Raw genomic sequence first — 60,948 nt, 5'->3', positions numbered from 1 at the left:
GAGAAAAGCATACACATTTCTTTAATACAAGTTTTACTGGCATAGGTGAGGCAGAAATTTAAAAATAATAATAAGTACTGCATTCATTCACTCCAAGAAAAGTAAAAGCCAAAGCCCAGAATGTGGCAAGGCAATGGTTAAAAAGAAAAGAAGAGCAAGTTTTCCTCTGCCTAGCAAGCTCACTTCAAGGACAGTTATAAGATAATGCTGTTTGAGAAGTCAAAATCAAAGGAATAGGCTACAGATGCCCCACCTCCGGAGCAAAGGTGAAAGAAAAAAAAAAAAAGGACAAATATCTGGCTAAAAGAAATTTAGCCAGTTCTTGTTTTTTCTTTCAATGCAGCTACAAGGCCACCAGCTATGCAAGGCCACAAGTTATGCCATGTCATCAGTTATGCTATAGATTATGTGACCTGTCATTATATGATTAACTGCCTTTGCTTTGCTTCTGTAAATTTGCTTATAAAAATCCTGCTTGGTCTTTTTTCAAGGCTCAGTTTTTTGGATGTGAACCCACTGAGCTGGTGTGCACCTTAAAATAAATATCCTCCTGTATTCACCTATACTGGTCTCTCCTTTTTTTTTTTTTTTTTTTTGAGACAGAGTCTCGCTGTCGCCCAGGCTGGAGTGCAGTGGCGCGATCTCGGCTCACTGCAGGCTCCGCCCCCCGGGGTTCATGCCATTCTCCTGCCTCAGCCTCCCAAGTAGCTGGGACTACAGGCACCCGCCACCTCGCCCGGCTAATTTTTTGTATTTTTAGTAGAGACGGGGTTTCACTGTGTTAGCCAGGATGGTCTCGATCTCCTGACCTCGTGATCCACCTGCCTCGGCCTCCCAAAGTGCTGGGATTACGGGCGTGAGCCACCGCACCTGGCCTATACTGGTCTCTCTACTCCTCTGCGTCCTGCAACACAGGAGCCCTCATAAGGAAATGAAGACCCAAAGAAGTAGTTGATGTCAGTTACTTCTACACCGAATTGGACAAAGAATAGTAAGTTGTAATGAAGCAACTAAGAGCGGGGCCCGGTAGCTCACGCCTGTAATCTCAGCACTTTGGGAGGCCAAGGAGGGAGGATCACTTGAGTCCAGGAGTTTGAGACCTTGTCTCTATTTAAATAAAAATAAAAATTAAAAAGATGCAACTAAATTATGTGGGGAGGCTTACCAGATAAGAGTTATTTTCCTGGAGAACATTATGTTCAGTGAAATAAGCCAGGCACAGAAAGACACATACTTTGTCATCTCACTTATACATGGAATCTAAAAAAATGGAACCCACGAGTAGGGAGTAGAATGGCAGTTACGGCGGTTGGGGGGAACAGGGGGGTGTCGGGGAGATGTTGGTCAAAGGGTACAAAATTTCTGTTAGGAGGAATAGAGGAATAAGTTCACCAGATCTATTGCACAACATGGTGATTATAGTAAATAACAATGTACTATGTTCTTGAAAATTACGGAGAGGTTTTGTGTTCTCACCACAAAAGAAGTATGTGAGGTAATGCATATGTTAATTAGCTCGATTTAGTTATTCCACAACGTATACATATTTCAAAACAACATGTTGTACATGACAAATACGTGGCAATTTTTGTCAATTAAAAAGTAAAAAATGGGCCGAGTGGTGGCTCATGCCTGTAATCCCAGCCCTTTTGGAGGCTGAGGCAGGTGGGTCATTTGGGGCCAGGAGTTCGTGACCAGCATGGTCAACATGCTGAAACCCTGTCTCTACTAAAAATACAAAAATTAGCTGGGCTCGGTGGTGCACGCCTGTAATCCCAACTACTCCGGAGGCTGAGGCAGGAGAATCGCTTGCCGGGAAGGCAGAGGTTGCAGTGAGCTGAGATAGAGCCACTGCACTCCAGCCTGGGTGACAGAGTGAGACTGTCTCAAAAAAAAAAAAAAAAAAAAAAAAAAAACAAAAACCCAAAAAGTAAAAAATGAAAAAAGTTATTTCAACAAGGTCTATACAGAATTCTTTCCGTCTCAACATCTCCTCTTTGAGGATAAGGATGTTGCTTTTTCTTCTAGTATAAGGAAGATGTCCTTCAACATGGAAATTTCATCTGCTTTTAAGAAACAGAAAAGGGGTCTTCTTGCACCTGCTGAGTTTTAAATGCCTTTAATTGAAAACAGCCAATATGCCATGGTGGTGTGTGTGTGTGTGTGTATATATATATATATATACACACACACACATATACACACATATATACACATATATACACACACATATATACGCATATATATACACATATATATACACACATATATACACACATATATATACACACACATATATATATATATATATTTTTTTTGAGACTGAGTTTCGCTTTGTTGCACAGGCTAGAGTGCAGTGGCGCGATCTTGGCTCACTGCAACCCCCGCCTCCCGGGCTCAAGTGATTCTCCTGCCTCAGCCTCCCGAGTAGCTGAAACTACAGGCGCATGCCTCCACGCCCGGCTAATTTTTTGCATTTTTAGTAGAGACGGGGTTTCATCGTGTTAGCCAACATGGTCTCGATCTCTTGACCTCGTGATCTGCCCGCTTCGGCCTCCCAAAGTGCTGAGATTACAGGCGTGAGCCACCGCGCCCGGTCCTTGGTGGTATATTTTTAACTCCTTCAGTTTTTAAACTATAAGCCCATTCTTGAGTGAAGGCGAAAGTAAACCCATCATGGCCCTGCAGTGTGATGTGTGTGCAGAGGTCGAGTGTGTGCGACTCCTGGATGCTGGGCGCGCAGGGCATGGGTGAGGCGGGAAGAGGCGGTGCCGGGGGCGCGGGCGTCCAGCAGTCGCCGGGGTCGGGACCAGGGCCGGGCGCTCTGCGAGGCTCTCATTAGCCGGCGGCGCGGGGAGGGGCCGGGTGACCTCACGCCGGCCCGGCCACCGCGGCCATTAGACCCGGTCCAATTGCTGGGGCTGCAGCGCTGCCTCCGAGACCGCGAGGTGGGTGGAGCGGGTCTTCCTGGAAGGGTGCGATAAGGCCGGGCGAGGTGCCTGGGATGCTTCTCCCCTTCCGCGAGGAAGAGATCTAATTGGGTGGGGCGGGTGTAGACTAGCCTGCCGAGCCGCCCGCTGGCACCTGCAGCCTCCTGGGCGCCCGCCGGGCCCCAGCGAGAAAGTTGTTAAAGGGAGCGAGGTGGTTGTTCCTGGGGTCCGAGGCGCGCCTCGCACGCCCTGCCCAACAGAAGCCGCAGTCCCGTGGGGTCTGGAGACGCAGTTTCCTGTTAATGACAATAAATCCCTGCTCCCCCTGCCTCAGACATCTACGCAGCGAAATCGAGCCTGGCCTTGAGGGTCCACACCGCGAGGGAAGATGCGTGCGCCCATTGTAAGTGCGAGGCGGGGCTGGGCGGGGCTGGGAGCCCCCTGTTAGTGGGGACTCGTTGTCTCGGAGCCTGAATTACTGCTTCCGAGAGAGGAGCCTCGAGGATGTGGGGCCCACACCTCTGTCAGCTGCGAGGCATCGGTGTCAGCTGCGGGTCGGCGCGCACCTGTTGGGAGTTGTCTCGGCGCGTCCTTCCGGGGGCCGGTGTGGGGGCGCCCTGCCTGAAACGCGCCCAGCGGAAGGCGGGACCCTCAGGAGGGAGGTGGCCAGGGGGCAGGTCTGTCCGCAGAAATCTGGCGCTGCCCTCGGGAGCCACACCCGGACAGCGGGACAGGCCTTGGGGGCTATGTCAGCTGACTCATCCCATGACCAGCCCTGCCAGCGGACTCCCAGCGTAACTGTGCTTGGCGACTGCCCCCCTTCCGCCTGGCCGGACCGCAGCAGAGGGATTCAGAGGATGGGATTTGGAGGGGGACCCTCCTAGTGTTGAGCATCTGGCTGTGAGACTCTCATCAAGTTCAAATCCACTGTTTCCCAGAGTGAAGGTTTTGTTTTATTTATTTATTTATTTATTTTTATTTTTATTTTATTTTTTTGAGACGGAGTCTCGCTCTGTCACCCAGGCTGGAGTGCAGTGGCATGATCTCGGCTCACTGCGACCTCCGCCTCTCGGGTTCAAGCGATTCTCCTGCCTCAGCCTACCGAGTAGCTGGGAGTACAGGCGCCCTCCACTACGCCTGGCTAATTTTTTGTGTTTTTAGTGGAGACGGGGTTTCACCGTGTTAGCCAGGATGGTCTCGACTTCCTGACCTCGTGCTCCGCCCGTCTCGGTGTCGCAAAGTGCTGGGATTACAGGCGTGAGCCACCGAGCCCTGCCGCAGAGTGAAGATTATATCACTTAATACTCAGAAAGTGCCCAGAACAATGCCTAGCACACATTTTGAGTGCTCAACCATAATTCACTGTTGTTATTATCTCAGTCCATATAAAGAGTTTTGCCTGGTGTCAGGGTGTATCTGGCATGTTTGTTTGACACCTGGAGTGGTCACTTTTTAATATCATTCTCTATCTGATAACATTATTTTTAGCAATAATCATGCAATGAATAGTAATAATGTCCAGAAAGAAACACAGTGAGCATTTTCTTTTATTGAACCTCGTATATGTAATCATGACAGTAAAAACCTTATATATGTAATCATGAGAGTAAAAAAATTAAAAATGAAAAATAAAGTAAATGTGAGTGCAAAAGCAGGAAAAAAATGGATTAGTAGGTTTTAATCACATTAATGTATTTTTGAAAAAAGGAGAAACTTAGATGTAGGATGGTATCAGAGATGAATAATAGTAACACTACAACTTCTGTTTTTGAAACTTCTGAAAAGTTGTCCATGACATTGTCAAAATCAATCTTTGCATATTCATGGTCAGTATTCAGGGGAGCTATATCTACTAGTCCATCTTTGCTCCCAGTTGATTGAAGAACACTTTTTATTAATTTTAATTTCAAAAGCTGCTTTCATATAAAACTAGAGAGACAAAGGAAAAGCCTTAACCATCAGGATTAGTTTGGCAGAGATTTATAAAAATCCCATTTCATAATAAATTCCAGACATTGCAATACTGCCTAAGTCTTTTTTTCTTTAATCAGTTCTAGCAGCTTAAATATCTCCTTTTTAGAGACATTTTCACTAAGACAGGCTGGGTGCAGTGATTCATTACTGTAATTCCAGCACTTGGGGAGGCCAAGGTGGGAGGATCACTTGAGCCTAGGAGTTTGAAACTACCCTGGGTAATATAGCAAGACCCCATCTCTAAAAACAAAACAACAACAAAATCTTCACCAGACAGTTCATCATACTTTTTTTTTTGAGATGGAGTTTCACTCTTGTTGTCCAGGCTGGAGTGCAATGGCGTGATCTCGGCTCGCTGCAAACTCCGCCTCCTGGGTTCAAGCGATTCTCCTGCTTCAGCCTCCCAAGTAGCTGGGATTACAGGCATGCGCCACCGCGCCTGGCTAATTTTGTATTTTTAGTAGAGACAGGGTTTCTCCATGTTGGTCAGGTTGGTCTCGAACCCCTGACCTCAGGTGATCTGCCCGCCTCGGCCTCCCAAAGTGCTGGGATTACAGGCGTGAGCCACCGCGCCCGGCCAATCATACATTTCAATTATATTTGGCAAAATTCCCCAAGTTTTTCTTCTGCAAAAATCAGAGAAAATGGCTGAGAGATAGTGAACCTTGACATTTATTTAATCCATTGCTTTAGAAATGATGAAAATCACCCAGGCTTTCAAACATCATTCTTTTAGTTTCTTTTGGCACTGGGAGACAGGCTGTTTTATGTTTAAACACAGGAAAATGCAGGACCACAGAGATTGGCTACATAAACTGTATAAATGGAGTTCAAATTATTCTGAGCCTTTAGGAACTGATTGTTGAAACAGAACTTATGGCTGAGTCTGTGTGTTTCAGGAACTGATAACTGCGTGTTCTCTGATTTAACTTGTAGAAGACAAAAGTTTTAGAAGGATAAGAAATAAAAATGTGCTAATTGGAGGCTCACATGTATATGATTAAATCTCAGTGGTAACTGCAGCAATTAGAATTTAGGTGAATAAGACATTTTTTGGGGGAGTGGTATTTTATCACTGACATTGTTTAAAATGGCCAGCACATGGTAGTAATAAAAGGCAGACCGACTTTTGATAGGTTTTATTATTGTTTTAAAATTCCCTTTGGGCCAGACGTGTGGTTCATGTCTGTAATTGCAGCACTTCGAGAGGCCAAGGTGGTAGATCACTTGAGCCCGAGAGGTCGAGGCTGCAGTGAGCCGAGATTGCGCCACTGCACTCCAGCCTGGGTGACAGAGCGAGAGCCTGCAGAAAAAAACAAAACAAAATAAAACAAAAAACTCCAAACAAAACTATCCTCTACAGCAATCTTGCTCCTATTTGTCTACAGTGGGGAAGGACATCCTGCCTCCCCACTGTGGGCTTTTATGGCTTTTATGTTAGTTGTTGTTGTAGCCGCCCCCAGGAGCCTCCTGGGGGATCGAAGAGGGTGTGTCCACAGTTTCCTGAGCCCTTTAGTTCAGCCTGTGATGCCTCCTGCTGTGATTATTTCTTTCCTCTCTGTGTTCCAAATTTGCTAGAATGAGTGGGCGGGGAGCCTTTCCCTTCCCTCCTCCACCTGCGCCATCCTTGAATCTGTGGCTTGTTGAGCAGCTGCTGCCAAGGAAATGAAACCCCAAAGTGAAACTGAGGCTCCATAATATGAGGAAATTGATAGGCCTTCCCTGTTCTCTGAGTCTAGACTCCGTCATTGACTGCTCTGTGATCTGAGTTTCCTTGATTTTCTGATGGATCTGTGTGGAAGTAGTTAAGGTGCAAAGGGGAGGGGAGAGAAGAAGAGAAGAGGACCCTTCTTAAATAGCAGTTGGGGCTTCAGGCCTTCCAGGGTTTCATCCCTATTCAGCCACAGGCTGAGAGGGGCTGGAGGAGGAAGCCGTGCATCCCTCCACCATACACCTCTGCTGAGAACATTGTCAGTGCCAGGCTGGATAATGGTGAATTAGACGGAATTCTGGTCCTTGGAATGCTGGCAGGCTGGGCAAGGAAATTGATCGCTTCTTCCTACAGGCTAGGCTTAACAATGAGTCATCCAATAATAGGGCTATGGCTTGGCTGTGGAGGCAGCAGCAACTCGCTTTGCTGAGGCATCAGGGGATGCATTGAGGAGTGGACATGTTGAGCCCATCTCGAGGGATGAGTAGGAATCTTCCAGGTGAACGGCAAAAGGGCATTTCAGGCCGAGAGTGCGGTGAGGCAGAGGCCAGTTTTGCCATGGGAGCACAGTTGTTGAACGTCAGTACCTTGGAGTGAATTACTTGGTGTGGTGGGAAGAACCTCACCTTTAAGCTCAGGCAGATCTGCTGCGGAATCCTGGTGCTGCTTTTCGGGGAGCCCCGAGACCTTAGGGAAGTTAATTCCCATCTCTGAGCTCAGTTTCCCGATTGGTAACATGGGGCTCTTATAAGGATTCCAGGTAACAGGTGAAAACCCCCAGTAGTGCTTGGTGGTAGTGGTGGGGGTGAGTATAGGGGCAGTTCTGACTCACCAGAAGGTGAGGTTTGCCCTGTAGGAGAATAGGCCTGGGCCTGGTGGTCAAAGTCTGGGAGGGTGGATGAGTTTTGCTTCCTTTTCCAGGATGTTTATGACCTTTGGGCTGCTGAGCCTGGGCCTGGTGCCTGCCAGAGCTGCCAGTATCTTTCCCCCACTTGCTAAGAGGCCTGGGCACAGGGTGGCAATAAGGGAAAGTGTAATGTGTCAGGCCAGCTGCTGTTCATCCCTCCTCCTCCTCCTCTCTGTGCCCGAGGCTGGGATTCTGGGCAGCCAGGCCTCCTCCTTCTCCTCCCTGTCCTCACCCAGCCTGCGTGCGGCATGGGGTCTCAACCCTCTCGTTAGGCATAAGTGCTTTTACAGCTTTCACTTCCATTATTTCAATGATTCTTTACACAAACCCTGCCAGATGGGTCTTAGCCCTGTTTACCAGAGAAGTTCAGAGAGGTGAAGTGATCCTTGGAGATCACACAGCAATAGAGTACAGAGGGGCTCAGTTGAGGCCCCCGGAGGTGGGCTGGGCCCTGTTTCTGGGAATGCAGCCTCAGAAAATAGAGACCTAGCTTCTCATGGGTTTTTTCTTTTCCTAAAACCTTGGCACCAAAATTCCCAACTGGGAAGTCTTTTCTCAGTACCCACCTTGGACTTCAGCCTTTCCATTTATCACAGGGTTTTCCCCCAGGGCGTCAGAAGTGAAGGGGGTGAGTTTAGGGGTTTCCACACTCACCACAGAATGTGGTTTTGGGACATGGAGAATTCGTTTCATTCTGGGTTTCACAGCCTCCACAGTGTCTCCACCTGGTCCGAGAGCGGTCTGTGACCTTTCCAAATCAAAAATAATGACAACATCCTGGGGAACGGTGGCAGTAAAAGCTGCCAGTTAGTGAATGGCTCCTACGTTATCAAGCCCTATTTACTGAGTGCTTTTTAGGTATTAACTCTGTTGATCCTCAGGATAATCCCACAAATCAGGTGCTGTACCTATCCCCATTTTACAGCTGAGGAAACTGAGGTTAGGAGTAATTAGGTAACTTGGCCAAGACTATATAGTTAGTAAGTAGTAGAGCTCAGATTTGAACACAGGGCCCCCAAGTGTGTAATCGCTATGCTGTTTCTGAAAATTAAATCCATCTTGATTTAAAAACAGAGCACTCATGCTCTTTATCCCACTTTCTGTATTTTTTGTAGTCCTGAAATATGTCATAAACAACCCCAAACCCTCAAACTCTGATGAGACAAATGGCACGTAGGTGGATTGGAATGCTTCCTGCATAGCCTTGAGTGAAAGAAAAACATTCTTTTTGTTTTGTTTCAACCCTTGGGTTAAAAAGTATTCTGAAAGCATCCTCACTGTCCTCCCTGGTCCCGCACAGTGCCAGAGCCGGGGGTCTTGGACTGAGTCAGAGTTGCATGGGTGCATCTGGAGGGACCTTGATTGGAGAGAGGTAAAGTCCGCTGTAGGGTGGGGCTGTCTTCTTTCTCTTTGCAGGGGCGAGGAAGAGGCTGGTTGCCACTTTCAGGCTGCCCTGGGCAGGTGATGTTACCTCCCTTAGCTCCAGTTTCCCCACCTGTGAAATGAGGCATGACTGCCATCTTAACCCAACTCTTCAGTCTCCCCCCACTCCCTTTTAGACAACCCTTCTCCTGTGGCCTTGCTCCAGGCTACACAGTAGAATCACCTGGGAACTTTGTTTTATTTAATTAATTAATTAATTTGAGATGGAGTCTTGCTCTGTCGCCCAGGCTGGAGTGCAGTGGCACGATCTCGGCTCACTGCGACCTCTGCCTCCTGGGTTCAAGCAATTCTCCTGCCTCAGCCTCCCGAGTAGCTGGGACTACAGGCACGTGCCACTACGCCTAATTTTTTATATTTTTAGTAGAGACGGGGTTTCACTGTGTTAGCCAGGATGGTCTCGATCTCCTGACCTCGTGATCTGCCTGCTTCGGCCTCCCAAAGTGCTGGGATTACAGGCGTGAGCCACTGTGCCCGGCCCACCTGGGAACTTTAAAAAAAATTCCAGGCTTGGGCTCCACCCCAAGAACCCTGCTTCTGACAAAACCCCAAAAGCACCTTGAGATTCCCACTCACCACAGTGGAAGCCCCTGCCCTGCCTGCCCTCTCCTTCCGCCTCCTTCTTATCTCCTGCTTGCCTCTCTCCGTACATCTCCGTAAAGGCTACTTCCTCCCCACCAGCTTCTATGATTACAGCACGGTGTGTAGGATTTGGATGTCCTTAGATCTGGGTTTAAATTATGTCTCTACCACATACAAGTTTCCCTCATCTTTCAAGACCGAAACAAAAATCTCAGGTGCTCAGGTGCTCTCTTTGACATCACCTCCAGTTCATCTTCTCCCATTCTCTCTCTTTTCTTTATTATTATTATTATTTTTTAAATTTTAGAGATGGGGTCTCACATGTTTCCCAGGCTGGCCTTGAACTCCTGGCTCAAGTGATCCTCCAGCCTCAGCCTCCTGAGTAGCTGGGACTACAGGCACATGCCACTGTGTCCCCATTCTCTCAAACACATTTCAGCCAGGCTTTTGCCTCCAACTCTCAGTAGGAGCTGATCTCATAAGGATCACAGATGATCCTCATTCTAAACCGTGATCCCGAGCTCCATACTGATGTGTGCGCTGTGTCCTCGCCTCTCGTTGGGATACCCGCTGCCCAGCGTGAGTGCCTGGTTCTCCCCCAGCCTACCCTGTCTCTAAACAGCCCCATCCCGCCTCCCAGTTGCTCTGTCCAGACACCTTGGAGTCATCTGACTCCTCTTTCCTTCAGACCCCACCTCGTTCCATCAGCACAGTCGGTGGGCTGCAGCTTCAAAGGAGATCCAGCATCCATTACTACTCATGCCCAGATCCCCCCTCTCTGCAGTTGCCTCCTAGCAGGCTCCCGCCTCCTCCTTGCACCCTACATCTCATCTCTTCTCAACACAGCAGCCAGAGGGACCCTTTTAAAACCCAAGTTGGATCCTGAGTCTCCTGGGTTCTAAACTTGGCAGTGGCCCCTGCCAGTGACAGAGGCAAAGGCGTAGCGCTGTCAGGTGCTGCGTTGCCTTCCGGACCGGCTGCTCTTCTTGGACCCTCCGTTCTACCCCCGCTTCCCACCCTCTGCCCTCCCCGCACGCCTACTCCGGCCTCGTTGGCCTCCTTGCTGTTGCTCAGACACGCGCCCCGCTGGGGCCTTTGCTCGGCTGCTCCCCCTGCCGGAGGTGTTAGCCATCTGCAAGGCTCATCTCCGGCCTCCGGGCGAGGCCACCCTCCAGCTCGCTGCTCCGGGAGTCTCCCTGACTCTCTAATTCCTATTGCACCCCCTGCCCCCACCCCACCAGCGCTCAGCTCCCGACCCTGCTCCGCTCTGCTTTTTCTTTCTTTCCGTTGGTTTCGGATCTCTTCTCATATTCTAGATTATTTACTTATTTACTAAGGGGTGTGTGTGTGTGTGTGTGTGTGTGTGTGTGTGTGTTTTATAGTAGAGACGGGGTTTTGCCATGTTGGCGAGGCTGGTCTTGAACTCCTGACAGGTGATCCACCCACCTCGGCCTCCCAGCGTGCTGGGATTACAGGCGTGAGCCACCACCCCGGCCTACTAAGGTATTTTTTAAAAAACCTTTTGTCTCCTGTTACTGAACAAAAAGCTCCACGCCCTGATCACAGAGCCCAGGTGCCTAGATTGGTGCCGGGCACACAGCTCAGCCAGTGTATGGGTTTCTAGGCCCTCCAAAGCAGAGGTGGGCATCCTCCCAAGGTGAAGGGGTTCTCCAGGGGTGTCGTTGGCCGCTTACACCGCGCCCTTGATGGCGGAGGAGGGGAATTGCCAAAAAGCTATAGTGATCCTGCATGTCAGCAACCCCCTCTTCTGTAATTGGTGCAGGCTCAGGTCTGAGAACCACAGCTGCGGATCAAGGCTGCAGACTTGGAGTCAGGAACCCCGTGAACTTGAGCACAGAGCGTGGGTCGGCTGTGTTGTCATTGCCCTGACATCGCTTGGGACTCCCTCAGTGCGTTAGTTCTTAAACAAACAAACAAACAAAGGGCCGGGCGCGGTGGCTCATGTCTGTAATCTTAGCACCTTGGGAGTCTGAGGCGGGTGGATCACGAGGTCAGGAGATCGAGACCATCCTGGCTAACATGGTGAAACGCTGTCTCTACTAAAAATACAAAAAATTAGCCCGGCGCGGTGGCGGGCGCCTGTAGTCCCAGCTACTCGGGAGGCTGAGGCAGGAGAATGGCGTGAACCCGGGATGCGGAGCTTGCAGGGAGCCGAGATCGTGCCACTGCACTCCAGCCTGGGCGACAGTGCGAGACTCCGTCTCAAAAACAAAAACAAAAACAAAAAACAAAAAAGACACTGGACAGAGGGAATGAATAGATGGACATGTTTGTGATGAAGCAAATACAGCCACATAATTGCACAATCTGTGTGGCAGGTATACAGACGTTCATTAAAAAACTTCCTTTAACTTTGTTTTGTTTTGTTTTTTGAGACAGTCTCGCTCTTGTCGCCCAGGCTGGAGTGCAATGGCGTGATCTTGGCTCACTGCAACCTCTGCCTCCCGAGTTTAAGCGATTCTCCTGCCTCAGCCTCCCGAGTATCTGAGATTACAGGCGTGCTCCACCATGCCCAGCTCATTTTTTTGGTATTTTTAATAGAGATGGGGTTTCACCATGTTGGCCAGGCTGGTCTCGCACTCTTGACCTCAGGTGATCCACCCACCTTGGCTTCCCAAAGTGCTAGGATTACAAGGCGTAAGCCACTGCGCCCGGCCTCAATTTTGAACGTTTGAAAATTTTTCATGATAAAATGTTGAGAAGCATGCTGTAAACTTAAAAGATGCTCATTGCAGAAGACCTGGAATATATAGAAAAATAGAAGGAAGCAAAAATTATCACAAAAACCATGCTTAGCCCCAGCACCCAGAACCCAGAGGGAATGTCCATTAGGATATTGTTATAGAGCTTTCTAGTCTTTTTGCTTGTGTCTGTTTTGCTATTTTTACATGATAGTGTTTGTATGGATTACCACTGATTCTGTCAAGTCTTAGCTCGATTTCTGGTTCTAAAATGAACACATGCTTATTTAAACATTTTGGAAAACTAGAAAATACTTTTTTTTTTTTTTTTTGAGACAGTCTTGCTCTGTCGCCTAGATTGGAGTGCAATGGCATCATCTGGGCTCACTGCAAGCTCCACTTCTCAGGTTCAAGTGATTCTCCAGCCTCAGCCTCCTGAGTAGCTGGGACTACAGGCATGTACCACCATGCCTGGCTAATTTTTGTATTTTTTGTAGAGACAGGGTTTCACCATGTTGGCCAGGCTGGTCTCAAACTCCTGACTTCAAGTGATCCACCTTCCTTGGCCTCCCAAAGTGCTGGGATTACAGGTGTGAGCCACCGCGCCCAGCCTAGAATATAATTAAAAAGAAAATTAATACCTTCAGTTGAGAGGCAGTTTCATGAGGTTTGGCAACAGACAATATCTACTTTTCCCAACTTAAAAACTGCAAGTCCATCAACATGAGTATTTTTTCCCTTTAAATACTTTTTAACATTTTTATTGTCAAAATAATTCATATTAATGAAAATTCAAACAATAAAATAATATAACATGAAATATAAAAGTTCTGAATCCCAACCACCCACTGTTGTGTATGTAATATATAACAGCTTGGTTATTTTCCTTAGCTCATATGTAGTGTATAATACGTTTTCTGTATAAATGTATAAAAAAGTCTATGATATATATATATTATTGAAAAAGCCTGGAGTGCAGTGGCGTGATCTCAGCTCACTGCAACCTCCACCTCCCAGGTTCAAGTGATTCTCTTGCCTCAGCTTCTCGAGTGGCTGGGACTCCAGGCATGTGCCACTATGCCCAGCTAATTTTTGTATTTTCAGTACAGACAGGGTTTTGCCATGTTGGCCAGGCTGGTCTCAAACTCCTAACCCCAAGTGATCCACCCATCTTGGCCTCCCAAAGTGCTGGGATTACAGGCATGAGCCACTGTGCCTGGCCTAAAAATGTATTTTAAGCAACAATGGAATAATAATGTCTTTCAACTTGCTTTTCTCAATTAATATTTCCATGCCTGCTCATGTAAATTCACCTTACTCTCTCTAATATCTGTGTGTGTGTGTGTGTGTGTGTGTGTGTGTGTGTGTGTGTGTAGGATAATTTACTTAACTAGCCCTTTTTGATGGTTGTTAGGGTTTTTTTTCTTTTCTTTTTTTCCCTTCAACTTTTATTTTAAGTTCCAGGGTACATGTGCAGGATGTGCAGGTTTGTCACAAAGGTAAAAGTGTGCCATGGTGGTTTGCTGCACAGATCAACCCCATTACCTGGGTATTAAGCCCGGCATCCAAGCTGCTTTTTTTCAATGTGAATTTCAGAGAACAGAAATTGCTCCTCAGTTTGCTTGCTAAGGAAAATGGTTGCTATGCAGCTCTTGGTAACACTGCTTTTGTGGAAAGATAAAGGCTTTTTGTTCTGAAATCCCGTGGGTGCAGAGTCTCAACTCTGCCATTGTTGTTGCGTGAGCTGTGTGGGAGAGCCTTGGTCACTGTGTGGGCTGGGGTTCTCCTGAACTTTGCCGTGGAGGAGGCAGTTCTCTTCTCAGGCACTCTGCTGGCCCTGACCTTGATCCTGGAACAGAGAACTACCTGACAAGGCAGTGCAGTAGCATTCCTGGAATCAATGTAGGTTCTTTTACAATAGGGGTTGGCAAACTTTTCCTGTAAATGGGCAGATAGTAAACATTTTATTATTTTATTTATTTTTTGAGATAGAGTCTTGCTCTGTCGCCCAGGCTGGAGCGCAATGGCGTGATCTCAGCTCACTGCAACCTCCGCCTCTGGGTTCAAGCGATTCTCCCTGCCTCAGCCTCCTGAGTAGCTGGGACTACGGGAGCCCGCCACCACGTGTGGCTAATTTTTGTATTTTTAGTAGAGACAGTGTTTCACCAAGTTGGCCAGGCTGATCTCGAACTCCTGACCTCAAGTGATCTGCCTGCCTTGGCCTCCCAAAGTTCTGGGATTACAGGCATGAGCCACTGCGCCTGGCCATCATAGTAAGCATTTTAGATCTTGCAGGCTATATGGTCTCTGTCACAACTATTCAACCCTGCTGTTGTAGAGAGGAGCCAGGGTAGACACAATGTAAATGTATGAGCCTGGCGATGTTCCACTCAAGCATTATGGACACTGAAATTTGAATTTCATATAATTTTCATGTGTCACAAAATACTATTCCTCCTTTGACTTTTCCCCCAAGCATTAAAAAAAAAAAAAGTACAAACCATTCTTAGCTTGCAGGCAGACCATATGAAAACAGGCAGAAGTCCAAATTTGGCCCATGAACTGCAGTTTTCATACTTCTAAATTTAGAACATGAGTTTTTGGATTCTTAGTTTTGATTCAGCTGAGAATGGGTGACGTGTATAATGATAAGTACTTGTTTTTCTAGGTGGATCTTAGTGGTAGAGGTGAATTATTCATATCTTCATTTCATAGCGCCCTGTCCTTGCTGGTCCCTACAAGACTCCCCTGTCTTCTGTGTTTATTTGTTCCCTTTAATCATCATTTTTTTTTTTTTTTTTTTGAGACAGTTTCACTGTCACCCAGGCTGGAGGGCAGTGGTGCGATCTTGGCTCACTGCAACCTCCGCCTCCTGGGTTCAAGTGATTCTCCTGCCTCAGCCTCCCAAGTAGCTGGTATTACAGATGTGCACCACCACGCCTGGCTAATTTTTGTATTTTTAGTAGAGATGGGGGGTTTCACCATATTGGCCAGGCTCGTCTCAAACTTCTGACTTCACGTGATCTGCCTGCCTCGGCCTCCCAAAGTGCTGAGATTACAGGCATGAGCCACTGTGCCTGGCCTCCTTTTTTTTTTTTTTTTTTTTTTTGAGACAGAGTTTCGCTCTTGTCACCCAGGCTGGAATGCAATGGTGCAGTCTCTGCTCACTGCAACCCCCACCACCTCCTGGGTTCAAGCAATTCTCCAGCCTCAGCTTCTTGAGTAGCTGGGATTACTGGCGTACGCCACCACGTCTGGCTACTTTTTTTTATTTTTGGTAGAGGCAGGGCTTCACCATGTTGGCCAGCCTGGTCTTGAACTCCTGACCTCGGGTGATCCACCCACCTTGGCCTCCCAAAGTGTTGGGATTACAGGCGTGAGCCACTGCATCTGGCCGCGTATCTTTAATTTATATAAGTGGCATTTTGTTACAGAGCTCATCCCCATTTTTCCACTTAGCAGTGTCTTTTAAAGATATCCAACTTGCCAAGTGAACATCAAGCCCTTGCTCCTAACTAGTGTGTAGGGCTCCATAGGTGAGCCCACTGTCTTTTACTTCATTTTCAAAAAGAAGTTGTCTTGAGTGAGATTATGTGTTTAGCTTGAGCATAATTATGTGTTGAGCTTGGGAATATGTATCTCTTGCCCTTACAAAGAATAGGCAGCTTGGCTGAATGTCAAAAAAAAAAAAAAAAAATTACAGCTTTTTTCCCTTCTAAACTGTAAATAAATATTTAAAATTTATTTATTATTATTATTTTTTGAGACGGAGTCTCACTCTGTCACCCAGGCTGGCAGATCACAAGGTCAGGAGATTGCGACCATCCTGGCTAACATGGTGAAACCCCATCTCTACTAAAAATACAAAAAAATAGCCGGATGTGGTGGCAGGCGCCTGTAGTCCCAGCTACTTGGGAGGCTGAGGTGGGAGAATGGCATGAACCCGGGAAGCGGAGCTTGCAGTGAGCCGAGATCATGCCACTGTACTCTAGCCTGGGTGACAGAGTGAGACTCTGTCTCAAAAAAAAAAAAAAAAATTTTTTTTGTGTTTAATTTTTATTTTTAAAATTTAGTTTCTTAAAAAAAATTAAGTTATAACTTACCCTTTCAGTGTTTACTTCTGTGAGTCTTAATAAACACATGTAATTGCAGAATGGTTGCCACAGTCAGGATGTAGAAGAGTAGGCCGGGCGTGGTGGCTCATGCCTGTAATCCCAGAACTTTGGGAGGCTGAGACGGGTGGATCACCTGAGGTTGGGAGTTCAAGACCAGCCTGGCCAACATGGCGAAACCCCATCTCTACTAAAAATACAAAAAATTAGCCAGGCGTGGTGGCATACGCCTGTAGTCCCAGCTGCTTGGGAGGCTGAGGCAGGAGAATCGCTTGAACCTGGGAGGCGGAGGTTGCAGTGAGCCGAGATCGCACCACTGCACTCCAGCCTGGGAGACAGAGCGAGACTCTGTCTCAAACAAAACAAAACAAGACAAAAAAAAACAAACAAAAAAACCATGAAGATGTAGAAGAGTATAGAAATTTTACCCCTGAAATTCCCTCACGCCTCTTGCTAGTCAGTCCCTCTCCTCAACCCCTGTGACAATCACAGATCACTTTTCCGTGCTGTAGTTATGCCTGCTCTGGAATGACATATAGATGGAATCATACAGTATGTGGCTTTTTGGGTATGACTTTTTCACTCTTCCTTTTTAGATAACGGAATACTTTTTCTGTCTGAACCATTATAATATTTTAAATTATTTTTTGTCATCGTAATAACTTCTGTTTTAAAAAATGCAGCATGGGGCTGGGCGCAATGGCACATGCCTGTAATCCCAGCACTTTGGGAGGCCGAAGTGGGAGGTTCCCTTGAGCCCAGGAGTTTGACACCAGCTGGGCAACAAGGCAAAACCCTGTGTTTACTAAAAATATGTAAAAATTAGCCAGGCATGGTGGTGTGCACCTGTGCTCCCAACTATTTGGGAGGCTGAGGTGGGAAGATGACCTGAGCCTGGGGAGGTTGAGGCTGCAGTGAGCCACGATCATGCCACTACACTCCAGCCTGGGCAACAGAGTGAGATCCTGTCTTAAAAAGAAAAAATAAAGGCAGCATGTTCTACGTGAGGGCTCCTCTCATTGGTGTTTATGTGGAGCAGGTGAGCTCTTTGGCTCTGCACACCGCCAGCTGCTTATTACTCAACATGGTCTTACTGATGTCCACACCATCTCTTTCCAACCTGCAGCCTCCCTCAGAGATGGGTACCCACCCAGTCTTTATGTCCTTGTCTGTTTGAGGAGATCCCTGTTTAAATTCCTTTTTGGGGATTCTTGAATCCCCAAACTCTGACCAAACAATTAATACTCTTTTTTTTTTCCTGGAAAACAATGGGATTCATAAATTGTGACCGTTGTCCATTGTTCTGAAATAGGTTCTCAGTAAGAACTGAGTGCCCTCTATTTTGGAAAAGAAATTATATTTACTGCAACAAAAGAACATGATTTATCTGTAAAATTCCCTGCCACACATGCTACCTGTTTGTAGTTTTAATGTTTCTGTGAAATAATAAGCAAACTGGCCTTTGACCCGCCTTCATAGGCGTTGTAGAGTTGTGATTGGCTGTTAACCACTGCCCATCATTTGCGCCCAGGGGAGGTCAGCCGAGGATGAGTCCTCCCCATGCCTCATCCTTGATGGAATGTCTCTGGTAGGGCCACCAAGCTTGCTGGCGAGATGTGGGCAAACCCCTGTGGATCTGACTCTAGGTGCAAGCAAGCCGGAGTCCTCACCCCATATCTTCACTGTGCTGAGGGCAGTTTAGCCCTGACTGTGGCTGAAGACTCCAGCAAAGGATGAAGGGGCCAGAACAAGCCTCTGATGGGCTCTGTCTCTAGGTGTTCTAAAAGGTTGATTTCTTTGCTCATTAAAGGGGTTTAAAGGTTGGCCTGGAGAAGTTCTTTACCCCTGATTCTAGTGAGAGTCGGAACTTCCCCTCCCCCAGCACTTAGTGCAGGGTCTGATTCTGGGATGTGGATAATGCTGAATGGACGTGGATAATGTTGAATGGATGGGATCTTGAACCTCTCTGAAGTTTTCTCAAACTCTGCCCCATGCTCCCCTAACAGGGTGAGAGCATTTACTGCACCCTCCCTACCTTCCCCTTCTCACATACACACACTCACTCTCACACGTAGTCTCACACTCATGCATCCATACTCACACACATACTCACTCAATGTGAACACGCACACCTTAGCATCAGGCTGAGCAGCCGGGGGACATTACTGCTGGAGACTGATGCCAGTTCTCCATTAGGCCCAGGCCAGGTGTTGGGGAGTGTCTGTGGAATGCCCTCCAGATCTGGCAGCCTCTGGCATGGACCCCAGGTGGGCAGCTCTAGTCACATAACTGGTGGTGTTTCCTGATGGTCAGACTGGGCTGGGAATCAGCCAGCTGGGCGTTCAGTCCTGGCCAAGTCACTCATGAGTTATATGTCTTTGCACAAATTCTTTTGCATTTCTAGGCCTTGATTTCCTCATCCATAAAATGGGGTTCATCATTGGATGGTTGTGTGGATTTATTGAGCCATCTTGTAAAACACGGAGAGTGAAGTGCTTGGCTCAGAGTAAGAGTTCAATAAATAATATTCCTAGAAATAATAAGGCAGAGACTCCAGCTCATGAAGAAACCTTTTAGGTTTGTACTTGGCAATTTGTATTGACAGAAGGGCAGGCCCATGGTGCCTGCAGGTCTGGGTCACAAGCTTGTGAAGTTGGACTGGCATTGGACCTGGCAGAGCAGGGCTCAGGACATATGTTCTGCTGAGCTGATAGCTGGGGACCACTCAGCTGCACCTTCCTCACTGAGCCCTGTCCTGGTTCCGCGATCTCATGCTCCCTCTAACAGCCCTGTTCTTGGTTTTGCAGCCAGAGCCTAAGCCTGGAGACCTGATTGAGATTTTTCGCCCTTTCTACAGACACTGGGCCATCTATGTTGGCGATGGATATGTAGTTCATCTGGCCCCTCCAAGTAAGAACACATGGGACCTCCACTGTGATGGGCCCCAGGGGCTGGGAAGAGAGGGGATGGGGAACTGTGGGTAACAGGTGACCCCAACATTCTTCTTGCTTCCCAACTGGCAGTTGTCTCTGAATGTTACAAGAAGTTTGATGTGGGGCAGTTTGGTGTGGGGCACTGGTTTTCAAGGTCTGCTCCTGGGAACCTCAGGGGGTTCTTTAGAGCAGGGGTCCCCAACCTCCAGGCCATGGACTGGTACTGGGTAGGAACTGGGCTCCAGAGCAGGAGGTGAGTGGTGGGCAAGTGAGCGAAACTTCATCTGTATTTACCGCTGCTCCCCATCGCTTGTATTACCGCCTGAGCTCCACCTCCTGTCAGATCAGCAGCGGCATTAGATTCTTATAGGAGCATGAACCCTACTGTGAACTGCACACGCAAGGGATCTAGGTTGCACACTCCTTGTATTAGTCTGTTTTCACACTGCTATAAAGAACTACCCGAGACTGGGTAATTTATAAAGAAAAGAGTTTTGTTTTTTGTTTTTTTTGAGACAGAGTCTTGCTCTGTCACTCAGGCTGGAGTGCAGTGGCGCAATCTCGGCTCACTGTAAGCTCCGCCACCCGGGTTTACGCCATTCTCCTGCCTCAGCCTCCTGAGTAGCTGGGACTACTCAGGTGCCTGCCACCACGCCTGGCTAATTTTTTGTATTTTTAGTAGAGACGGGGTTTCACCGTGTTAGCCAGGATGGTCTCGATCTCCTGACCTCGTGATCCACCCGCCTCAGCCTCCCAAAATGCTGGGATTGCAGGCGTGAGCCACCGCGTCCGGCCCTTCAGAAAGAGGTTTAATTGACTCACAGTTCTGCATGGCTGGGGAGGCCTCAGGAAACTTACCATCATGGCAGAAGGTGAAGGGGAAGCAAGGCAGGTCTTATATGGTGGCAGGAGGTGGGGGAGTGCCACACTTTTTTTTTTTTTTTAAGATGGAGTTTCGCTTTTCTTGCCCAGGGTAGAGTGCCATGGCACAATCTCGGCTCACTGGAAACTCCACCTCCCAGGTTCAAGTGATTCTCCTATTTCAGCCTCCCGAGTAGCTGGGATTACAGGCACCTGCCACCACGCCCGACTAATTTTTCTATTTTTAGTAGAGATGGATTTTCATCATATTGGTCAGGCTGGTCTTGAACTCTGGACCTCAGGAGATCCACCTGCCTCAGCCTCCCAAAGTGCTGGGATTACAGACATGAGCCACCATGTCCGGAGTGCCACACTTTTAAACCATCAGATCTTGTGAGAACTCACTCATTATCATGAGAAAAGCATGAGGGAAATCTCGCTCATGATTCAGTCACCTCCCATATAGTCCCTCCCCTGACACGTGGGGATTACAGTTTGACATGAGATTTGGGTGGGGATACACTGTGAGCCAAACCATATCACTCCTTATGAGAATCTAATGCCTGATGATCTGTCACTGTCACCCGTCACCCCAGAAGGGACCATCTAGTTGCAGGAAAACAAACTCAGGGCTCCTACTGATTCTGCATTATGGTCAGTTGTATGATTATTTCATTATATATTACAATGTAATAATAATAGAAATAAAGTACACAATAAATGTCATGTGCTTGAATCATCCTGAAACCATCCCTCCCCACTGCCGAGTCCATGGAAAAATTGTCTTCCACAAAACCAGTCCCTGGTGCTAAAAAGGTTGGGGACCGCTGCTGTAGAGGGACCGAGGTGGCATCTGAGGAGGAAGCTCTGTTTTGATGTGTTTTTTATGCTGTGACTTTGTATGCAACACACTCAACTCTTTTTTTTTTTTTTTTTTGACAGAGTCTCGCTCTGTCGCCCAGGCTGGAGTGTAGTGGCGCGATCTTGGCTCACTGCAAGCTCTGCCTCCCAGGTTCACACCGTTCTCCTGCCTCAGGCTCCTGAGTAGCTGGGACTACAGGCACCTGGCACCACGCCTGGCTAATTTTTTGTATTTTTAGTAGAGACGGGGTTTCACTGTGTTAGCCAGGATGGTCTCGATCTCCTAACCTCGTGATCCGCCTTCCTCGGCCTCCCAAAGTGCTGGGATTACAGGCGTGAGCCACTGTGCCCGGCCGCAACACACTCAACTCTTAAGCGTAAAGCTCCTGGGAAGAGTGCAGGTGTTTGGGCAGAGAGATTTGGTTATGAATCCAGTTTCCATTCTTCAGCCTTGATTTCCTTTTTTGCAAACTGAGGATATGAATACTTAACTTGGAGAACTCTTGTGAGAATTCCTCACCCTTCTCTTAAGCCTTTAACTTAAACTGGGGTATAACATAAATATTGTAAAATGTACAAGCATAGTAAAGTATACAGTCAGTGAATTAAAAAAAACCATCCATGTAACAGTGCCCCAGATCCACATCTAGAACATTCCCACTGTGCCACTTACCCTGAAAGGCTCTCTCGTGCTTCTACAATACCCCTCCCCACGCCTCGCCCAGGCAACCATCATTCTAGCTTTTCCTGCCATAGATGAGTTTTGCCTGTTCTAGAACTTCATGGAAGAGGTATCACACGGCCCGTGCTCTTTTGTGTCTGGCTTCTTTTGGCCAACATCATGCCCATGTGAGTCATCCATGCTGCTGTGAGTAGCAGGAATTCTTTTTCACTGCTGTGTATTTTCTGTTATATGAATATGCCACAATTTAGCATCCATTTTTCTGACATCAGACTCATTGCAGGTTTTGACTGCTATGAATAGAGCTGTTATAGACACTCTTTTTTTTTATTTTTATTTTTTCGAGATGGAGTCCTGCTCTGTGGCCCAGGCTGGAGTGCAGGGGCATGATCTTGGCTCACTGCAACCTCCACCTCCTGCTTTTAAGCGAGTCTCCTGCCTCAGCCTCTGGAGTAGCTGGGATTACAGGCACACACCACCATGCCCAGCTAATTTTTGTATTTTTACTAGAGATGGGATTTCACCATGTTGGCCAGGCTGGTCTCAAACCCCTGACCTCAAGTGATCTGCCTGCCTCGGCCTCCCAAAGTGCTGAGATTACAGGCGTGAGCCACCGTGCACGGCCCTTGAACATGTCTTTTGCATATCGTTTTAATTCTAACTAGTGGCCTCACCCCATCAGAAGTAACCAGAGTAGATGTCATCTTCCCCACCCTGAGCCCCTTACCCATGTACCCCCACCCCCTCCTCTTCCTTTCATAAGCACTTTGCTCCTCAAATTCCCCACCTCCTTCTGTATTGTCATCTTCTCCCTTTCAACTGGTTCATTCGTATTGACATAGAGACAGCTGTAATATCTCCCATTGATCAAATGCCTGGCCTCACATCCTTCTCTGCTTAACGCCCCACAGAGCAGATCTCATTACAGCTTTGTCTGCCTGGCCACCTCTGGTTCCTCGCTTCCCATTCTGCCTTCCATCCCCTATACCCACACTTTCTTTTTTCTTTTTCTTTTTTTTTGAGATGGAGTTTTGCTCTCAGATTCTCTTTTTTTGCCCCCCTGACAGAGCAGTTCTCAAGGGTAGGGAAAAGCTTCCACATCTTGCCAAAGCTCAAAGCCAAGTCCCATCACAGCTGACTTGGCTTCTCTGCAGCATTTGATGTGAGTGACCTTCCTGCTCTCCACCTGGCACCTGACTTTCTTCCTCTCCCTCTGGGCCCTTCTTTTTTGGTCTCTTGTGTGGGCTCCTCCTCCTCTCTCATTTCCCTAAATCGAGCTCAGATGACCTCATTGGATTCCTTAGCTTCCAATACCTTCTATTTGTCAATATCTCCTAAGCTCAAACCCTCAATTTACATCCCCCTTCAGCTTCAGACTTGCATAACCTCTTGACTACTTGGTAACTCCACTTGGGTGTCTACCTGGCATCTTGAACTTGATCTGCCCCAAATGGGAGGCTCCAGTGGAAGACACCATTCAGCTGCTCAGGCCTAAAGCCTAGGAGTCATTCTCCATTCCTTCCAACCCATGTCTAATCTATCAGGGAATCCTGTTGGCTTTATCTCTGAAACAGACCCCAGCTCTGACCACTTCTTACCATCCCCACTGCAGCGCCCTGGTATGAGCAACCACCCTCCCTCTCCTGGTGGCACTGCGACTTCTGGCTGGTCTCTCTGCCTCTTGCCACTCACGGCCAGTTCCTCATTCATGGGCAGGTGGTGTGATTGTTTGAAACTGTAAATCAAGGGCCAGGTGCGGTGGCTCATGCCTGTAATCCCAGTATTTTGGGAGGCTGAGGTGGGTGAATCACCTGAGATCAGGAGTTTGAGACCAGCCTGGCCAACATGGCGAAACCCCATCTCTATTAAAAATACAAAAATTAGTCGGGCATGGTGACGCGCCACTGTAGTCCTATCTACTTGGAGGCTGAGGCACGAGCAGGAGGCGGAGGCTGAGGCACGAGCAGGAGGCGGAGGCTGCAGTGAACCAAGATTGCACCACTGCACTCCAGCCTGGGTGACAGAGTGAAACCCCGTCTCAAAAAAACAAACCAAAACCAAACCAAAACAAAGCATCAAAGTCTACACTGTGGCCTGTAGGGCCCGGCCTGGTCTGGCCTGGTCTGTGACTTTGGGCCTCGTCTTTCTCCTCTCCCCTCCTGGGTCTCTAGACTCCAGCAACGTTGGCCTCCTTGCTGCCTCTTGGCATGCCAAGCTGTCTCCTCCCTGCAGACTTCATTCCTGCTGTTCCTTCTGCTCTAGATGCTTCATCATTCAAGCTTCAGCAAAGATGCCTTTTCCTTGGGGTGGCCTCCCCAGCCTGAGCAACGGCAGCCTCTCCTGGTCATCCTTGCCATGTCACTCCACTCTGTCTTTCCATAGTGTCTGTTGGTACCTGCAAGTATCTTATTTTGTGTATTTGTTCATTGTCAGCGTCTTCTCAGTAGCATGGGAATTGCTTGAGGGCAGGCCTGCTGTCCAGATCACGTCACTGACTTCAGCACCTTGGACAAGGCCCGGCACCTAGTAGGGCCTCAGTATTGATTGGCTGCACTGAGCAGGTGTGTGTGGTAGATAGAGGGTGGGGGAAGGCATGACAAGCACCCGGTTGGACAGGTGGACAGGTGTGTCACAGACCATCAGGTCAGTGATACTCCTTCAAAGGAAAAGATGCTTCTACCTGCATCTCACTCGAGTTTCACAGGAGTCATGTGGGATAGATGAGGCAAGGAGGACTGACCTTCTGCTGCTGAGAGAACTGTAGAAATTAGAGCTGGAAGGAAGCTTATAAACTTGCTGAAGTGCCTGTCCTGTGCCAGACACTGGTGAAAGCATGTTTTCTGGCCAACCCCTTTAATCCTCACAGCTGCCTGTGCAGTAGGGACTATTTTTGTTTCTATCCTACAAGGAATGGGGGACTCAGAGAAGTTAAGAAACTTACCCAAGGTTGCATAATGGTAAGGGGTGCAGGCAGGACCCAAACCCAGGCAGTCTGACTTGATTCTGTGCCCTTAACCACAATGCTGCACTGCCCAGTCCAAGCTATCCCAAAATTCAGTCGCTGATGGATTGCCACATCCACATGCTCTTTCTGTGATTGTTCACTTCATATTTTCTTCAGTAGACTCACTTTTTAAAAGAAGGAACTTTAGGCCAGGTGTGGTGGCTCACACCTGTAATCCCAGAACTTTGGGAGGCCGAGGTGGGTGGATTGCTTGAGCTCGGACCAGGCTTGAGTTCGAGACCAGCCTGGCCAACATGGTGAAACCCCATCTCTACTGAAAATATAAAAATTAGCTGGGCATGGTGGTGCACACCTGTAGTCCCAGCTACTCAGGAGGTTGAGGCATGAGAATCGCTTGAACTGAGGAGGAGGAGGTTGCAGCGAGCCAAGATCACACCACTGCATTTCAGCCTGGGCAATGGAGTGAGACTCTGTCTCAAAATAAGAAAAAAAAGAAGGAACTTTAAATTACTGTGTTGATATGTATTTGTGCATCAATTTTAGTGTGTATTTGGGGATTTCTGGAGCAAAGTGAAGTGACAGGTCCAGACCACTCAGCTGGTTGGTGATGTGCTGGGGTCGAACCCAGAGCTTCTCACCGCCAGCTTGAGCACAGGGTACCCCTGTCCTGGGTGGCATCTAGATATAAGTTTAAGGAAGTCCTCACTCTTGGTTGTTGACTCTGCACTTGCATGGCCCTGAGATTTGGTGCCTCCTTAAACTTTGGGCTCTAGGCAACTTGCTTGCCTCTTCCGAGTCCCTGCGCCGTCACCCACTTTGCCTGGGAGCTGAGGCTGGGTGGGCCCCCGGAGCTCATCCTCCCGACAAACGCAGGGCTCCAATAAGGCACCCTCTCTTTTATTTACTTCAATGAATCTTCCAAGCTTCACGTGCCCTTTTCCTATCAAGTCTGAATTCCCTAAATTTCTAATATCTTGGCATTGCATGTAGGCATTGCATGCAGGCTGAAAAGGTTTATTGGTCTTTGGAAAGCGGAGAAGAGCAGGACCTGAAATCTAATCGGCCTCTCCTGCTGTTGCTGTCACACGGATGTCATTGTTGAAGACTGGTCCTACCCAGTTTAACAGGGTGCTGCTGTGGCACCCTGGGGGCCTTGACCCTGACAGGGTCACAGTGGCTGTTTGAGGAGAGTGAGAGTGAACCTCCTTTGACATGCTCCCTGGGTGCGTAGGCCCATCCCTTGAGTGCATACCTACTTTTTCTTTTTCTTTTTTTCCTAAGGCAAGATCTCACTCTGTTGTCCAGGTCGGAGTGCAGCGGCGCAATCTCAGCTGACTGCAACCTAAACCTCCAGGGCTCAAGTGATCCTCCTGCCTCAGCCTCCTGAGTAGCTGGGATCACAGGTGCACACCACCATACATGGCTAGTTTTTGTATTTTTTGTAGAGACGGAGTTTTGCCATGTTGCCCAGGCTTGTCTGAAACTCCTGGGCTTAAGTGATCTGCCTGCCTTGGCCTCCCAAAGTGCTGGGATTACAGGTATGAGCCACTGTGCCCAGCCCATCCCCACTTTTTCAATCATCATACTCAGTGCCTGCCTCTCCCTGCGCCACACAGGTTGTTTGAGTTGGGAGGAATGCCCAGTCTGTGTTGGCATCAGCTTTCCCTGTCCACCATCCTGGTCTTCATGTTGAACCTGGACTCCTTGTCTTCAAGATCGTTTCATTTCTGGAGCTTTGTGGCCCTTCCTTGCCCTGGGCCTTGGCCTGGGCTGTGCCCATGTACCCACTAAGCCTCCTTAGCATCCATCACAGCTAGGGGGACAGCTGTGCGTTTTGGTCACTCTGTTTCCAGAAGGGCTGGGACTCTGGAAAACCCAGCCATGTTTTCTGCAGTAAGCAGCTTTGTGTGGTCAAGTAGGTGTAGCCCTGATGCCATCATAAAAGTCTCCCACCTTATCTTCCCAGGTGGATGAGTATGCTCTTGGCTCATATTTGCATAACCAAGGGGGCCACTTAAGTGTCATGAGGTATAGAAGACCACCTTCTCTAGAGTAAGAAAAAAATCACAGTAAATCATGGAACTTCACTCCCTTTCATTTTAGATAAGGAAACCAGGGCCCAGAGACCACACACACCTTCCCCAAGGCCCACAGCCATGCGTCTGACCCTTCCACTTGTTGCTTATCCTTTGTGGATGGAGCCAAGGGCAGATACCCGGCTGGGGGCCAGCTCTGAGCCTCCGTGGCCCTTCCCAGGACCAATCCCTCTGTTTCCTCTTTGTGGATCTGCAGGTGAGGTTGCAGGAGCTGGTGCAGCCAGTGTCATGTCCGCCCTGACTGACAAGGCCATCGTGAAGAAGGAATTGCTGTATGATGTGGCCGGGAGTGACAAGTACCAGGTCAACAACAAACACGATGACAAGTACTCGCCGCTGCCCTGCAGCAAAATCATCCAGCGGGCGGAGGAGCTGGTGGGGCAGGAGGTGCTCTACAAGCTGACCAGTGAGAACTGCGAGCACTTTGTGAATGAGCTGCGCTATGGAGTTGCCCGCAGTGACCAGGTGCGTCCTCTGCCCGTGTCGCCTTCCCCAGGAACCAGACCATTCCCTCTGCTGACGGAGGCTGGGCATGGCTATGGAGGCATGAACAAGACAAAATAGCAGAGACAGAATTACTGCCCTTGAGGATGTCACAGTTGGAGTGGGGACAAGGGTGGGGAGAGAGGCAAGTTGGCAATGCAGATCAGTGTAGTCGGGGGCGGGGGTGGGTGGCCAAGGAAAGGAGTCACAGACATGATAGTCATTCCCATTGCCAAGCCCTCCCTGGCCACCTGTCCCTGAGATGGCCCTCCCCAGCCCTAAAGGCAGGTTTTAGGACCCACTACCTTACAGATTGGGAAACTGAGCTTAAGTAACTTGTCTACAGCCATTCATTTCATCAAAAAAATCTTTGTTGAGTCTCCAGACCTGGTACCTGTCTTTTCCTGTGCAGATAATTAGCAGAGTTGGGATTTGAAGCCCAGGTCTGTGTGGCATAGCCTGATCGTGCTTATAAACAGCACTGTCTTCAGCCTGGCTGAACCCTAAGGGTGAATCTGGGAGACCCTAGGGGATGCAGTTTTGTTCATTTACTTGATTTTATTTTTGTCTTTTCTCTCCTTTCAATCTCTTTTTCTCTTCTCATTTTCTTGCACTTCTTCCCCCTCCCTTTCAGCCACTTCCATTTTTTTTTTTTTTTTTTTTTTGCATAGGTGAAAAGAACATTGGGAAGGTTCTTACATGGCTGTTGATGCAAAAGAATACATATTTTTTTCAATGAATGATTAGGTTAAGATCCATCAGGCTGTTCACTTTTATTATTATTATTTTTTTGAGATCCAATTTCTTCTTCCCTGGTCAGTGTGGTGGTTAAGAGCCTGGGCTCCTAGAGTCAGGCCAATGTGGGCTGGACCTGGTCTCTGCCTTTTGCCGGCTGTCTGACCTCAGGAGAGTTAGTCCAGCTCCCCACCCTTTGGTAAAGTATGAATGATAATACTCATCTTGGAGGATTATTTTGTGAATTAAATAAGAGCATGTTTATTCTTAGCACACTGAATACATTGTAGTAGTAAAAATAGTCATGATTATCCTCATTTTTTTTTTTTAATTATCCTCTTTTTTTTTTTTTTTTTTTTTTTTTTGCTTGGCTCATCCATTGCCTGGTCCGCTGGCCTCTGTGGGCCACAGCCACTTGAATGGGAAGACACTGACTAACACCACCTATAGGAATCACTCTTACTCTCTTCATACTGCTGATAACCAGCTGTGCTTACTACACCAACCCTCACGTTTGTTAGGCGGTTCCTATACCTGTCTACAGTGGGATATTAGTTACCTTTGAATGGGTATCCTCTTATTTTTTTCTTCAATCAGTTGGGTTATTCATGTTCAACAACTATTTATATATGAATGTTAAAGGTGATCAACTTAGAAATTGAGTAGGTGGTACATAGCTAACTAGGTAAAGAAAGGGCAATATTGCCAATGTTTGTGAAGATTGCAGTCTGTTGGTCATGGTCTGGCTTCAACTTCCCTGAGAGTTGATAAGAGCTTTCTTCTGGGGAATCAGTGGGCAGGGCCATGAGAAGAACTTCATTAGTGCCTGAATATTGTCAGGTTAAAAAGGTGATGCAGTGAAAGCAGGAGACCAGGGGATGGTGACACTTACTACATCTATCTCTTGGGGATAACAGCCTTCAAAACATTTGTGTCTTGTTTTTCTTTTCTTAAAACAATTTTATTTTAGGCTGGGCACAGTGGCTCGCACCTGTAATGCCAGCACTTTGGGAGACTAAGGTGGGCAGACCACTTGCGGTCAGGAGTTTGAGACCAGCCTGGCCAACATGGTGAAACCCCATCTCTACTAAAAATACAAAAATTAGCCGGGCATGGTGTTGGGCATCTGTAATCTCAGCTACTCAGGAGGCTGAGGCAAGAGAATCACTAGAATCTGGGAGGCAGAGGTTGCAGTGAGCCGAGATCACACCACTGCACTCCAGCCTAGGTGACAGAGCAAGACCCAGTCTCAAAAAAAATTTTTTTTATTTTATTGTTTTTTATTTTAATAGAGATGAGGTCTCACTCTGTTGCCAAGGCTGGTCTTGAACTCCTGAGCTCAAATGATCCTAATGCCTCAGCCTCCCAAAGTGCTAGGATTACAGGCATAAGCCACTGTGCCCGGCCACATTTGTCTCTTGTCACACTTGATGAGGCATTGCTGTCTGTCATCTTGGTATCTCTCTTTACTAGCATCCTAGAAATTTCTTTCAGTTCCCTGCTGTATTAATGCTTTTATGTTCTGTAGTTCACATCCTTCTCTTTTTTGGTTTATGCCCTTGTTTTGGTAGACTACGTCCCCTAATAGTTTACTGAGAAATGGTACATTTTAAAAAGATCCCTAGGCAGGCATGGTGACATGCGCCTGTAATCCCAGCTACTGGTGAGGCTGAGGCACGAGAATTGCTTGGACCCAGGAGGCAGAGGTTGCAGTGAGCCGAGATCACGCCACTGTACTCCAGCCTGGGTGACAGAGTGAGACTTGGTCAGAAAAAAAAAAAAGACCCAAGAAACAAAAAACAAACAAAAAAAGATCTTGCATACCTGAAAATATCTTCATTTTATTCTCACATTTGATTAATCATTTGGCTGGGTATAGAATTCTAGGTTAGAAATAGTATTTTTTTTTTCAGAATTTTGAAGGCATTGGTTTATTGTCATCTAGCTTTTGTTATTGCGGTAGAGAAGTCTGAAGCTGTTCTGATTTTTTATTGTTTGTATGTGATCTATTTTTTCTTTTCAGAACTGTATAGAATCTTCTCTTCATCCTCAGTGTTCTGAAATTTTATTACCTTGCATGGGTCTATTTTCATGTATTGTGCCAGGTACTTGGAAACTCACTTTCTTTAGTTCTTGGAAATTTTCCAGTTTGTATTCTCTGGCACTCCTATTATTAGGCTGTTGGATCCCTAGACTGCTTTGCTGATTTTCTTATCTTCTCTCTCTTGTTTTTTATTTATGTATCTTTTTATTTATTAAGACAGAGTCTTTTTTCGTCACCCAGGCTAGAGCACAGTGGTGCGATGTTGGCTCGCTGTAACCTCTGCCTCCTGGGTTCAAGTGATTCTTCTGCCTCAGCCTCCAGAGTGGCTGGGACTAAAGGCATGTGCCACCACACCTGGGTAATTTTTGTATTTTTATTAGAGATGTGGTTTCCCCATATCGGCCAGGCTGGTCTGGAACTCCTGACCGCAAGTGATCTGCCTGTTTCTGCCTCCCAAAGTGTTAAGATTACAGGTGTGAGCCACTGTGCCTGGCCCATTTATGTATCTTTTTAAATTTGAAAATGAACATTTATTGACAGATTTAGGTATAATAGAAGTTTTTTTTTTTTTGAATTAGCAGTGACAATATTAGCATAAGAAAGACAAACATGATAACAAATTGAGTTTCATCATTGGTGATCTTGCATCACTATCAAGGTGTTTACTTACTCTTGGTAAAACTCATGCTCCTATGCAGCAATAAACTCCAAATACAGAGTACAAGACAACCTTGGGAAGCAATAAGATACTTTTTGAAATTCAGAGTTCTACGTTAAGAATATTTGGTAGGTTTACAAAATATATCCTAATCATCTCATTTAGTTATTCTTTCAGCAGTTATTAACAGAATAAAGAACGGGGCTGGCCGGGCGTGGTGGCTCATGCCTGTAATCCCAGCACTTTGGGAGGCTGAGGTGGGTGGATCACCTAAGGTCAGGAGTTTGAGACCACCCTGGCCAACATGGTGAAACCCCGTCTCTACTAAAAATACAAAAATTAGCTGGGTGTGATGGCGGGCACCTGCAGTCCCAACTACTCAGGAGGCTGAGGCAGGAAAATCGCTTGAACCCTGGAGGTGGAGGTTGCAGTGAGCCAAGATTGCGCCAGTGTACTCCAGCCTGGGCAACAGAGCGAGACTCCTTCTCAAACACACATACACGCACACACACACACACACACACACACACACCCAAGTAGCTGGGACTATGGGTGCACATCACCATGCCTGGCTGATTTTTGTATTTTTTGTAGAGACAGGGTCTCACTTTGTTGTCTGGGCTGGTCTTAAACTCTTGGTCTCTAGCAACCCTCCTGCCTCAGTCTCCCAAAGTGCTGGAATTATAGATGTGAGCCACTGCTCCTGGCCATAAATGCTATTTGGAGTAATTAAATAAAATTCCAAATCTTGAGATAGTAAAATAACTAAGAAATGTCTTATACCATTATTCTTTTTGTAAACAATAATTTAACACTTGCAAAATGAAACAATGCAAATTGAACACATCACACTTTTCTTCCTGTGACTTTGGCCCTACCCATCTACCCATTCACTTGAAAGAGGCAAAACAATGATAACACAACAATGAAACAGCATGAACAATTCTACTTGATCCCATCACAGAAAATGAAGCCAGAATATTCTACAACAAAAACAGAGGTGCCATCTCTACTGCTTCTAAAGATTTCCTCTTTCATTTCTTGTTCTAGGATAGGGGTTTCTCAGCCTCAGCACTATTGACATTATGGGCCAGATAATTCTTCATTGTCAAGTCCTGTCCTGTGCACTGTAGGATGTTTAGCAGCATCCCTGGCCTCTACACACTAGATACCAGTAGCATCCCGCCGCCAGATGTAAGAACCAAAAACGTCTGTAGACAATTCCCCCCACAGGGAAAAACTGTCTCCAGTTGAGAACTAGTGACTTAGGTGAGTAATGATCACTGACACATGCTGTGAGTCAAATTAACATAGAACTTCTGGCCAGGCGCAGTGGCTCATGCCTGTAATCCCAGCACTTTGAGTGGCTGAGGCGGGCAGATCATGAGGTCAAGAGATCAAGACCATACTGGCCAACATGGTGAAACCCCGTTTCTACTAAAAATACAAAAATTAGCTGGGCGTGGTGGTGTGCACCGGTAGTCCCAGCTACTCGGGAGGCTGAGGCAGAATTGCTTGAACCCGGGAGGTGGAGGTTGCAGTGAGCCAAGATTGCGCCATTGCACTCCAGGCTGGGCAACAAGAGCAAAACTCCATCTCAAAAAAAAAAAAAAAAAAGAACTTCGATGCATGCCCCATCTTGCTAGAGATGATAGATTTAGTACATATCAGAAAATGTCCACCAGTATTTTTCTTTGTAAGCACTGTCAGTGCAGTGACTCTCCTTTTCATTTAACTCATGAGGATATTTTTGTGTGTTTTAAAGAATCTGACCAGTCATTATATTTGTGCTGAGCTCTTTGAAGCAGACTAGATTTTCCTTCAAAAGAATATTTATGGCCAGGTGCGGTGGCTCACGCCTGTAATCCCAGCACTTTGGGAGGCCGAGGCAGGTGGATCACGAGGTCAGGAGATCGAGACCATCCTGGCTAACCTGGTGAAACCCCGTCTCTACTATAAATACAAAACAAAATTAGCTGGGCGTGGTGGCCTGTAGTCCCAGCTACTTGGGAGGCTGAGGCAGGAGAATGGCGTGAACCCAGGAGGCAGAGCTTGCAGTGAGCCGAGATTGCGCCACTGTACTCCAGCCTGGGCGACTGAGCAAGACTCTCTCTCAAAAAAAAAAACAAAAAAAACAAAAAAAAAAGTTTATGATTAATCAAATTTCCTGAGAAGGGAAACATTGAATTTAAACTAAAACGTAATTTGTGCTTTACATGCCTAAGAATATTCTAAAAAAAAGATTCTCCTACTTTCCACCTACCTAAAAATATTTAGGTTTCAAAAAACATATATTTTAGTAGGGTTTTGTAAAGAAACTTTCATACTGAACAGTACTTAAAAAAAAAAAAAAAAGCAACCAGAAGCTATACTCACAATGAAGTCTAGTCTGAGTGAGAGAAAATATTAAGGTAAATAGAAATTGAAGATGTGTCTGGTGGCAATACATATATTACATAAATCTGGATAAATTGTGGGGTATTATTTTGAAATTACTGTAAATGAAACCAAATTTCTATACAAATATTTTATTTCTTTTTAAATGATTTATTTATTATTTTTTGTATACTTGATCACTGTTGGAAAATATACAACTATTTCATAACCATTCTTATATTGTAACCTCTAACGGTCTCAATTTGATTGCTTTCAGAATAACACTACTATCTCCACTTCTTCTTTAATCCACCTATAACATTGTTGAAAGTGAAGGCAGCACATTAGCACTTTCTTTTTTCCAGAAATGATTTAGATTTCCCTAAATCAAGGCTTAACTCAGAAGAGCTTTGTAGTATAAATGTCTAAATGTCTGTAGTCTGGCAGAATTTGTTTGCCCACTTAAAAAAAAAAAACAGTCTTCTTAATATTTCTAATGAGAGACAGCTTTTCTCTTTCACAATATCCTGATATCCTGATTTAAGACCTGTGACACACACCAGGTAGCCCATTTTCATGATCAGAAATCCTGTAATAACAACACAGCAGCTGGATTGGACCTTTCAGTCTTGCAACATGAAAATGATCAATGGCATCTGAAGGTAGCACTGACTCTTGGAGAGTTTTCCTGTCAAGTTTGCACTATTAGGACTAACTAGCTTCCAACAGTCTTGTGTTTAATCATACTCTTTGACTATGTACAAAGCATGGCCACAAACAATGAGGTTATTGTTGTTTTCCTTGACAAAGTATCTTTTGTATGAACCAGTTGCATCAGCTTTTGTTTCCACACCATGAGGTTCTATAAAGAACTAGGGACATATTGTTCCTCCTCCATTATCTGCAGACTATTTCTCCTACCCTGACACAGAGCTTAGCAAGGAAAATGCTGGATACAAGTGATTTTATGCAGGTTCCCTAGCAAGTTAACCCAACAGAACCATGGCTGCCACAAAACCATGCCTAATTATCTTTTAGAGGAGCATTTAAAGACTTAGCAGCAGTCAAACCTCAGGTTGGTAGCTCCATCCAAACTTTGGTCATCATGAATTCTGTCTGTTAAAACTACTTTTTTTTTTTTTTTGAGATGGTGTCTCACTCTGTCACCCAGGCTGGAATGCAGTGGTGCGATCTCGGCTCACTGCAACCTCCGCCTCCCGGTTCAAGTGATTCTCCTGCCTCAGCCTTCTGAGTAGCTGGGATTACAGGTGCGTGCCACCATGCCTGGCTAATTTTTGTATGTTTAGTAGAGATGAGGTTTCACCATGTTGGTCAGGCTGGTCTCGAACTCCTGACCTCATCATCCGCCTGCCTCGGCCTCCCAAAGTGCTGGGATTATAAGCATGAGCTACTGTGCCTGGCTATCTGTTAAAACTTCTATGTGACCAATGTTGAGAAGAGTTTGGGGATCTTCAGTGGTTAAAAATATATACGTATCTTGATGCTACTGAGGCTTATCTGGGCCATAAATGTGTTTAATGTCAGGAAACACATAGCTGTGTTTAACCACAGGAAACACAGCAGTGTAATTAACACAAGGTGCCCAGAACTGATTTCTCAGCAGCCAGAACTCATGATGAGAAAACTCACAGCTGAGTGTTGTGGTGAATTGTGATAGTTTCCTTTCTGTTTTGGGAGGGAAGTGGAGGGAGTTCTTTTTTCTTTATGATAATTATTACTTCCTTTCATTGCCGAGTTTTCTTTGTACCTGTTGTCAATTCTTCCCACATGATCCAATTAGCTCTCAGTACAGTTCTCCACAAGGGAAACCATGTCAAGTAACCTACAAGTTCTTGTTTATTTTGCTTGGACACATCTATCCTAGAGATGGCCCTTCTTCCCTCTGTGCTGGTTGCTCCTTGGCCAATTGCATGGCTGTCATCCTGGACTCCCCTTGGCTGTCATCCTTTGGATTTCCTTTCCTTCTCTTGGATTGCATTCTCTGATTCTATGATCTCTTAGTTTTCTGTTTCTTTGCTCTTTCTCTTATTTAGGTAGATCACATACTCCAGAAGTTGCTTTAGGTTAGAAACACAGTACAATGGGAGAGGATAATGGTTATGGCAGTCCTCAACATGCTAGGCTCTGGAGTCACAATGCTCCAATCTGGATTGATAAGTGCATTATTTTCCTATTGCTGCTGTAACAAATTAGTACAAAGTTAGTGGCTTAAGACTCCACAATTTATTATCAACAGTTCTGTGGGCCAGAAGTCTAAAATGAGTTTCACTGGGCTAAAATCAAAGCATTGACATTCTTTTCTAGTGTCTGTAGGAGAAAATCAATTTTCTTGCCTTTTCCAACTTCTAGAGGTTACTGGTATTGGGGGAACCAGCCCCTAATATTTCAACATAGGTTCTTTTCTATTTTCCGTAAGTGTTGGCCAGGCTGAGAAATAAAGAGAAAGAGTACAAAGAGAGAAATTTTACAGCTGGGCCTCCAGGGGTGCCATCACATATTGGTAGGACCGTGATGACAACCCCCAGCCACAAAATCAGCAAGTTTTTATTACGGATTTTAAAAGGGGAGAGGGCATACAAACAGGGAGTAGGTCACAAGGATCACATGCTTCAAAGGGCTATAAAGATCACAAGGTGAAGGCAAAATTAGAATTACTGATGAGAGTCTGTGTCCTGCTGTGCATGCATTGTCTTGATAAACATCTTAACAGGAAACAGGGTTTGAGAGCAGACAACCAGTCTGACTAGAATTTACCAGGCTGGAATTTCCCAATCCTAGTAAGCCTGAGGGTACTGCAGGAGACAGGGCATATTTCAGTCCTTATCTCAACTGCATCAGACAGACACTCCCAGAGCGGCCGTCTATAGACCTACCCCCAGGAATGCATTCTTTCCCCAGGGTTGTTCCTTGCTGGGAAAAGAATTCAGCGATATTTCTCCTACTCGCACATCTGTCTATAGGCTTTCTGCAAGAAGAAAAATATGGCTCTATTCTGCCCGACCCTGCAGGCAGTCAGACCTTATGGTTATCTTTCCTTGTTCCCTGAAAATCGCTGTTATTCTGTTCTTTTTCAGGGTGCACTGATTTCATATTGTTCAAACACACATATTTTACAATCAGTTTGTACAATAGTGGTCCTGAGGTGACGTACATTCTCAGCTTACGAAGATAACGTGATTAAGAGATTAAAGACAGGCATAAGAAATTATAAGAGTATTAATTGGGGAAGTGATAAATGTCCATGAAATCTTCACAATTTGTGTTCAGAGATTGCAGTAAAGACAGGTGTAAGAAGTTATGAAAGTATTAATTTTGGGAACTGATAAATGTCCATGAAATCTTAACAATTTATGTTCTTCTGCTGTGGCTTCAGCTGGTCCTTCATTCGGGGTCCCTGACTTTCCACAACATACTGGCATTCCTTGGCTTATAGTCCCCATCTATTTTCAAAGCTAGAGCAATGGCTGGTTGAGTCTTATATTGCATCATTGTGACACTAACTCTTCTGTCTGTCTTCTACCTTTTAAGGAACTTTGTAATTACATTGGGCCCATCTGAATAATCTAGGATAATTTCCTCTTTTTTTTGTTTTCGTTTTTTTGAGACAGTCTTGCTCTGTTGCCCAGGCTGGAGTGCAGTGGCGTGATCTCAGCTCACTGCAAACTTTGCCTCCTGGGTTCAAGTGATTCTCCTGCCTCAGCCTCCCAAGTAGCTGGGATTAGAGGCATGTGCCACCACGCCTGGCTAATTTTTGTATTTTTAGTAGAGATGGGGTTTCACCATGTTGGCCAGGCTGGTCTCGAACTCCTGACCTCGTGATCCACCCTCCTCGGCCTCCCAAAGTGCTGGGATTACAGGCATGAGCCACCGCACCTGGCCGATAATTTCTGTATTTTAAGGTAAATTGATTAGCAGCCTTAATTCCATTTGTAAGCTTAATTCTCACTTGCCATGTAGCATGATATATTTATAGATTCCTGAAATTAGGACATGGACACCTTTTGGGGCTTATCATTCTGCCTACCAGTTATTCTTTACACCTGGTACTAAGTTGTTATCCTGGAATCTCCCTTTACTGTCATTCTGGGGAGATTCCCTTCCAGTCTCTCTAGTAGTAGAAGGCCCATTTTCTTTATCTCATGTCTTCTACTTTCTCCATTTACTCCCCTGTTTTTGGGGAACCATTTTCAGCAGCTTTCTGTAAGAGGATGCATGGGAGGTAAATTCTTTGAGACCCTGTGTGTCTGAATTATTTGTCATTTTACCCTCTCACTCGATTTGATACTTTGTCTGGGTATAGAATTCTAGGTTGGAAATGGTTTCACTTCAGAGTTTTGGAGGCATTGCTCCATTGTCTTCTTCTTCTTTTTTTTTTTTTATTATACTTTAAGTTTTAGGGTACATGTGCACAACATGCAGGTTTGTTACATATGTATACATGTGCCATGTTGGTGTGCTGCACCCATTAACTCATCATTTAACATTAGGTATATCGCCTAATGCTATCCCTCGCCCCTCCCCCCACCCCACAACAGGCCCCGGTGTGTGATGTTCCCCTTCCTGTGTCCATGTGTTCTCATTGTTCAATTCCCATCTATGAGTGAGAACATGCGATGTTTGGTTTTTGTCCTTGTGATACTTTGCTGAAAATAATGGTTTCCAGCTTCATCCATGTCCCTACAAAGGACATGAACTCATCATTTTTTATGGCTGCATAGTATTCCATGGTGTATATGTGCCACATTTTCTTAATCCAGTCTATCATTATTGGACATTTGGGTTGGTTCCAAGTCTTTGCTATTGTGAATAGTGCCGCAATAAACATACATGTGCATGTGTCTTTATAGCAGCATGTTTTATAATCCTTTGGGTATATACCCAGTAATGGGATGGCTGGGTCAAATGTTATTTCTAGTTCTAGATCCCTGAGGAATCGCCACACTGACTTCCACAATGGTTGAACTAGTTTACAGTCCCACCAACAGTGTAAAAGTGTTCCTATTTCTCCACATCCTCTCCAGCACTTGTTGTTTCCTGACTTTTTAATGATCTCCATTCTAACTGGTGTGAGATGGTATCTCATTGTGGTTTTGATTTGCATTTCTCTGATGGCCAGTGATGATGAGCATTTTTTCATGTGTCTTTTGGCTGCATAAATGTCTCCTTTGAGAAGTGTCTGTTCATATCCTTTGCCCACTTTTTGATGGGGTTGTTTGTTTTTTTTCTTGTAAATGTGTTTGAGTTCATTGTAGATTCTGGATATTAGCCCTTTGTCAGATGAGCAGATTGCAAAAATTTTCTCCCATTCTGTAGGTTGCCTGTTCACTCTGATGGTAGTTTGTTTTGCTGTGCAGAAGCTCTTTAGTTTAATTAGATCCCATTTGTCAATTTTGGCTTTTGTTGCCATTGCTTTTGGTGTTTTAGACATGAAGTCCTTGCCCATGCCTATGTCCTGAATGGTATTGCCTAGGTTTTCTTCTAGGGTTTTTATGGTTTTAGGTCTAACATGTAAGTCTTTAATCCATCTTGAATTAATTTTTGTATAAGGTGTAAGGAAGGGATCCAGTTTCAGCTTTCTACATATGGCTAGCCAGTTTTCCCAGCACCATTTATTAAATAGGGAATCCTTTCCCCATTTCTTATTTTTGTCAGGTTTGTCAAAGATCAGATAGTTGTAGATATGTGGCATTATTTCTGAGGGCTCTGTTCTGTTCCATTGGTCTATATCTTTGTTTTGGTACCAGTACTGCTCCATTGTCTTCTTGCTTCCAGAATTGCTTTTGAGAAATCTGAAGCCATCCTGATTCCTGATCTTTTCTCCATTTCCTGTTTTTCTCCCTGCTCTAAATGTTGTAATATCTTTACCCAATGCTATAAAATTTCATAGTAATGTGCCTTTGTGTAGGTCTACTTTTATCCATTAAGATGGGACTCAGAGCACTATTCTCAGCTCACTGCAACCTCTGCCTTCCAGGTTCAAGGAATTCTTCAGCCTCAGTCTCCCAAGTAGCTGGGATTACAGGCGTGCACCACCATGCCTGGCTAATTTTTTGTATTTTTAGTAGAAATGGGGTTTTACCATGTTGCCAGGCTGGTCTCGAACTCCTGAGCTCAAGCGATCTGCCTGCCTTGGCCTCCCAAAGTGCTGGGATTACAGACTTGAGCCACTGCACCCAGCCAGATTGTTCTGTTTTTTATTTTATTTTTTTCCCTTTGGTTTCTATTTCTTTATTTTTTTGCTATTCTTTTTGAGAGATTTCCTTAACTTAGCTTTATCTTTCAACTTTTCTATTGAGTTTTTTTTTCACATTTTTATTTTCTATGAACCGTTTTTATTTTCTCAATACTGCATTATTTTTTATAGTACCACGTTCTTATTTATTGGATACAATATGCTGTCTTACTCTCCAGTGATAATTTTTACACTCCATCTTAGCCAAGAGGCCGAGAAGCGATCTAATGATAGTTTTTAAAAGGACGTTTTCTTTTGGATGCAATATGCTGTCTTATTCTCCAGTGATAATTTTTATACTTGATCTTAGCCAAAAGACTGAGAAGCTATAGTTGTTAAAAGGATGTTTTCTTTTCTAGATATAGTTTCTGTTTCTCCAGATTGCTATTTTTTTTTGTCTCTGTCTTCAATTTTAGAGGACTTCTTCAGATGTTTGGTGTGTTAGTTGTATGCTCGTGATTAAAAGTGCACTTGCCTGGCTGGGTGCGGCGGCTCACGCCTGTAATCCTAGCACTTTGGGAGGCTGAGGCTGGTGGATCAAGTGGTCAGGAGTTCGAGAGCAGCCTGGCCAATATGGTGAAACCCCGTCTGTACTAAAAATACAAAAATTAGCTGGGCGTGGTGGCGGGTGCCTGTAATCCCAGCTACTTGGGAGGCTGAGGCAAGAGAACCACTTGAAACCGGAAGGTGGAGATTGCAGTGAGCTAAGATCGCGCCATTGCATTCTAGCCTGGGCAACAAGAGCAAACTCCATCTCAAAGATTAAAAAAAAAAAAAAAGTGCACTTGCCAACCATCATGTTCAGTTGAATTCAAAGAAAACCAACTCACATTACTTAGTGTAAACTAAAATAGTTAACAAATTATATCCTAAAAACAATGTCTGTTTGTTAAATGTTGTTGCCCTAGGTTTTTAAATTACAACATCTAAATACAATTTCTCCTCTTAAATTTGTTAAGCTAAATATGTATTTGTTCTTTTTATTTTAGAATCCTTAAAGCATTTTAAACATTTCTTTTTTTCCGAGAGAAATTACAAATAACACTTCTGTCAAGTGGTACTTGTGTAAAGGCACCTTTCTTATTTTATAATTTTGGTTTTTCAGTTTTATACACTTAATATACTCACTGTCTTACTATCAGGAAATTATTTTGACCAAGATTTATTATTCAACTTCATAGGTTAGGAAAGAGATGCTAATTCTTTCTACCTATGTTTTCCTTGTTACTATTCTCTTACCCTCTATATATACTGGCCTCTAATGTATACTGTAAAATCACTGTATTGTTGAGATCACTTAATTATGATTTATATAAACAGTACCTCACCTCATTCTTGCTGTGTTGCCAAGGATGGAGCCCAATGGCGCAGTCTTTGCTCACTGCAAATTCCACTTCCCGGGTTCAAGTGATTTTTTCCTGCCTCAGCCTCCTGAGTACCTGGGACTATAGGCACGTGTTATTAGGCCTGGCTAATTTTTGTGATTTTTAGAGATGGGGTTTCGCATGTTGGCTGGGTTTGTCTGGAACTCCTGGCCTCAAGTGATCCACCTGCCTCGGCCTCCCAAAGTGCTGGGATTACAGGCGTGAGCCACCACACCCAGCTGAGCATCTCACCTCTTTCATACTGTGCTGAACAGTTTTCAGTCTGTCAAAAAAAAAGTGGGGGTTTGCTACTGGATGGAGCTCTGAGTGAGTGGGGGTGGGTGTAGGGGCAGTGGTTTGCTGACTCTGATTTGCACTGCAGGATGATCTGGGTGGGCTGTTTGGGAATTCCCAGTATTGGTATCTTTTGTTGTTTGCATTTGGGCCAGATTCCCCAGAAAAGTCTTCTGGACTCTTGTGTGGAGCGTAAAGTTCTGGGAACAGAGGAGTAGGAGGTCTGGGAGTCTCACATTTAGCATGTTTACAATCTCTCAATCCCTTGTTTGTGGTATGATACCCACATTCTCACATGTGCTTCTAGGTTTCTAGGCCCCTAAGCCTTCTGTTGTACCCTCTGCAAAGAATAAACGTTCAGACTTCTTTTGGGGGTCAGGGAGGAGGTTCAGGGACCAGCTAAAGCTCTCTCTCATTCTTTCCCACTTCCAGAGGTACCTGGGTTTAATATGTGATCCTTTTGGTGTATTCTTTTATATAATTAGGATTTATCCTCAGCTTTTTCCTTTGCCGCCTTAGGATTTAGTGTTTTCTGTATTCTTGTGGAATTATGCCTTAAACAAATGCCTTAGTTTACTTTTAGTTGAGTTTCAGGAGGCAGTAAAATTGGACATATATTCAATTTTTACCTGGACATTTACTTTTACTTTTGAAACACTTTTTTTCCTACTACAAACAAGTCAGATATCCTAATAATTCTAAGCATAACATCACTACTATTTATAGTTGAGTCATTTATTTAAGAACATGTGAAGAGTACCTCCATCCTCCATGCCTGGCAGGACCAGGCACTGGGGATACAGTGATGAACAAGACAGCCGAGTTCCTTGCTCTTATGGAGGTCATAGGTTACTGACTACTCAATAACAATTCCTCCCTGACTCCACCTTTGCTTCTAGAGCTCCCCATTGGCCAGCCAAGATCTTGACCATCCTGGCATCAGCTCCCTGTCCTTTCCACAGCCACGCTCTGAGGATTTATATGCTTTGAATACCCATGCGGTGAATCCAGTTTTCCATCTTTGGTTCCATGTAAATTTCAGGCCAGCTGGCTCCAGCCACGAATTCTTTTCCCATCCAGCCCTCTCCTTCCCTCTTCCCTACCAATGTTTGTTGACTCCTTAGTTTGGCCAGGGAGGCCAAGGGGCATGTGAGGTATCCCGAGCTGAATGTTTCTGCTGAATGTGCAGCCTGTACTCTGGATCCTGACACAGAGTGTGACCCACCCTCTTCTTTGTTGCAGGTCAGAGATGTCATCATTGCTGCAAGCGTTGCAGGAATGGGCTTGGCAGCCATGAGCCTTATTGGAGTCATGTTCTCAAGAAACAAGCGACAAAAGCAATAACTGAAAAAGACTGTCCTGTCAGCGATGACTTTATACATCAAGGGGGTCTTGTTTTGCTAGAGAGTTTGGGGTTTGGTTTGTGGATTTCATTGTGATTTATAATAAGGCTTATTTTCACAGAATAAAATAAAGCAAAACGAGGGAGGATTTTATTGGGGGAAATGCAGCAAGAACTGCCTGGTGTGAAGTCTGTTCAGGGAACAGCCGGGCTCTCTTCCTGGTCAGGGATTGTATTTCACTTTCTTTTTGCGTGCTGTGTTCTTTGCACTGCAGGAAGCAGAGTCCAACTCCAGTTATCTTAAGTAGAGGGCGTTTCTGGTCGTCAGGATACATGCGGGGCGGAAGGGAGACAGAAAGACGTAATACACAAGAACAGAAACCAGCAGACAGCCGGGACCCTTGGCCCGGAACTAGATCTAGGATGGCCTCTGAGACTCAGCAGCTGGAGTCTGTAGATGTTCAGCTGAGTTGAAAAAAAAAAGTCCTCGGCTATAAGGAAATTTAGTATAGATGCTTGCCAATCTTACTAAAATTTCCCTTATTTTCCTTTGCTCTACACGTCTTTCCTTTGCCTTGTTGCTTCCATCTCCTTGGCACTCCTGCTTCCTCACGGCTTCTGCTTGCCATGATCCCCAAGTCTCTGACCCACCTTCCTGCCTGCTCCTCTCCTCCCACATTGGCTCAGATTCTTTCCCCGCTGTCTGTGGGTCCACACTCCCAGTGGCACCTCCAGGAGAGAATCTGATTGGCTCAGTTCGCCAGATAACTCAACTTTCCCATTGGCTACCTTTGGGTCAGGTGATCTCCACTAGACCTATCGCCTATGCCTGATGGTGGGTCACATGGTGCAAATGTTGCCTGAGAGCTTAGTGGATTAGGGATGTGGCTGGGCTCATGGTTGACGTCCCTGCTGCTGAGCCCTTACGGGTCAGGCTGGGAGAAGGTGCCATGTTGTGTGACTGGTCATTTGAGGTCTTGCAGCTGTTGCTTGCTGGGCTTGGCAGGTGTTCAAAGTGACCATTTTTCTGAAGGGTTTTTTTCTGAGTATTTCTCAGATGTACTTCCCTGGGGCCGACGGTCTTTCCTTCCACAGGGCGATGCTTCCCTACTTGCTTGTGAATGTTTCCTTCATCTCCAGGTGGTCTGGGGACAATTCTGTCTTTTGGAGGCCTGGGCAGGATTTACAAAGGGCTCCATGCCAGCTCCTTCCTGCCGGGTCCACTTCTGGTGTAGGGTAAACACCTGCCCATTCATGTCCTAGTGTTGATAGAAGAATCATTTTCTTTCAGTACAGTTTCCTTTTTTTTTTTTTTTTGCCCCAGCTTTTTAGATGTAGCACTTAATGCCAGTTCTCGAGCTCCCCAAACTTAAGGGACACAGGTCAACAAGCAGTAGGTCTTTGGAAGCTCGCTCTCTCACATGGTATAAGGTGAGGGGGACACATGGAATGTAAACCTCCAAACTAATTATGGGGGGAAAAGGAATGAGAAAAACAAACACAAGAAGGCAAAACAAAAACACCTGGTTCAATTAAAAACAACAACAAAGCAAAACAAAAAAACCCAAAACCTAACCACACAATAAATGAGAAAAAAATTACATAAAACAGATGACATGTATAGAAATAAAAAAATAGAATGGAGGAACTAATTCCAAATATATAAGTAATCCTAAGTGGACTAAATTTGCAAAGTAAAAGGCAAACATTACACTGGATTAAAAAACAAATCCAGGGAATACAGTTTACAGCTGATACATTCAAAATATGAAAACAGATAAAATATAAATAAAATCGGTATGGTGGTGTCTTCCTGTAATCCCAGCTAGTTGGGAGGCTGAGGCAGGAAGACCCCTTGAGTCTAGGAGTTAGAGAACAGCTTGGGCAACAAAGCGAGACTGTCTCTAAAAAAAAAATACACACACACACACACACACACACACACACACACACACACACCCCCACTAAGACTGAAATGGAAATGAGCCGAGATCGCGCCACTGCACTCCAGCCTGGGCAACAGAGTGAGACTGTCTCAAAAAAAAAAAAAAAAAAAGAAAAAGAAAATATAGGCTTTAAAGCAAGTTATTACTAGACAGAGGACAAAAAAATTCTGATAAAAGTTTTAATTCACTAGAAATATATAACTTGTTTGCATTTAATAAGTCTCAAAATAATGAAATTTTTGATTGCAAAGAGGAATTCATCATCTGCTGTTTATAACAGAATACCTGAAAGTGGGTAATTAATAAGAAATGATTTGACTTCTTATAGTTCTGGAGGCTGAGAAGTCCAAGGTTAAGGGGGTGCATCCAGTGAGGGCCTTCTTGCTGGTGGGGACTCTCTACAGAGTCTGGAGGCAGCACAGGGCATCCCATAGTGAGGAGGCTGAGTGTGCTAGCTCAGTTCTCTCTTCCTCTTTTTATAAAACCACCAGTCCCATTCCTGTGATAAACCACTAATTCATTAACTCATTAATCCATGAATGGGTTAATCCATTCATGACGGCAGAGCCTTTATGATCCAATCACCAATTAAAGGCTCTTTATTTTTTCTTTCTTCTTTCTTTTTCTTTCTTCTTTTTCTTTCCCTCCTTCCTTTCTTTCCTTCCTTCCTTTTCTTTTCTTTCTTTTTCTTTCTTTCCTTCCTGTCTTTCTTTTCTTCTTTTTCTTCTTTCTTTCTCTTTTCCTTCCTTCCTTCCTCCCTCCCTCTCTTTCTTTCTTCCCCTTTCTCTTTTCTTTCTCTCTTTTCCTTCCTTCCCTTCCTTCCTCTCTTTCTTTCTTCCTTTCTTTCTCTCTTTCTTTCGTTTCTTCCTTTCTTTCTTTCTCTCTTTCTCTCTTCCTTCCTTCCTTCCCCTCCCTCCGTCTCTCCCTCCCTCCCTCCTTCCTTCCTCTCTTTCTTTCTTCTATCTTTCTTTCTCTCTTTCTCTCTTTCTTTCTTTCTTTCTTCCTTCCTTCCTTCCCCTCTCTCCCTCCCTTCCACCTCCTTTCTTTCTTTTTCTTTCTTTCTTTTCCTTTCTTTGTTTCTTCCTTCCTTTCTTTCTTTCTCTCTCTCTTTCTTTCTTTTCTTTTCCCCTCCCTCCCCTCCCCTCTCCTCCCCTTCCCTCCCCTCCCCTCCCCTCCCCTCTCCTCTCCTCTTCTCGCCTCTCCTCTCCTTCCTTTCCTTTCTTCCTTTTTTTTTTGAGATAGAGTCTCACTCTGTCACCCAGGCTGGAGTGTAGTGGTGGGATCTCAGCTTACTGCAACCTCTGCCTCCTGGGTTCAAGCAATTCTCCTGCCTCAGCCTCCTGAGTAGCTGGGATTATGGGTGTGTGCCACCATGCTTGGCTAATTTTTCTATTTTTAGTAGAGATGGGGTTTCACAAAGTTGGCCAGGCTAATCTTGAACTCTTGACCTCAGGTGATCTGCCTGCCTCGGCCTCCCAAAGTGTTGGGATTACAGGCATGAGCCGCCACACCCTGCCAAAAGCCCCATCTTTCAATACTGCCACATTTGGGATTAAGTTTCAACATGAATTTTGGAGAGGACAAACATCATCATAGTGGGAGATCTAAATACACCTTTCTAAGGAACTGATGAATGAAGGAAACATAAAAGTCTATAAAGACATAGAAAATTTACCAACAAGCTTACTTAATGACCATATATAATATAATTGTGAAATACAGATTCTTTTCAACTGCACACATGGAATATTTATGAGAGTCTTAAAGCAAGCCAACAAATTTTAGATTAGTAACATAGAAATAATCTTCTTTAACCGTAATGCAATTAATTCAGGAATCAATAGCGAGAGATAACCAGAAAAACCCTATACTTTCAGGAATTTTAGAATATACTGCTAGATACATTATGAGTCAAAAAAAGAAAACTAATGGGAGTTAGATAATATTTAGAGCTGAATGATAACAAAAATACTAGATACCAATATTTGGACCATGCAGCTAAAGGGGAGCTTAGAAAAAATTTTGTAGCATAAATCCTTACATTAAGAAAGGAAAAGGTGACTGGGCATGGTGGCTTATGCCTGTAATCCCAGCACTTTGCGAGGCTGAGGTGGGAGGATCGCTTGAGGCTAGGAGTTCAATACTAGCCTGGAGAAAAGAAAAGAAAAAGAGAAAGAAAGCAAAAGAAGAAGAGAAAAAGAAAGAAAGGAAGGAGAGGTGCAAGTTAAGGAGTTAATTATCCAATTTAAGAAGACAGAAAAGGGGGAAGACAATACAAAGATATGAGCAAAAATAAATGAAGAAAAACAAGCATATAAAAGAGAGAAGGCACAGCAAATGATTTAGGAGTAAAAAAGAGACCACAACTATAGATGCTGCAGAGATTAAACCAGCAAAAACAAATATTGATAAATAATTACAAAAAATTGGAAAATTTTGATGGAATTGATATATTCCAAGAAAAATGTCATCAAAATTGAACCAAGAAAATATTTAAAAATCTAAGCAGTCCTTTGCTCATTAAAGGATAAATCAGTAGTTAACACTTTTTCTACAAAGAAATGGTGTGCCTGGATGGTCGTGTAGGTGAGTTTTACCAAGGATTATGGTAACAAATGAGTGAGACCTCTATGGAGAAAATATTGAAGGACATTAAAGAAGACCTCATAAATGGAGAGAGATATATCATTAATGGATAGGAAGCCTCAATGGCATAAGTATGTCAGTTTCTTTCAAAACTCACCTATGGATTCAATGTGATTCCAAACCAAATCCCAACAAGGTCTTTCCTGGAATTGGAAGCCAGATTCTGAAATGTATTTGGAAAAGTAAAGAGGCAGGGTTAGCTATTTCATTAACAAAGAAGGAACATCAGGCAGGGAGACTTGTGTTATTATTAAGGCTTATTATAAATTATTATTGTGATCAAGATAGTGTATTTTTGGTGTAGAGATAGTTAAATTGGCCAATGGATTGAGCCAAATTTCCAAAACAGACCCACAAATAAATGAAACTCTAATTTACAACAGAGACAGTACTGCAGATCATGGGGGGAAAGGATGAACTATTGAGGGATTGGCAAACTTTTTTGGTAAGGGCTAGACAGCCTTATGTGGTGTTCACAGTGTCTGTTGTAGTTAGTCACCTCTGCTGTGGTATTGTAAGAGCAGCTATAGACAATACTGTACGTGAACAAATGATCATGGATATGTTCTAATAAAACTTTATGTGCATTGAGATTTAAATTTCATATAATTTTCATGGGTCATGAGTTATTAGCTTTCTTTTTGTTTTTCTCAGCCATTTGAAATGCAGAAACCATTATTAGCTACTGGGCTGTACAAAAACGGGTGAAGGAGACCAGGCATGGTGGTTCACACCTATAATCCCAGCACTTTGGGAGGCTGAGGCAGGAGGATTATTTGAACTGGGCAACATAGTGACACCCAGTGTCTATTATAAACAAAACAAAAACAGATGAAGGGCTGCATTTGCCTGTAGGCTATAGTTTGTTGATCCCTAACTAGTAAGTGGTATTCACATATAACCACATAGACTTTGCACTGCACAGAAAAAGTCAGTTTGGGGAGAATTTTAGACTTACATGTGAAGGACAAATGTCAATTTTTATTTTTATTTTATTTTTGAGACAGAGTCTCGCTCTGTTGCCCAGGCTGAAGTGCAGTGGCATGATCTTGGCTCACTGAAACCTCTGCCCCCTGGGTTCAAGCAATTCTTGTGTCTCAGCCTCCTGAGTAGCTGGGATTACAGGCGTGCACCACCACGCCTGGCTAATTTTTGTATTTTTAGTAGAGATGGGTTTCACCATGTTGGCCAGGCTGGTCTTGAACTCCTGACCTCAGGTGATCCACCCACCTCGGCCTCCCAAAGTGCTGGGATTACAGGTGTGAGCCACCGTGCCTGGCCAAATGTCAATTTTTAGAAGCAAATACAGGAGAACATCTTTATGACCTTACTGTAGTTCATAAGCACAAAAAATAAAGACAAAAAGTAAGGTACAAAGAGATAAATTTCATTACATTAGATAAGAACATCTGTTTATCAAAACATACCATGGAGAGTATTAACAGTAAGTAACCTGTTCAGTAATGGTGACACACTGGGAACAACCCTAATATGGTTTGGCGGTGTCCCCACCCAAAATCTCATCTTGAATTGTAATTCCCACGTGTCAAAGGCGGGACCAGGTGGAGGTAATGGGATCATGGGGGTGGTTCACCCATGCTGTTCTAATGATGGTACATGAATCTTGTGAGATCTTATTTTTATTTATTTATTTATTTGTTTTTGAGATGGAGTCTTGCCCTGTCACCAGGCTAGAGTGCAGTGGTGCGATCTTGGCTCACTGCAACCTCTGCCTCCCGGGTTCAAGCGATTCTGATGACTCAGCCTCCTGAGTAGCTGGGACTACAGGCTTGCACCACCAAACCCAGCTAATTTTTGTATTTTTAGTAGAGATGGGGTTTCACTATGTGGGTCAGGATGGTCTTGATCTCTTGACCTCGTGATCCGCCTGCCTCGGCCTCCCAAAGTGCTGGGATTACAGGCGTGAGCCACCGCACCCGGCCAATCTGGTGGTTTTATAAGAATCTGGCATTTCCCCTGCTTGCACTCACTCCATCCTGCTGCCCTGTGAAGAAGGTGCCTGCTTCTCCTTTGCCTTCTGTCATGACTGTAAGTTTCCTGAGGCCCCCCAGCAATGTGGAACTGTGGGTCAATTAAACCTCTTTCCTTTATAAATTACCCAGTCTTGGGTATTTCTTCATAGCAGTGTGAGAATGGACTATATACAACCTCCAGTGATTGTTGACAGGAGTCAGGATAAGTAAACTGTGGCACATTCCCATTTGCCACATGGGAGTACCATGCAAATAAACGAATAGCTATGGCCAATCAACATGGGTATGAAACCTAATATTGAACCAAAAATATTGTTATGGAATGCTTGATGTTTGATTCTACTTTTACAAACTTTAAAAATTATAAACTAAATGTATATTGTTAAGGATTACATTTATATATTATTAAGGGATGTGTTTGTAAAAAAATTTAAAAATCAATAGGACAATAGAGACAAAATTCAGGAGAGTGGCTACAACTGCATTAGGAGGAAGAGGAACACAGGGTTAATTTTTTTGGTAATAGCTTCACTGAGGTATAATTTACATACTGTTGACGGTGATTGTGAGACCTCTGTTCTTGTCTTCTTGGTTAAAATAATTTTAACAAGAGACACAACCATAGAGGAACAACAGAAAGCAATGTATTGCAAAAGAGAAAGAACACTCTGAAAGCTGAGTGTAAAAAGAAACAGCTGAAAGTAATTTAGTGCAAAGCTAAAACTCTGAAAGATACACTCTGAAAGGTACACTCTGAAAGATAAGTCAGAGTGGGCTGATCAAGAGTGAGTCAGCAAAGACTGGCTCTAAGGGAACTCCCTTTATGAGAGTCTTACATGATTATTCATAGTGGGTGGGAAGAGGTGTGTTCCTAGTAAGCATGTTCTGGGTGGTCCTCTGGGTGCACATGAGCAGTTGCTGTACATGCTTGTTCATACATTGCATGTCTCATTGCCGTCTTAAATCTCTACCCAGGGGTGTGTTTTTTACTATTATAATGAGCAAAGGGTCATTCTGAGGACAAGCAAAGTGAAAATGCACATGCTCTCTACAGGGGAAAGTCCCCAGTGAAGGTAGTTCTGCTTGGATGAGCTTGATTACAATGTGAGTGCTGAGGTTTGTTGTGTTGTCGGTGCGGTTGCTATGTCCCAATGAACATGGTTACAGGGCTCATCGTGCTGTTGACAGTGTGGTTGCCATGTCCCAAGGACGTGGTCATCTCCTTGACTATCTATCCTGCCTCAGTACCATATAGTTCACTTACTGAAGTATATAATTCGATGCCCTTTAGCATGTTCACAGTTATGAAACTATTACCACAATCAACTTTAAAACCTTCTCATCACCTAAAAAGAAACACAACCTGAATCCCCTAGCCCTTCCATCCCTAAATAATCATTACAATCATGAATTTACTTTATGTCTCTGTGTGTTTTCCCATTCTTGACAGTTCAAATAAATGGAATCATATACTATATGGCTTTTGTGACCAGCTTCTTTCACTTATCATGTTTTCAAGCTTCCTCTATATTTTAGCATGTATCAGTACTTCCTTTTTATGGCTGAATAATATTACATCATACGAATATACCACATTTCGTTATTTATTCGTCAGTTGATGAACATTTGGGTGTCACCTTTTGGCAATTATGAATAATGCTGAGTATTAGTCAGGGTTCTTCAGAGAAACAGGACCAATGGGAGGTTATCTATCCATCAAGATTTCTTTTTTTTTTTTTTTTGAGATGGAGTCTCGCTCTGTCGCCCCTGCTGGAGTGCAGTGGCGCCAACTTGGCTCACTTCAAGCCCCGCCTCCCGGGTTCATGCCGTTCTCCTGCCTCAGCCTCCGGAGTAGGTGGGACTACAGGTGCCCACCACCACGCCCAGCTAATTTTTTTTTTTTTTTGTATTTTTTAGTAGAGACGGGGTTTCACCGAGTTAGCCAGGATGGTCTCAATCTCCTGACCTCGTGATCCGCCCGCCTCGGCCTCCCAAAGTGCTGGGATTACAGGCGTGAGCCACCATGCCCGGCCCCATCAAGATTTCTTACAAAAAATTAGCTGCTGCAGCAATCACAGAGGCTGAGAAGTCCCACCATCTGCTGTTTGCAGGCTAGAGACCCTGGAGACTCAGGAAAGGCAGTGGTATCATTCCGTCTGCGTCAAAAGACCTGGGAATCCAGGGAGCCGATAGAGTAAATCCCAGTATGAGGGCAGAAGATGAGGTGAGCTGTCTCAACACAAGCAGTGAGGCAGACAAAAAGGGGACGAATTTCTCATTCCTCTAGCTTTGTTCTAATCAAGCCCTCAACAGATTGATGCTCCCCACTCACATAAGGGAGGGTCATCTGCTTTACCCATTCCACCAATTCAAATGCTGATCTCATCTGGAAGCACCTCAACAGACATGCCCAGACATCACACAGCATCTGGGCACCCCATGGCCCTGTCGGATTGACACATCAAATTAACCACCACGGCTGCTATGAACATCTGTGGACAGGTTTTTGTGGGACACAGGGCTTATTTAAGAAACTGGTTATTTTCTATTTCTTCAACTAGGTTTATTGGTACCTGTTTTGTTATTATTTCTAGTGTTTTATACTTATGTTGCAATTATTCTTCTATATGGATATAAGATTTAATAATATCCTTTATTTATTTATTTATTTCTGAGACATAGTCTCGCTCTGTAACCCAGGCTAGAGGGCAGTGGCATGATCTTGGCTCACTGCAACCTCTGCATCCCAGGTTCAATAGATTCTCCTGCCTCAGCTTCCCGAGCAGCTGGACTACAGGCGTGCGCCACCAAGCCCAGCTAATTTTTGTATTTTTAGTAGAGACGGGGTTTTGCCATGTTGGCTAGGCTGGTCTCGAACTTCTGACCCAAGTGATTCACCCACCTTGGCCTCCAAAAGTGCTGGGATTACAGGCATCAGCCACTGTGCCTGGCCAAAGCCCATTAAAATTATATGTAGCCCAAGATATTCCTGGCATATACATAGAAAGATAACATTGCCTCTAGAAAGGGGAGCTGGGTTGCTGGAGGCTGGAGGCTGCAGGTGGGGAGAATGGAGGCTTATCTTTCCTTTTATAGCCTTTTACACAATTAAACAAACATAGAGAGCGTGCATGTGAACAAAAATGTAAGTATTCCAGGCTGTAGGCCTAGAGCTTACCAGCAGGCTGGGTGTGGCCTGCCCTACCCTGTTCTCTGTCAGTAGAACTTTGTCACCTTTCCTGCTCAGCATGAACAGTAGGGAGACAGCAGAATTCTCAGTCCACCGGCCCTTGATTTGCAGACTCTCCTTTCCTATAGCTCCTGGACATAATTTCCTGACACTCTGAACAGCTTGGATTCGGTGAAAAGCCACAAGCCCCAGCATGAGTACAGTGATGTTCCTCCCCAACTCCGCCCTGCATGGTCTGGTTGGTCATTGTGCCAACCCACCTGAGATCCTTTCAGCAGACAGCACGTGGAAGTCCTCCTGCCCTAGGAAACAGGGGTGTGATGTGGTTGCAAGGGGAGGGCAGGCATAGGACCAACTGAGATTGCTGGACTGGAGGTCAGCCCCTAAAAAGATGATCAGCAAGCCTGAGTGGGACCGGCCCAGAGGGCTCTGGACAATGGGGCAGGAGATAAGTAGCCAAGCCAACCCTACTGTCTCCCTCCAGAAGGAATACTTTGAAGATTGTCCCACTGCAACCCAGAGGAGAATGGAGTGGAGGTGCTGAGAGAGGCGGTCTCCATGGGAGCAAGACCACGTGACCATGTGAGCTGAGGGAGTAGCTGGTCATGCAGAACTGCTGTGGCTCCCAAAGAGTTTTCCAGTTCTGGCTCCAGTCCATCTGCATCCCCACACTAAAGCTCTTTGTTTGTTTGTTTGTTTATAGACTGAAGAGGGTAAGTTATTGGTCCTTGCCCCCATGCCCCACAGTGAGGATGCTCAGCTCCCCCCAGCCCCACCCACCCCTTCCTGTCCAGTTTGCTCAGGACTGGACAACTATATGTAGATGACAGAAGAGATACTTATTTGGAGCTTGGGTGAGATAAGCATGCAGGTGCCTCAAAGAAGCAACCTCTACACACCCAGTACTGGGTTTTGGTTTCCATTTGGTGTGGAATGAATGTTTCTGAACTGTGGGTGAGAGGCAGAAAGGGGAGTGGTTTCTATACTGCTGTCCAAGCAGGCTCACTCTGTTTCCAGGGTAGAGGAATGTGCCTCCAATAATACGATTTTTCTAGGGCCATGCGGTTTGAGGTTGGTGGAAATGTTTGCCTGTCCCGGCAACCATCATTCCCAATTTGGAGGCATGAATCTCAGTCTGTCTGGGGCTCCTCTCTCCTTTTTGAAATTTTCCCCCATGGTCTCTGTCTCTATATCCTCCCTTGCCCCCACAACCACTGGATCTTGCTTGTTCCACCTGAAACTTGGTGATTGTCAGCTGTGCCCCTGACCACACTGCCACTAAGTCCTTCTCAATCTATATCCTGAGCTCTGATTCCTCTTCTGTCTGGCTGATTTTCATGCCGCCTTGCCTACTTGATATGTGCTCTGCCCCTGTTTGAAGACAGGGAAAATTTTACATGAACCTTGATCTATGTTCTGTTTTTTTTTTTTTTTTTTTTTTTTGACTGAGTCTTGCCCTGTCGCCCAGGCTAGAGTGCAGTGGCACGATCTCTGCTCGCTGCAAGGTCCGCCTACTGGGTTGACGCCATTCTCCTGCCTCGGCCTCCAGAGTAGCTGGGACTACAGGTGCCCACCACCACGCCCAGCTAATTTTTTCTATTTTTAAGGAGAGACGGGGTTTCACCATGTTAGTCAGGATGGTCTCGATCTCCTGACCTCGTGATCCTCCCGCCTCAGCCTCTCAAAGTGCTGGGATTACAGGTGTGAGCCACCGCACCCAGCCTATGTTCTGAAATAGTTGTATATGGGCTGGGTCACAGGGAAAGTGAAACTCAGAGCTAATTTAAGGCTGGACACAGAGTCAGCAACACACAAGACATCATCTTGAAGGAAGGATGGCTTTGGTAAGTCCCCAGAAAGGGTTTTAAAGCTTTGATTTGAGGAACAACCACCCTATTAGTGATGATTATGTGTGTTCTTGTTGGTCTACAGCTCTGGCATGGAGGGCACATGGGCACATGCTGAGTTCTGGGGGTCTGGCTCTCTCAGACACTGTGGAAAGGAACCACGGTGCTGGGTTATGACCCTGGAGGCTCCCCAGCCTCAGCTGCCACATGAGGTCTGGTTCTACTGTGGCCAAAGTTTGCGTTTATGCTTTTCCAAGCCCTCCTCTGGCCAAACTACCAGTGGCTCTGCTAAGCCTCCTGAAGGCAGGAATGGTGGGCTCAGGGAGAGCAGCCCTTGGTTTACCCCACAGGCCACCTCCTCTGTCACATCATCCTCAGTGGGTGGGATGAGCTGGGGAGGGAGGGTCCAGGGAAAGGGCTCCAGCTGTGTGGGTGGCAATGGGGGCTGTCAGAAAGGGCTCTGTCTCCCTCGCCTCCAGGCAGGGTCAGTCCCTCTACTTTCCCTCCTTCCCTCCAATTCCTTCTTAGTTTCCTTCTTCCTTTAGACCCAATAGCAGCCACATTTCCCAAGTGCTCAGGGGTCCGGACACCATGCTAAACACTTTTATTTAATCCACACCAGGTAGTTAATAAGCAATCCTATGAAGTAGGCATAATTACTGCCAACTTCACGGATAGGAGGAATGATATACTGGTAAGTATTAGAGAGGGGGCTGCCCAAAAGTCAGAGAGGGAATTCGAACTTAGGAGGGTCTGACTCTAAAGCTTCAACTTAAAAAAGAAAGAATGTATTTAATTCCACGAGAAATATGTGAACACATTCACTTTGTTTGAAAAACCGAAACTCTAGCCTGGGCAACATAGTGAGATCCCATCCCTACAAAAAATATGAAAATTAGCCAAGGATAATGGTATGTGCTTATAGTCCTAGCTTCTTGGGAGGCTGAGGTGGGAGGATCACTTGAGCTGGGGAGGCTGAGGCTTCCTGCAGTGAGCTGTGATAGTGCCACTGCACTCCAGCCTGGGTGACAAAATGAGATCATGTCTCAAAAAAAGCCAAAAGCCAAAACCCAAAACTATTAGCATAAAAACTAATGTCGCCTTTGACCATCCTTCCCATCTGTACAGCCTTTCCCCTCTGTACAACCTGGTGCGTATTCTTCCAAATATTTTTCTGTTTTTGCATACATATATGGCTACCTTACAAGCATTGGTTTGTAGCTTTGGGGTTTGTTGTAGTTTTAAATTGCATTCCGTGCGGACAATTCAGTTAGGAAATGCTTGAATCTTTTCCTTTATTTACCAGCTTTTGGAATAATAGGGTGATTCTTTTCCATCCTCCAAAGATGCCTAGTGTTTTTAAAAAATATCCTTATGAACACATGGGTTTTAACATATTTGATGTGTTTCAGTTTGTGTACAGTTGTTTTTATTATTTTTTTTTTGATGCTCAAATTGTCCCTTATTTGGTCAAGTTGACTCTTGACCCCTGTAGTCAAAGGCTTTACTTTTTTTTAAATTTCAAGGTTCTGTGGGGGGAACATGTGGTATTTGGTTACATAAATGAGTTTTTAGTGGTGATGTCTGAGATTTTGGTGTACCTATCATCTCAGCAGTGTACTCGGTACCCAATGCGTAGTCTTTTTTTTTTTTTTTTGTGATGGAGTCTCACTCTATCGCCCAGGCTGGAGTGCAGTGGCACGATCTCTGCTCACTGCAACCCCTGCCTCCCGGGTTCAAGCAATTCTCATGCCTCAGCCTCCCAAGTGGGTGGGATTACAGGCGCCTGCCACTATACCCAGCTAATTTTAGTATTTTTAGTAGAGATGGGGGTTTCACCATGTTGGCCAGGCTGGTCTCGAATTTCTGACCTCAGGCAATCCACCCATCTCGGCCTCCCGAAATGCTGGGATTATAGGCGTGAGCCACCACACCCAGCCCCAGTGTGTAGTCATTTATTCCTCACCCACTCCCACCCTTTTCCCTGAGTCCTCAGAGTCCGTTGTATGATTCTTATGCCTTTGCATCCTCATAGCTTAGCTCCCACTTACGAGTGAGAACATAGGATGTTTGATTTTCCATTCCTGAGTTATTTCACTTAGAATAATGATCTCCAATTCCATCCAAATTACTTCAAATGAAAGGCTTTACTTTTAACTATAGCTCCCCACCAGACTTTGAGTTGGCTGGCACTCTCACCACCCTCGGCAGCAGTTCAACTCCTTTGTGGCTTGGCTCAGCTGAGATGGGGGAGGAGGGGTGCTGGCTGGCACCAGAGCATACCGGAAACAGAATTTATGTGGCAAGGGCTGTCTCCCATTCTGGGTGTGGCCAGGGCAACATTCCTCGCACCCATGCACCCTCCAGAGGGGCACTGCCCTACCACCAACTCCAAACACACCCTGCCATCCCTTGCTTTAATTTTAGCCTGAGCTCAGACTTCAGCTGCCCTGGGCTTGCCTAGGACATTCTGGGATGGTTAAAGGCATTAATGTTGGAAACATTCAGCCCTACCCTTCATTCCTGCTCTTCTACTTATTAGGCAAGTTACCTAACGTTCCTGAGACTCCATGTGCTCATTGTCAAGTGGGGGTAATGATAGTTTTCACCCAAAGGAGTGGTGTGTAATGTGGGTCAAGTGTCCGCCTGCCTCTGACATGTTGGGCGTTGCAAGTCAGAGCTCTAGAACTTGTAGGAATCACTTGGGCCCAGGCTCATGGCAGGTGGCCCTTAAAGAGGCATTTTAGGCTTCCTTCGGAATCATGCAGTCACTAGATGACAAAAACATACTCTGTGCATAAAATGCACTCACACTCAGCCTGGGCACATCACTCCATCACACTCCTGTGCTGCACATGCATGAAAATCTCCCTCAGAGATACTCTCTTCATCTCCTCCTTGTCCCCTGAAGAGCAACTTTTCAGTCCTGCAGCCCCAGTAAATGAAGGTGCTTCCTACATATGTGAGGAGTGCTCCCTCCTTCCTGTTTCCTGCAGGTGATGAGCACAGGGAATCTGCAGGCTGAGCTGGGGCTCCTGGCAGGTCAGGCCCTAGAATGTTTCCTGCAGATGGCTCACCTCTGCCTGTTTCTGGTTTTTCTGTTGCAGGCCAGACCAAGACCAAGACTTGGAGACCTGATTGAGATTTCTCGCTTTGGCTATGCACACTGGGCCATCTACGTGGGAGATGGCTATGTGGTCCATCTGGCTCCGGCAAGTAAGGATGGGTTCTCTTCTTAAGCACAAGGGTTAAGATCAAGAATGTGAAGAGATGCACAATTACGTGCTTGTCCTCACTTCAGGGTCTAGCAGAGTAGGCACTCAATACATAATGCTGAATGAATTGTGCTTTTTCCTGCTAGATGTAGCAACTGCTATTCTTCTTTTGCAGTAAATTGGTGGAGAGACTATTGACCTTTATTCCATTATAGAGTGGGGTTCAGTCTGAACCAACTCACTGTACTTGGTGAGCATCCCTCCATAGGATCTCCTATGTATTTGTTGTTATGGAGGTACAAGCAAGAGTAAGAAGCAGTTGCTTCCTTCAGATAGCGTACAGCTGAGCACATAGTATAACAGAAGGAGCACGTAGGCCTCCCAACTCAACAGAACCAGTTTGGAATTGTGGCTCCTCTGCTTACAGACTGTGTGCCTTGAGCATGCGGCTTCACATCACTAAGTTCAGCTGCACCTTCTACAAAGCAGGGATGAAAATCCCTATGTCCTGCCTCATGGAGGGATGAAATGAAGGAAGGTACAGGAAAGCACTGGTGCAAGGCCTGGCCAGGGGCTAAAGCAACCTCCCTTTCCATCTGAAGCATCATGGCGTCAAAGAAAATGCCAAAATGCTGGAAACTACTCAAGTGCAAGACAGCAGGGGGTTGGTCAAGTAAAATAGATATACCTGTATATAATGGAATGCTATACAGCCATTAAAATAGTTGTACAGTAGATGTATATATACACATCTATATATACACACAGATGTATATCTATCTACATATATAGACATATATATACATGTGTATAGATGTATATATATCTACATATACAGATGCTCTGAGTTTCACTTTCCCTGTGACCCAGCCCAAGTTTGTATGTGTATATGTACACATACAGATTTAACTCTTTTTTTTTTTTCTTTTTGAGACAGAGTCTCGCTCTGTTGCCAGGCTAGAGTGCAGTGGTGCAATCTCGGTTCACTGCAACCTCTGCCTCCTGGGTTCAAGTGATTTTCCTGCCTCAGCCTCCTGAGTAGCTGGGACTACAGGTGCCCGCCACCACGCCCAGCTAATTTTTTGTATTTTTAGTAGAGACGGGGTTTCACCATTTTGGCCAGGATGGTCTCAATCTCTTGACCTCGTGATCCACCCACCTCAGCCTCCCAAAGTGTTGGGATTACAGGCGTGAACAACTGCGCCCGGCCCAGATATAATTCTTATAGAGATTGTCATGATGAGTCAGTGGCTGCTGACAAACGTTTAAGACCCTTGAGAGAATACAGTGCATAACACATATTATCAATATGACTAATAGGAAGATATGTATATGTACACATACAGACTTGGGCTGAGTCACAGGGGAAGTGAAACTCAGAGCATCTATATATGTAGATATATATGCAACTCTTTTCAAGAGTTGTAGAAATACTGATACTTATATATGTATATATACACATATATGTCTATGTATAGATGTGTGTATAAATGAAATCAAATCAAGCTAGAGAAATTTAAAAGGCTTGTTGCGTATACAAAAGAACAATTCTTGAATCCAGAGACTTTGAACTAAAATGACAAGAAGCTTGGCTCACAGCAATGACAGCTCAGTTTATAAAGTTATATAAATGAAGAAGTACATTGTTTTCTGTTGTAATTGACTAGAGACTTACATACTTTTAAGGTAGCAGTGCTGCATAAGCTTACTTATTTGTATCTGAGTGGTGAAACTGTGAGGTCATGTTGACATGTGCCTTTAAACAATTTGGATATGCCCTGGTTACTAGGTCCAATTACAGGCTATAATAGGCTATAGGTCTACTTTTTCCTCCATGTTTTTGGGTGAGAAAAGCCTGATTGTTCCATTTACAGACAAACATGTAGAGGGCTTAGAATAGTTGGGGAGTCCTAGTGTGAAAGGATTCTGTAAAGCCCATTTAAGTTCAGTAAAGGTCTTCTCATGTTTTATTTCCCAAGGAAGAAGTTCCTCAGTGCTATTTTTGGTTAGTTAATAGAGTGAAGATGGCTGGGCACAGTGGTTCATGCCTATAATCTCAGCACTTTGGGAGACCGAGGTGGGTGGATCACTTGAAGTCAAGAGTTCAGGACCAGCCTGGCCAACATGGCAAAACCCCATCTCTACTAAAAAAAAATTAAAAAATTAGCTGAGTATGGTGGTGCGTGCCTGTAGTCCCAGCTACCTGGGAGGCTGAGTCATGAGAATCACTTGAACCTGGGAGGCAGAGGTTGCAGTAAGCCAAGATTGAACCACTGCACTCCAGCCTGGGTGACAGAGCAAGACTCTGTCTTAAACAAAACAAAACAAACCATCAGATCTCATGAGATTCACTTAGTATCATTAGAATAGCATGAGGGAAACCACCCCCATGATCCTATTACCTCTACCTGGTCCCGCCCTTAACATATGGGGATTACAATTCAAGATAAGATTTTGGGTGGGGACACGCCAAACCATATCAGGGGTGTTCCCAGTGTGTCAATACTACTGAACAGGCTACTGTTAATACTCTCCACAAGCCTTCTGGCATACACAAAAAAAGAGAGTGGAAAGGCCAATAGAGAATAATTTGGGCTCCAGGACTTGCAATATCCTGCAAGCCTGAGGAATCCTCTAAGTTGTCTTTCCATTACAGGTCAAGAATAATTTTGGATATCATTTATTCCTTCTGGGCACAGAAATATTCCTTTTTTAGATAAATTATGACCTAGATAACGAACCATCTCTTATGAAAGTTGAAGCTTATCTTGAGAGATCTTATACCCCTTATGAGCTAGTTGTTATAAGAGATATATTGAGTAAATTTTTGAGTCCTCTTTAGATGAGGAACACAGAAACAAATCATCTACATATTGCATTTCTGGGAAACTTCAGGGGTTTTAAATTTTTATGTAAAACTTGTGAAAAGTATATGGGAGCCTCAGTAATACTGTCCAAGTATGCTGTTGACTTCTCCAAGTAAAATTAAAGAAATACTGACTTTACCTGTCTACTGGGATGCTAAAGAAAGCAGAGCATAAGTCCACAATGTTGACATAAGGATAGCTTAAGTTTTGTTTATGGTTACAGCTAGCATTTTGGGGAAATTTTCTCTTTAACTGTGTGCATGTGTTTAGTTTTTAAAAAATTAGATTTAAGAATAATTTACAAATAGTAAAATTTATCCTTTTTAGTATGCAATTCTATGAGTTTTGACAAATGCATATGACTATGTAACCATCACCATAATCACCATAATCCAGTTACAGAATAATTGCCTAATGTTCTCTGTTCAGCTGAACCCATGGTTGGAGTGGCCCCAAAAGTGGTGTCAGGGGAGTTTCTTCAGGGGACTGTCCCCAAAAATCCTGAGATGGGGCCAGTTCGGATTCCAAAGAAAGAAGCGCTAAATGCCAGGCTGATCAGTCCAAAGCATTTATTAGGGGAACTTGTATGCAGAGGGCTGAAGTGTCCTCTCATTGGACAGCAAGACAGTATATGTTCTTCCCAGGAATGTCTGGAACAAGGTGGTTGGGTTATGAGGTTTACATGAGGGTTTAAAGAATTTGGTTCAAAGCTGGGGCTAGTTTCTATGTGCTTAGCAACACATTTGCTCTTTCAGTGTTTCATGCAACAACCTAAACAACTTTATCAGTGCCTGGGAATGAACGTTAAAGGCTCCAGCTTGGGTTCAAGCCTGCAGAGGGCAACACACAGCTAGCCGGGTCACAGAGTGTCAAGGCATTCTGTATTAGTCAGGACAAAGAAAGAAAGTGGGGGAAAATTGGGGGACACTACACCTCAT

General features: G+C 45.1%; 2 protein-coding genes across 3 annotated transcripts in view; both read left to right on the top strand.

Annotated features, from left to right (window-relative positions):
• The first annotated feature begins 2,807 nt into the window (after positions 1-2,807).
• PLAAT3 (phospholipase A and acyltransferase 3) lies at positions 2,808-47,488 on the top strand. 2 transcript variants are annotated; one of them, XM_055094435.2, is made up of 6 exons: positions 2,808-2,948; positions 3,265-3,333; positions 19,166-19,268; positions 26,953-27,221; positions 34,200-34,320; positions 42,206-42,334. In XM_055094435.2, exons 2-5 carry the CDS (start codon positions 3,319-3,321, stop codon positions 34,302-34,304), a joined length of 492 nt encoding a protein of 163 aa, XP_054950410.1. In that variant the 5' UTR covers positions 2,808-2,948; positions 3,265-3,318; the 3' UTR covers positions 34,305-34,320; positions 42,206-42,334. The 2 variants fall into 2 exon arrangements, with proteins under 2 accessions (XP_054950410.1, XP_008952176.1); XM_008953928.6 differs by lacking the exon at positions 34,200-34,320 and having other exon boundaries at positions 42,206-47,488.
• Positions 47,489-56,512: 9,024 nt separating this feature from the next.
• Positions 56,513-60,948, top strand: part of PLAAT2 (phospholipase A and acyltransferase 2) — a 14,130-nt gene continuing 9,694 nt past the window's right edge. Inside the window, exon 1 of the mRNA XM_008953927.4 lies at positions 56,513-57,144. Coding sequence (XP_008952175.3) covers positions 56,928-57,144 — 217 coding nt within the window. The 5' untranslated portion in view covers positions 56,513-56,927. The remainder of the gene's footprint in view (positions 57,145-60,948) is intronic.

This window comes from Pan paniscus, chromosome 9 (genome assembly GCF_029289425.2).
Source record: "Pan paniscus chromosome 9, NHGRI_mPanPan1-v2.0_pri, whole genome shotgun sequence".
NCBI lineage: Eukaryota > Metazoa > Chordata > Mammalia > Primates > Hominidae > Pan > Pan paniscus.
The sequence above is the reverse complement of the archived record's forward strand: the minus strand, read 5'-3'. Positions and strand labels throughout refer to the sequence as shown.

Coding starts and splice junctions, on each gene's coding strand:
- PLAAT3 (XM_055094435.2), top strand. Junction 19,269..26,952: donor AGTTCATCTGGCCCCTCCAA/GTAAGAACACAT, acceptor GTGGATCTGCAG/GTGAGGTTGCAGGAGCTGGT. Junction 27,222..34,199: donor GAGTTGCCCGCAGTGACCAG/GTGCGTCCTCTG, acceptor TTTTTTTTTGAG/ATGGTGTCTCACTCTGTCAC.